Source organism: Orycteropus afer, unplaced genomic scaffold, assembly GCF_000298275.1.
Source record: "Orycteropus afer afer isolate SDZICR_OR568_19922 unplaced genomic scaffold, OryAfe1.0 scaffold00021, whole genome shotgun sequence".
NCBI classification, from domain to species: Eukaryota; Metazoa; Chordata; class Mammalia; order Tubulidentata; family Orycteropodidae; genus Orycteropus; species Orycteropus afer.
Genome location: NW_006921608.1, coordinates 11568393 through 11640481, shown reverse-complemented (window position 1 = coordinate 11640481; position 72089 = coordinate 11568393).

Below are 72089 nucleotides of genomic sequence, written 5' to 3'. Positions count from 1 at the left end.
TCACATCCAACTCAATGGCAGTGAGTTTGGGTTTTTTTTGGTAATTTGAGGGAGAAGGGTAAGAATCAACTGGACTCTGCTTTAGAGTTAGAATCTGGTTCGACTCCCCAGTGTTTGGATTTCTAGTAAAATTCCACTATGATTTTCCAGTCTCCTAGATTTGTGGGTATATTGAAAGAGAAATCATGGGCGAGTTCTGATTAATTTCCATCATGAAACTCAGTTCTTGATTTTCAGAGAGAGACTAGGGAAGGAATGACATGGATAATTAAAACCCAGAGATAGCACAAACACCCAATTTAAACAGCGATTCAAAAATCCTCCTCCACTAATTTTTAATTTTTTTAGAGGTGCCAAGTAACAAGGCTCAGCCCACCCTTTGGGTCTGGATCTAACTGAATGTGAACTTGTCAGAGGCGAGTGGTGGGAGGAAGAGCAGGAAGCAGCAGCAATGAGAAGTTAGGGACTGATGGCCTTTCTACCGTTGAAAATTGGCCATCTTGCCCACTCTCTGTTGGTTTCATTTAGAATCATCACACCAGCACTGTTAGTTTAAATAGTGGGTTACCAGGCAAAATTTTTAGAAAGCTCAACTTACTCTTTGTTCACCCCTAAAAGGCGGCTCTCTGATAGGGACCCCTCTCCCTGTGTAATGAAATCCCTGGATGGTGCAAACAGTTAAGTGCTCAATGAGAAGCTAAAAGGTTGGCAGTTCAAAACCACCCAGAGGCACTTTGGGAAAAAAGGCCTGGTGATCTGCTTATGAAAATTCACAGCCTTGAAATCCCTGTGGTGCACAATTCTACTCTGTTCACATAGGGATGCCATGAGTCAGAATCAACTTGATGGCAACTAACAACAACAACTCCCTGTGTAATGGAGTCTCCGGGTGGTACAAACATTAAGTGCTCAGCTACTAACCAAAAGGTAAGTGGTTTGAATGCACCCAGAGGTGCCTCAGAAGAAAGTCCTGGCAGTCTACTTCCAAAAAGTCACAGTCACTGAAACCCTCTGAGCACAGTTCTGCTCTGTAGCACATGGGGTCGTCATGAGTTGGAATCCACCCAACGGCTACTGTAGGTTGTCTCCCTGTGTAAATGGGGTTTATAGTGTGTGCTGGAAGAATGAATTGACAGATCAGAAGCTAACCATTGAGAGCTGAGGTCTTTCTCATTTCGTAGAAGCTTTAAACTCAGTTTGAGCCATTGGCTCAAATCCAACCTGCAACTGTCACCACTCTAGAGTTTCTTAGACCCAGCCCTTCATATGGCCTCATTTGCCTGCCATTCAAGGCTGAGTATTGTTACCTAACCTGACTCATACCTTACTTCTCATACTCGCCAAACTATACATGACCTCTGGCCAGGTTTACCCTCTGGTGCCAGGACACAGTTGCACTTCTCACCTCCTTTGCTTTCGCTTCTGTCACTCCTTGAACCTCTTCTCCTCACCCCTTCTCCTGCTGAAATGTAGCTGTTTTTTAAGGGTCAGCCCTTCCGTGAAACCTCCCATTTCTCCCAACTCAAAGTGATCTCTCCTTGCTATGATAGCACTTCATTAGTGTGTTTTATGACACTTAGCATATTATGCTTTCCATTGCCATGGCTTATAGCCCTTGGGACTTACAATGTTCTGCAAACTGTGAATCATGACCCACCAGTGAGTTTGAAATCACTTTAGCAGATCATGGCCTGAATTTTAAAAAACGAACTAGAACATTTTAGAAGGCATCATATGCAAACATATTTCTCACTGTGGATTATGGTCAGAAAGCTTGAAAGTCACTGTGTCATGGAGTAATAATGTTTTCAATTTCTATGTAATAGAAAATCTTGAGCCAATCAGCTTCAATAAAGAATTGATTATCTTATCTAACAAGATGTCTGGAGGCAGGGCAGCTCGGTTTGGTTTAACAGTAATTTATCAACAATATCAAAGACCCAGGTTTTTGCCATCTGTGCCATTGTTCCCACTACTTCCCCTCATGGTTACAGAATGGCTGCAGGTGTTCTGTGCATCACAGCAATACCTAGAGGCAGGAAAATGAAGCCCTTTGCTCCTTGGGTCTCTTTTTACCAGCAAAGAAACCTTTAGTCGAAGCCCCCCCAAGTAGATCTCATCTCATTTTCATTGAAATGAACTGAATGGCATGTCTAGCTAGGAATGGCAAGGAAAATAAGAACACCTAAATTAGCTTAGATTGATCAGTCTTTGCTCTTAAGAGAAAAATAAGAACACTTTTACTGAGCATTTTTGGTTTTACTGGTCAGGAAGAAAGGGGAGATTGACAGATTTGGGGTAGGGAAGCAAAAGGGTCTGCCAGACACACACAAGGTGCATCAGAATAGGGAAGGAGCCCTTTCTCTTCATATACCTTACAACCCATAGCATGTAGCATGTCTAGACGGTCGCCTCAATTTTCACTGATAAATATAGTCAATCACCTTGCCTCAAAGTATGAATATTCATGGGATACATAGATCAGATATCCACTTTGAGATACTGAAGGCATTCCGCAGACATAGCTTGTAATTTGTTGATATGTAACAGCAGAGGATAGGATTTTTTCCAAGCCTTAATTTTTATATTGAATTATTGAATGTGAAGGGATAGATTAGTAACATTGTGCATTGTAGTGCCTTTTAAATAATAAAATACATATTTGTCATAGTGCAGATGGCAACTGAAGCTTCCACAGATGGAACTGTGCCTCTCAAGATGATATGGTAAATGTGTGACGGTGGGTGTGGGAAGACATTGGTATCAGAGGTGGAGAGACATTACATCATCCCAGATATGAGGTTTCTCTGGGAACCCTGGCAGGATTACTGCTGAATCATTCAGCTAAGCAAATTATTGGTGTGTTAGTTGGACAAAGGTCCCTGTAATTAGGCCCTTGTTCCACCACTCTCTTTGGCATCTTTCTGCTTATGTTGCCATTTAAGGCCAGACTAGAAAACATGAATTTAAAAAAAAAAAAACCTCACTGCTCTTGAGTCCGATCTGACTCATAGTGACCCCTCCCTTGGGTTTCCGAGGCAGTATCACTACGGAAGTAGATTGCCCCATCTTCCTTTGGAGGAGTGGCTGGTGGGTTTGAACCACCAGCCTTCTGGTTAGCAGTCAAATGCCTTAGGCACTACACTACCAGAGCTGACTTCATTTAAAAAAAAAAAAAGTCATATCTGCAAGAGTTAGTGGCATAGAGTATGGCTCCAACCCTCTCTCCCCTCTTGCATTACCTCTGTGCAAGTAAACACACACACACACACACACACACACCTGTTATCACAGGACTTTGAACTGCAAAAAGCTTTTGTCTCTGAGATAGAATCTTTCTATTTGTTCCTGTTACAAATGCAAGACCTCCCACCCCACCCCCATCCACAGAGTAGGTAAACTAGTCCTGTGAGTGCTTTGCTATTCCTTGAAAGAAGGCCTTTTGCTTGGGAGTGTTACCACAAACCTGTTCTCACCTGCCACACCACAGGATGCTGTAAATGCCCCTGCTTGATCCAGGGGAGTCAGGGACTGAAATGTAGTAGACTTAGGTTCTGCTCTTGTTTCGGCTACTAACTTACCGTCTGCAGTCAGCCTCAGGCACAGTCCCAGCTCTGGCCAGAGCCTCCTTGAAGTTCCATGCTTAATTTGGACAGCATGGTTACTAAAACAGCCAGCATAGTGAGGCATCTAGAAATTATGAAGAAACGACAGTAGTCATCCCTATCACGGTATAGGCTTTCACGTATGATTTGCTCCTCCACCAACCTTATTATGTATTTATACTTGTTTAAAGATTCTAGAAAATATGGACGAGGGAGGTTGAGGTAGGTGCCCAGGAACATGTTAAACAGATTATTTGATAGGTGGCTTGGGAGAATGTGGAAAAGCAAGCTATGGTTACAAGACCAGCACGGATTCACTAAGAAAACGTCTTAATAAACCAGCCTCATTTCTTTTTTATAGGATTGCTCCATACTTGATAATAGGAGCTGGTATGTATTGAGTGCTTTCTGTGTGCCAGGCACTATCTTAAGAGTTTAATTGCATTTAAGTTGCACAATAACCATGAGGTGGGTGTTATTATTTCCACTTGACAGCTGGGGAAACTAAGTCTTAGAGAGAAGTAACTTTTTTTTTTCCTTTTCTTTCCCATTTATCCTCCTGTGCTTTAAAAGCCTGGCTCATTCTCATTCTTCAGGACTCAGCTCACCTACCTCCAGAGAGGCTGCCCCTGCCTAGCCCATCTGAAGTGATGTCCTGCTGTCTGATTTCAGATCCTCTATAGCAATTGCCCTTATTTATTTCCTTCATAATGAAAAACCAAACCCAGTGCCATCAAGCCAATCCCAATGCATTAAAAAAAAAAAAAAAAAAAAATGCCATCAAGTGAATGCCTACTCATAGTGAGTCTATCGGACAGGGTAGAACTGCCCCATAGGATGTCCAAGGCTGTAGATCTTTACAGAAGCAGACGGTCTCATCTTTCTCCTTCAGAGCAATTGGTAGGTTCAAACCATGGACCTTCTGTTAGCAGCTGAGCACTTAACCACTGAACAACCAGGGCTCCTATTTTCTTCACAGGACAATATTAAAATCTGTAATGTGTCACTTACTTGCTGATTTCCTGTTTATTTTCAGTCTCTGTGATTCAGGTATAAGCTTTGTGAGAACTGGGGCCCTTGTCTTTCCTGTTTGCCCTATGCTAGTATCTCACAGAATGTCTGGAATATAACAGGTACTCAATAATATATCTGAATGAATGAATACAGTAAACTAATGAGATTTGCACATGAGTTTGTCTACTGTCAGAGGCCACGTTTTCAGCCCCTCTGCTATGCTGATTGTTTTACTCATTCATCCATTCAACAAGCATTTATTGAATCATTAACAAGCACTGGGCACTGAGTAAGTGCTGGGCATTAAAGTGTGTGCTAGAGAATCATGAGTATGACGGGCTCTGCCCTTGAAAATCTCCCCAGTGAAGGTGGAGGCGAGAATTGAGAGAAGGACAAAAAAGTACATATAAAAGTACTGTAGTTGTTGTTAAGGAGTCCTGGTGGCACAGTGGTTAAGCCTCTGGCTGCTAATCAGAAGGTCAGCAGTTCAAATTCACCAGCTGCTCCACAGGAGAAAGTTATGGCAGAAAGATATGCTTCTGTGATGATTACAGCCTTGGAAACCCTATAGAGCAGTTCTACTCTGTCCTGTAGGGTCACTATGACTTGGAATTGACTTGATGGAAATGGGTCTTGGTTTGGTTGTTGTTATTTGCTGTTGAGTCGATCTGCAACTCATAAGGACTCTATGTGACAGAGTAGAAATGCCCTCATATGATCTTCTAGGCTGTGACTTATGGGAGCAAATCATCAAGTCTTTCTTCCGTAGAGCCACTGGATGGGTTTGAACCACCAACCCCTCAGTTAGCAGCTGAACACTTAACCATTGTACCACCAGACCTTCTTAATAAAGGTACAATGTGATATATTTTGTAATTAAAAAAAAAAAACCTCAACTGCCATTGAGTCATTTCCAACTCATAGCAACCCCTCCTTGGGTTTCTTAGGAGGTATCTCTACGTCTTGGAAGTAGGTTGCCCAACCTTAGAGAGTGAAATACAAAGTGACATAGGAACAAGAAGAAAAGCCCACCTCGCTATTCCTGCCAGACTTGGAACACTTCTGCAGTCTTTGGAGGAGGCAATGTTGAACCTGGCCTTGAAAGTGGACCCTGGACTATGGGGAGAAAGGAGGTATACAGAGGCAGGCAGGGGAGACCACACACAGGTGTCTGGGGAACAGCACGGAGCTCCTTCTCCACCCTCCACTGATGAGCCACATTGTGATCACAGCGTTCAGTTGTTACGAGGACCACTGCCCAGCTGACCTCTCAGTGGAAACGTCACAGAGGGAAATCCTGCCAGAGGTGGGGGCAGGAGACACGAGCAGGGGCACTGAAGTGGTCTCTCAGGTGCCCTCCAACTCTAGGAGTGAAATGATCAGAATGACTGTCTCATGGAAGAAGGACCAAAAGAAAACTAACAGCCATATTCTTGCCTGAAATCTAGGCAATTTCCTAATGAGAAGGCTAACTATAACCCAAGATTATATATTGGCTTATAGTTTCCAAAACATCTTCTCTAACATTGTCTCTTTTGATGCTCCAATCACCTATTAGATACTGTGAAGCCCAGAACAACTATTTATTATTCATTTATTCCATTAACATTCACTAAGTGCCAAGCCAGGAGCCACTGAGCAGTGCAAGGCGAGCAGCACAGCCTCTGGCCCCAGCGCCCTGATGTAAAGAGACAATGGTGCCACAGGGGAGAGCTGTGACCCCACTCGGCATGTAGGAAGGGCAGGCAAGCCCAGGGGGCACCTGAGCAAGGGCTGACAGGCAGCTCGCTGCTCAGGCTCCTGAGTCAGGCAGGCTTATGCTCAAATTCTAGCTTTGCCACTCACTTTGCAGTCCAAGCTTAGGTGAGTAATTAAATGAGATAATTCAAATTAAATTGAATGAGATGACACATGTGTACCAGTTAGTTCCACCACCCATCTGTCAGTTTGTTGTACTGTGGTGGCTCGTGTGTTGTTATCATGCTGAGAGTTACTCCACCAGTATTTCAAATAGCAGCGGGGTCACCCCTGGTGGATGGGTTTCAGCAGAGCTTCCAGACTAAGACAGAGTAGGAGGAAAGGCCTGACAATCTACTTCTGAAAACTAGCCAGTGACGACTCTATGAGTCACAACAGAATATTGTCAGGAATAGGGCTGGAGGTGAGTCCCTTAGGTTTGAAAGCACCCAAGGCACACAGTGGTCACCACAATGGACCCAAGGACACTGACGATCCTGAAGATGGTGCGGTGCCAGGCAGCATTACACATGGGGTTGCCAGAGTCAGAGCCGACTTGATGGTAACTAACAACATAACCACTTAGTTACAGGTTGGCTGATAAAACAAAGACCTTTAAATAAACATGCCTCAACCAAGATGGAAATTGAGTTCCCTCTTATGTCTAGCCAGGTATTGTGCTTCTACTCAGCGTAGTCGTCAAGCCCAGGCTCTCTCCACCTAGTTGCTCTGCCAGTTATAGGGGAGTGACCTCATCCATGTGGTCCCAGGTGGCTGCTTATCTCAACTGCGTTCCAACCAGCAAATAGGTGGACACCTTCCCTCTCTAAGTGCACAACTCAGAATTGCACTTCCATTCACATCCCAGGGGCGGAAACTTGTCACCTGGCCCTATCTAGGAATCCACAGGGAAATTGGGGAATGTGGTCTGGTTACCTAGTGCCGCTCTGACAGGAAACATATCACAAATGGGATGGCCTTAACAGGAGTTTATTCTTACAATTTGGAGGCTTGAAGTCCAAGTTCAAAGTGCCAGGCTCTAGGGGCTGGGTGAAAGCCCCTCAAACTTGGGGTCCAGCTCTGCCTCCTGCTCCTGGTCCACTGGAGCTAGAGGCGTTTCTTCACTCAGACAGCTGCTGGCTGCTGAGGCTGAGAAGACCCAAGGTTGACAAGTCAAAAAGCACAGTTCTGATGTTACCAAACCACATGGCAGGCCATTAACTTAAGTCCATTGTAAGTCCCAATGTCGGCAAAGCATGGCAGGCTGCTGAGCAATGACACAGCTACATGCAGGGTCCAAGCGTGCCATAGGCTAGAGACCATTCCCGAGGCTTCTCCTTAAATATAGGAAGCAGACCACATTCCCAAAGGCAGCTACTCAGCTGCTTGTGGTAGATCTCACCATGGAGTTGATTGCCAGGCTCATCATGGGAAATAACTACCACCAGCTGCCCAGCCACTCAACCGGTCCCAGCCAAGTTGACACAAAAATATAACTACCACAGTGGTCTTTATTCCAGGAGCTCTGGTAGTATAGTGCCTAAGGCATCTGACTGCTAACCAGAAGGCTGTTGTTGTTGTTGTTGTTGTTACGTGCCGTCGAGTCAAACCCGACTCATAGCGACCCCTCCTTGGGTTTCCGAGGCAGTATCACTACGGAAGTAGGATTGCCCAACCTGGCGGTTCAAATCCACCAGCTACTCCTCGGAAGGAAAGTTGGGCAATCTACTTCCATAGAGATACTGTCTCAGCAACCCAAGGAGGGGTCTCTATGAGTCGGATCCGACTCAACGGCACATAACAACAGCAATAATGCCCAGCTAAAAAGTAGGAAGTTTATTACAAAAGAAGTAGAGGTGAATGGGAATTATTTGCACTCTCTGTCTTGACCTGTAAAGCCCTTAGCATAATATTCACCACTAAGGAAGTACTCAGGAGCTCTGGTAGCATAGTGGCTAAAGCACTTGACTGCTAACCAGAAGGCTGGCGGTTCAAACCCACCAGCCACTCCTCGGAAGGAAGGTTGGGCAATCCTACTTCCGTAGTGATACTGCCTCGGAAACCCAAGGAGGGGTCGCTATGAGTCGGGGCCGACTCAACGGCATATAACAACAACAACAACAAGGAAGTACTCAGTAAGTATTAGCTGTTATTTTATAAGGCTGAAAAAGGACCCAGGAAGGGATTGAGGGTACAATACTTCTGGGCCAAAGGAGAAAATGTGCAAAGGTCTGAAGGGGTCAGAACAGGGCAGGGTTACTGGTTCAGGGCTGGTACAAGCCCAGGCTGTGGATAGCAGGTCCCATGCTCTAGGCAAATGGGGGCCCTTGGCCGGACATTGCAGAAGGAATTCCAACACTGAAACCTGGGCTAGGTGGCATCCAATTAAATGCCTTTTTATAACCCTCAGGAATCTTTCAATTACAAGTGACACAGCAAACTGATTTAGGCAAAAAATAATGTTTTGAGTTCATGGAACCAGACAGTGCAGGGGTTGGGCTATCTTCAGATTAGATTAATACAGGAGCTTACATGATTTCACCAGGGCCTAGACCTATCTCAGCTTGGCTCCCTACTCCTCTGGCTGTCTGCTGCATTCTCAGACATATTATCCCCTTGTGGTTGCAGGAGGCAGCTCCATACCTCATGTTCTCAGTGTCTCCTGCCTTGGAGTCAGTGAAAATCTTGGGCCTAGATTTCAGTAAGGGAGCCAATCCCAGTGGCCAAGGGGCTAGGAGAAAAGAGTTAGCTAAGACTTAGTAGGGGCCAGCTTTGTAGTGGAGACAGGGTCCTAACCCCACTCAAACTGCACAGCTGAGAGTGCAGGAGAGGTGAGTCCTGAACCGAAATTCTCCAGACTGTTTCACCAGGAGAAGAAGTCCTGGTGGTGCAGTAGTTAAAGTGCTCGGCAGCTAAGGGAAAGGCTGATGCTTTGAACCCACTAGCCACTCCACGGGAGAAAGATGTGGCACTCTGCTTCCATAAAGATTTACAGCCTTGGAAACACTGTAGGCCAGTTCTACTCTGCCCTTTAGGGTCACTATGAGTTGGAATCAATAACAAGGTTAGAATGGGTGTACACAAGATGGTCAAAAAGAAAAATCCCTCACTCCTTCCTTCCATTAGTTATATGCACTTGTTGTTGTCTTAGGTGCTATTGAGTTGATTTTTGACTCAGGGTGACCCCACGTGACTGAGTAGAACTGCCCTGTAGGGCTTTCTTGACTGTGTTCTTTATGATAGCGCATCACCAAGTCTTTCTTCCAAGGAGCCATTTTGTGGGTTTGAACTGCCAACATTTCGTTTAGCAGCTGAGCACTTAACTGTTGCATCACCAGTACAGTAATGGACTTTGAACTCAAAACCCTCCCCAAAAGAAAACAATTTTGACTATGCCTCCAACAAGCACATTTATTTATGGATAAGCAAGCATACATGTGTGCTATTCTACAAATATATCACTGTAGTAAAGACTATGAGAGATGCCCCAGCGTTCATCCTTTCCTCCTTCCCTACTATAACCTCCCCCAATGGGCACATGACATCCCCAAATAGGCTACATTTCCCAGACTCCCTTGCAGCTAGGTATGGCCATAGGATTACATTCTAGCCACTGACATGTCAGAAGTGGAGTGTGTGATTTACAGGAAGTATCTTTAATGGAAGAGCATACAGTTTACCCTTCTTTCACTTTTCTGCTGCATGATGATTGGACCATGATGATCAGACAGCTTTGGATGATGAGGTGGAAGCCAAATGCTGAGGATGTTGAAGCAACCAGGGGCCTGTGTGTCTGAAGACCATGGTGCCATTTTAGCCATCTTACCAGCAATTACCTCCAGATTCTATTTACCTGAGAGAAAAGTGCACTTCTTGTGTTTAAGCCACTGTTGTGGATATTCTCTTCCTTTTAGTCAAACCTGATCCTAAGGGATACAATGATATACATTATAATGAATGTACCAAAGTAGAAATAAAAAGGAAAAGATCATGAAGTGCCTGTAATGGAAGTTGTAGTATTTTTTGCGCCCCTTGGGCACATACCACCCTCTACTTCCCGTTTTAGAGACTTCAGGTCTCCTAACCACTTGCTCGGGAGCTCTGGTAGCATAGTGGCTAAGACACTTGCCTGCTAACCAGACGGCTGGCGGTTCAAACCCACCAGCCACTCCTCGGAAGGAAGGTTGGGCAATCCTACTTCCGTGATACTGCCTCGGAAACCCAAGGAGGGGTCACTATGAGTCGGGGTCGACTCGATGGCACATAACAACAATTACTTGCTCTGGGGCGCCCCATGGGATTAGTTACATCTCTAAGGCGTGTTTGTCCCCTCCTCCCCCATCCTAAAACCCTTTGCTCTTTGAGACCGGCCCTGAAGCTTGTTCCTCTGACCTACCCAGCACAGTGAAGTCAGAATCCCTCCCAGTCTCTGCCTTTTGCTACCTGCTGACCTCCCGGGTTTCCTTGCATCCTTCAGACCTTGCTTTGGCAATAGGAAACAAGGGACCAGAAAATCTGATGGGATTGAAAAGATGAGCTATGATCTGAACCCAAGGAAACAGGCAAGTCCTAATCGTCAGCGTTCCTTCTTCAGGGACAAACAGGCCTGCTCGTCTCTCCCGCGTTGCCGCTGAGGTGCACCCACTCACACCCCAGCTCCTCCAGAACGGAATGTGCATCCGCGCTAACCCGGCCTGGAGAGGAGCGGTGGGAGGGAAGGAGGAAGGGAGGGAAGGAGGGAGGGGAGCTGGAGAGCTGTGTTGCTGGAAAGTTTTCTCCAGGCCTGGCCTTTCTCTTCCCCGGAAGCAGTGCCCACTGGGCCATGCCGACCCCAATACAGTGGAGAATGTCAGGAAAGATTACTTCTGGGGACAGTAAGGCTGAGGGTCTGCAAACCCTCATCAAGGCTGTGCTTGGGAAACTAGACCTTGGCAGGTCCCTTTAGGACCAGGGTGCGTCCACAGTGCCTCCCTCCTCCCCCGGGGGGTATCAGTGTCGTGATTGTATCACAGCTTCAGAATTCCCTGACTCACGCCATCCTCGGATTTTAAAAAGAGCTTATTCAAGTGCTGTCAGCTGCGTGCTCCGCCCCCTCCCACTCAGTTCAGCTATTAAATTACAGCCCAGCACCCCAGTGTGGCAGAGGGGCCCAGGTGGGAGTGCTAGGGACTGGGGCCAGCAGAGGGGCGCCTGAAACCAGGAGGAGAAGCCTTTTAAGAGAACTTGTGTTGCTCTCATTATATGAGAAATGTTTTCATGCCCCAAGAATGATGACCCTTAGCCCCAAATTGGGGTAGGTCAGAATGAGGAAGACCTCTGCGGTCACCCAAGTCTGCTGCGGAAAAGCGACCAAACTAGGAAGGGAGGCATCTTGAGTCCCCCTCAAATCTGACTGTTGTACACTTTTAGGTAGTGAGGCCATCATGTGATTTGCTAGTAACCATAGCAACGAAGCCTGTTTGGTGAGGTGTAAGGAGAGAAAGCCCACAGAAAGAGATTGTGGTGCAGGATGGCGTGCTTCACCCAAGGGCAGCTTGGCTGAAACCCACTGCGCTCCTCATTATTGACGGTGCAATTGTTGATAGAAACGACAGTGTCTTGCTCTTTTCTGAGCTGAAGTCCAGGGCTGCTGCTTTTTTTTTTTTTTTTTTGGTTCTCCTCCTGCTACTTGTCTCCCCAGTTTTGGAACACAGTCTCTGAAGACTGAAGACGAAAGACAAAAATAGCTCTCTCTGAAGGAGAGGATGCTAACGCACTCTTGTGCTTTCAGAGACGAGCTTCTTATTGACAAACATCCACCTCCAGTAGCTTAAGCCTGTGTCGAGCTGTTCTTCCTGGTCACAAGAGAAAGTGCTTGTGCAATCTGATGGGGTTAACATACTGCTCTCCGCCAGGAGAAGCCAGAGAGGTGGGTTGGGCTGGGGAAGACTGAAGTGCTTGCCAACCCCACTGCAGGCACGCCCCTCCTCTCGGGCACAGCTTCAGGAAGTGGCTCGGATGATCTTTGTTGCAAACGAAGGAACGAAGGAACGTCATTATCATTTGGTGAAACATGCTTTGTTTAGGGATCAGCAGTCAGCAGCCGTTTGACTGCTGCCAGGTAATGTCTGAACACACCACGGCCCCTTGGAGCTGCGTCGTCAGCCTGCCTTTACTGAGACAAGATAGTGAGGAGCTGCCGCCCTCTTAGTGGCATGTCCCGAAGCTGTCTCTGACTCAGCTGTTTAGTTCCTGTGTGACCCTGAAACAGTCACTCAGTCTCTTTTGGCCTCAGTTTCCCCATCTTTTAAATATGCAGAGTGATATTGCACAGATTTATTTCCCGAGGTTTTTGGAATGAACATATTTAATTACCTAAAGGAAAGCACTTCAAAACCTTCGAATCACTACAAGGCATCATTATCCTTCTTAGCTATACAAGCATCTATTCTTAAAAGATTCAGAAAGGTAGAATGAGTAAGTAACCAAAACTAAACCCGCTGCCTTCAAGTCAATTCCAACTCATAGCAACCCTATAGGACAGAGTAGAACTGCCTTCTTGGGTTTCCAAGGCAATATTTATGGAAGTAGACTGCCATACCTTTCTCCTGTACAGCAGCTGGTATGGTCAAACTGCTAACCTCTTGGTTAGTAGCCAAACTGTCACCAGGGCTCCTTGAATGAATAATCAGGTTTGATCAAAAAATGATTGTAGTGCAGTTACAGAAGTTACCATAGCATGGTTTTTAGCTAACATCTGAAGAGTGCCGATTATGTTGCTATTTCACTCATTGGCATTGTAATTTTCACTTTACAGATTAGGCCCAAGTTCATATCGCCAATGACTGAGTCAGGGTTCAAGTCTTGGTCAGTCTGATTCCAAAGTCTAGGCTTATATTCTCTGCCAGGGCCTCATCCTGGGCCAGTTTATTTAAAACATTCTCTGTGCTATTGGAGTTATCAGACGGCTTCTTGGCAGCTGATAGAGCAGCATGGTGGATGTGTATTTCTATGTGTGTGTTTAATAAAGAGATGGCTGTCTTCCTTATCTGGGGTTACCTACGTTTCTGCCCTAGTTTTAGTGATGAGATGGAATATGCAGTCACCAGACACACAAAGCCAGAGGAATGGCATCAAAATGCCATCATGACAGTCTTGTAGAAGCAATGGAGGAGAGCGGGTAGGTTATAAAGCTGGACTGCCTGGATTCCTTCACTTTGCAATGTCTAACCTATCTATGGGAGCTCTGGTAGCATAGTGGCTAAAAGCACTTGACTGCTAACCAGAAGGCTGGCGGTTCAAACCCACTAGCCACTCCTCGGAAGGAAGGTTGGGCAATCCTACTTCTGTAGTGATACTGCCTCAGAAACCCAAGGAGGGGTCGCTATGAGTCGGGGCCGACTCGACGGCACATAACAACAACAACAACAACCTATCTATACTGGTCTTCCAGTTTGCTCTTCCAATACCACTCTACTCTTCTCATACTGCTTATGTCCTGGAAGGGTCATCCTTTTGATTTGCATCAACTGGGCTCCCTTTGTCTTCTGGTTGAGTTTGGCCAGTGGGGAGCCCTCTCAGGAGAATAGTGAGATCAGGGCATTGATACTTCTAGCTCCCTGCCTACGGGATCACTGTGGGTTGGCTATGCCTCTTACCTCTTGAGGCCTAGGAGCCACATGGGCTCCCCAAGGACCATCAAGTAGACTCCAGCTCACAGTGACTTGATATGACAGAGTAGAGCTACCCCGTAGGATTTTCCAGGCTGTATTCTTCTATGGGAGTAGGTGCCAGATCTTTCTCCCACAGTGCTGCTAGGTGTTCGAACTACCAGCCTATCAGTTAGCAACCAAACGCTTAACCTACTAGCCCTGGGGTGTTACACGATCTCTTGAGGACTTCCTTAGACCCAGCTCACAGTTTTATATAAAATCCTTTCATCCAACTCTTCTCAGTTACCCAGCTTGAGTGTGCTGCTTGTCCACTGCTGGGACTCTGCCTAACTGAGTAGGACAGTAGTACTCGCCTCCGAGGATTTTCAGGAGAATTCAATGAGCCAGAACATGAAACGTGTCTGGCATGCGGTGTGAGCACACAGGTGTGACAGGTAGAAGCAGGAGTAACCTCCTTCCCCAGTGCGTTTGCAGATGCCCCCCTTACCCAGCCCCCATTCCTTCCCAGGCTTTGACTGGTTTCAGACAGTGTAGAGAAAAGCAAAGGGAAGCAATGCACAGTAAATAAGTTGAAGTCGGTGGTTTATATCCTGGGGTAAAGAAAACAAAAACATTAAGCTCAATGAAGGTGTAATGAAGTAAATAAGCATATGTGGAAGTTATTCATTCATCTTAAAAATATTTATTAGGCACCTGCTATATGCAAAAAAAGGAGCTCTGGTGGTGGAGTGGATAAGGCACTTGGCTGCTAACCAGAAGGTCAGTGGTTCAAACCCACCAGCCACTCCACAGAAGGAAGATGGGGCAATCTACTTCCATAAAGATTTAACACCTTGGAAACCCAGTGGGGGTTGCCATGGGTCAGAACTGACTTAATGGCAGCAAGTTTGGTTTTTGGAGATGTGCAAAAAAGGAGATCTAGTAGCACAGTGGTTAAAGTATTTGGCTGCTGGCCAAAATGTCAGCGAACCAGCCACTTTGCAAGAGAAAGATGATGCCGTCTGCTTCTGCAAAGATTCACAGCCTTGGAAACCCTATGGGGCTGCTCAACTCTGTCCTAAAAAGTCACTTGAGTCAGAATCACCTCGATGGCAATGGTGTTTTGGGTTGTATACAAAAAGATTTGGCCATGATTAGCATAGACCTGGTCCTCTCCTAGAGCTTATGTTCCAGTAGGAGAGACACGCAGCTAAACAAAGGTTACTGGGAAATCTTTTCTCTTTTAAATAAAATTGTGGCAGAGGGATGATGGTGAGGGAAGTTGAGTTTTAACTGACCACTTACTATGTACCCAGCCCTGTGCAAGGCATTTCATTGATATTCTCTCATCTAATTTCACAACCTGTGAAATAACTGTGAATCTATATACACCGTTATCTCCCTTCTGTGATGAGAAAGGTGAAACCAAGACAGCTTATATGATTTACTCAAGGTGATCATTCAAAAGCATTTATTGAGCACCTGCTTTATGTTTTACCTGTCTCTGCTTGCCAAGAATTTATAGATAATAGGAGAGAAAAACACAGAAAGTGCCGGTTATGGAGCAATGGGGTGTTGAACAATAGTGGTGTGTTCAAAGTATTATGGTCACACCAAGGAGGGGTCCCCAATCCAGCACGAGGAGCCAGGAGAGCCTTAAGGGAAGGGAGCCTGGGGGCAGTGAGGTCTCAGCTGGGTTTTCAAGATAAGTAGGCAATAGCCAGGATGTGAGGAGGCTAGTAGGGGAAGAGCAGGGCCTCTCAGGTAGAGGATGATGCATCAAGGGAAAAAAACAAAAAAATGGCTGCAATAAAAAGAAGAGCAAAGAATGTAGATTCTGAGTTGTAGGCAGAGGCTAGACCCTGGCAGAAATTGTCTGTTGTATTAAGGAATCTGGATGGCAAGTCCCATAGCTTACCCTCTAGGTAAAGTGTTTTAGATAGATCACTTTGCCTTTATGTGGAGGGTAGACTCCTGCTGGATAAGACTGGAAGCAAGAGAGACCTTTTAGGAGGCTTCCTTGGAAGGAACGTTGGGCAATCTACTTCCGTGGGATATTGCCTTGGAAACCCAAGGAGGGGTCACTATGAGTCAGGCCTACTTGATGGCACATAACAACAACAACTAGTTCTCAAGACTAGAGATAATAAGGCCCTGAGCTAGGTCAGGTACGCTCTGGTGGTGTAGTGCCTAAGGCACTTGACTGCTTTCCAGAAGGCTGGCAGTTCAAACCTACCTACCAGTCCTCGGAAGGAAGGTTGGGCAATTTACTTCCGTAGTCATATCACCTCAGAAACCCAAGGAGGGATTGCTATGAGTCAGCTCCGACTCCACAGCAGTGCGTTTGGTTTTGGTTTTGGAGCTAGGTCAGAGGTCCAAGTGATGGGAAGGAGATAACTGAAGAACACTTCAGGAGGCAAAATCTCAGGACTTATTGATTGATTGACTGACTGTCTTTAAAATGCAAGAGAGGGAAGGAGGAGGGAAGGGAGGGAAAAGAGAGAGGCAAGAAGGAGAGAGCGGATTAAAAGACGTCACCCACCCAGTCTAGGTGCCAGTAGAGGGGTAGATGGGTGGCAGGCCCACCAACAGAGAAGGAGAGTGTAAAGGAGAGGCACATTTGGGAGGCCTGGTGGCCGCTGTCTAGACTGCCTGGGACCTCTGCACCTCTCACCCCACTGTATCCTGACGTTGCTGCTTGCCGTCAAGTCATTTCTGACTCATGCCGACCCCACGTGTGCCAAGTAGCACTGCTCCACAGAGTTTTCAAGGCTGTGACGTTTTGAAAGCAGATTGCCAGGCCTATCTTGAGGCATGTCTGTGTAGGTTTGAAACACCAACCTTCTGGCCAGCAGGTGAGCACTTAACCATTTGCACCACCCAGGGACCCTGATAATAGACCCTAAATGTGAGGTTGTGGCCCAAGCTGGGCATGTCAAATTGGCTCCTGGGAACTTGAATCTATATACACAGCGAACTGGTTCTCTCCCGCCAGGGACCAGGTTGTTCAGCGAGTCCCTTGATTCTGGGAACCACCCTACAGTCTTTCCAATCACTTCTCAGCAAAGTTAGCACGTTCTGCTGCTTGCATTACAAGAGCCTTAATAGTGGTGATGAAGAGTTCAGCTCTGGCCCTGGTGAGTTGCAGGCTGATGTGACATTCATATGATGATCAGCAACTCCAGGAAATAAGAATCACAGGGGAAAGGTCTAGACTGGAGTTATCAGTGTAAGAATCATGGCTGAAACTAAGAATGAATGAGACCACTGAGAGAGTATGGGGTGAGAACAGTGGGCAGAGGGCAGAATGCAGAATGCCAGCACATGGGGGCTGAGAGGAGGAGGAAGCAAGAGAAACAGGAATGCACCGGGTGAGAGAAAAGTCCAGGAGAGCAGGATTTCACAGAAACCAAGAGAGTCTGAGGAATGATAACTGGAGGTTTCACATACAGCCAAGAGGCCAAGTAAAGCAAGGGCTGAACTTTGGAGGTGGCAAGTGGATGACTGATCTGTGGGATAGTATCACTAAAGGCCATAAGACAGAAGCAGAGGTTGCCAAGTTCATGGGAGGTGAGGAAGTGGAGACCATGACTATGGGGAGTTTTCAATGTAAGATGAAGAAATTTGAGAGTGACTGGGGAGGGCTCAAAGTCCAGGGAGGGATTGTGTTAGTAATTCCAATCTGGATCTCCTGACTCCAAAATCCAAGCTCCTTCATTCATAAGCTACTATCAAGGGGTCTGAGAGAATCATAATTTGCATAAGAAAGATACCCCCAGAGCACAGAGTATTCTTTCCAGGTTGGTAATTTTGCCTGCTGTCAGAGGCATGCTGGCATGGCATGACTAAACATGGGAGGGGTTGATAAGCACTCTGAAAGCTGATGGATTTCTTGTGCCTACTTCATGCCTGATTTAGTTCCTAAACAGGCCAAATCCCAAAGGAAAACAAAACTAAGTGAAGAACAACTGTATTTGCTCTTGTGAAAAGGGTATGGCCGTGGAGGCATCTGACCTTCTCAAACTTCACAAGAGGGCAAGAGGATCCAGATGGACATCAACAACCCCAGGCTGATTCCTATGAAGCAGAGATCAGACATGCCACTACCCTCCAGCCTTTCCACCAATTCTGACGTCAATTGGCCCTCCCACGGCACTCTCCACTTCTCTCCTGGGTTCAAAAATTCATTGCAATGGCCACACGGAACTCACAGACAATGTTTATGAATATGAGGTTTATTAGGGAAGTAACAGGTTACAATCAGGATCAGGAACACTCGGGATACAGTTCTTCGATCAGGACAGGCTTCCTTCAGCTGTGCCCAAAGTCACGTCTCTCTCTGGCCCCCGACCCTTTGGCCTGGCCTCTGCCCGGCTCGTACAAGTGTTACAAAGCTCTTTTAGCTCTGCCTCTCCCAGAGGCACTCAGTCCACCAGCAAGCCTCAGCCCAAAGGCACTCAGTTTTCTCCATCCAAGGGCTGGAAGCCCTGCCTTGTGTCTTCTCGTTCTGCTGCTGTTGGTGCTGCAGCCTCTCGGCCTCTGCTTCTTATTGTTTCTCAACACCTCCACTGTCTCTTGCCTGTCTCGGCATTGCCTCTCTCTACCTGCTGGGTCAAGAAGTTGAGCACAGGGATCTCGGGTCCAAAGGATGCGCTCCCTTCCTGGGTCTTCTTTTTTGATGGCAGTGAGCTCCTCCCTCTCCTCCTCTGGGCTGACTCATTTTATGCCTAACAGATGGCAAAATGGACCAATCCCCACATTAGGGTTCCATGCACCTTATTTGTACTGTCCTACTTCCACAAGAGTGCCATGTACCATATTTCCATTATTAGCAAGCTATCTAATCCCTGTGGTGGACCGCTGGCACCTCACATTTGCATAGTCCCACTCAGTCATCTGATGGGAGTCACCAAGACAATGGCTAAGAAGGGCTGTATTAAGTAATTCACTGAACCGCAGCTCTTTTGTTTCCAAACTTAAAAAAAAAAAAAAAGTGCTCTCCCTCCTCACAAAAAGAAATTCAAGGGGAAAAAAAAACAACAAAAGTTCAAACCATGGCTCAGAAATGAATATTATAAGGACAATACACGCCCTTGTGTTAGTTGGTAAGAAGGCATGGCTTGGCAGGCCCACTGGGCCGAGTAATGCTTCATAGATGTAATTTTTCCTTAGGTATTTTACTGGTAAAGGATGGATGAAAATAGAATTGAGCCCATGATTTTTAAATTCATAAAAAGTCACTTGAAATTATAGACTTTATATATGAAAAGTTTGGAAAATATAGAGAGACATAAACAGTGTAAGCCCACCTAAAGTGGGAATATTTTGTTAACTCCTTCCCTTCTAGTCTTTTCTCTGGCAGCATGTCCAAGTTTGGCAATTGCTTTTATGGCAGATCCACTGAAGTCAGTTGCAAAACTGAGTCAGGAGCCACAGTGGAGGAGATATTAGCCAGTGTGTGAAGGGAAGAAAAAGGACAAAAAACTTAGGAGCAGAAAAAAAAAAAAATCAGTTTGATGGTCTGATTTTAACATCTAGGGCTGAAAATAGTAGCAATAGAAAGACTGAGTATGCACCAGAGTTCCAGCTGGAACCCAGATCTCTTAGTTGTAATAACAAAACTTTGCATCAGACCTGCCATATTGCAGCGGTGCCTTGCTTTAAGAACCCTAACTCCTACTCTACCTCACTCCTAATCTCCCTATCTCTGTCTGGGGCATCACCATTATTTTCATTGCTGCAGTAGATCCGATTACAGCTTCCTGTTCTTAACTCCTTCCCTCACATGACCTTTCGATGCCTCCTGGCAGTGTCGGTGGATACTCCCTTGCCCCACTGTCTTTGGGTTTAGCCACGTGACTTGCTTCATTCAGTAGAGAAGTAAGTGGACATGATGTGAGCAGAGGTTTTGAATGTGTTTTCATGGTTGGGCTTAGTGTCTTGTATTTCTGCCATCTGCCATGAGATAACCTTGCCTGGAGAGCCTCTGGTCCCAGAATGAGGAGACACTTGGAACAGATCTGAATACAACTGGCAACTAGGAGCCAACCCCATCTGGTCCCAGCCACCCAATGGAATCATAGCCAACCTGCACACTCAATAATGTGCATTGTTTTAATGTACTGAGGTTACGGGACTGTTACACAGCAGCACAATACAGACCTATTATAATTGCTCAGATGTAAAACTTCAGTCATCTTTGACATGTGCATTTCCCTCATCCCCATAGCTTTTCCTTGTCAAGTCCTCTTAAGGTCCTTTGAATCATCGTTTATATCTATTCCCTGGTTTCCATGCCACTGCCATCACCCTTCATCACCTCATACTTAGGTACCTGCAATGGCCTCCTTAATGAACTCTTACTTCTTCTCCATCCTGCACGAAGTGCTATATCCAACTGCCCTGCAAAGACGTGGCACAACATAAAAGCTTTGCTCAAAAGTCTTCAAAGGCTTCTATTTTTCCACAGCCTAAGCAGCCAGGAAATTCAAAGTTACATTTTAAGACACAATTTTAATAGCCATCCTTTAGCCTAAGGCTCTGGCACAATTCTTTCCCCTGTTTTCCATACCTCTTGTCTTTTATCTTTATGGAATAGTCTTAGTAATTACGGGTCATTTTAGTTCTCAAGTCAGTTTTTTAAAGTAACAAATATAAGCTTCTCTGGCATCAAAGTCAAATTTCTCCTTGATTTTCAAGCCCCTCTATAATTTGGCCTTACCTTATCCATTATTCAACACAAAATAATTATAATACTCATCTAACACTTACTGAATTTCTAACTATGTGCTAGTCATCATTTTAAGTGTTTTGCGTGTTCTGTCAGTTAAGATTAGATTCAACCATAAGTAACAGAGACCCCAAATAACAGTGGGTTATATAAGATGGATGTTTATTTCTCTGTCATGTAAAACTATCAGAATAGATAGTCAAGTAGTGGGGGCTGTGCTGGGTTGAAGAGCGTGACCCAAAAAGTCACATCCATTCAGAACCTCAGAATGTGACCTTATTTGGAAACAGAGGCTTTGCAGTTAAATGAAGATGAAGTTATTATATGGGATTATGGTGGGCCCTAAACCAACAACTAGTGTCATGTGAAAAGAGAGAGAAAAAAGCCATGTGAAGAATGAGGCAGAAATTGGAGTGATGTGTCTAAAGTCAAGTAATGCCAAGAATTGCTGGCAACCACCAGATACGAGGAGAAAGACATTGAATGATTTCTCGTCCAGAGTCTTCAAAATGAAACAACCCTACTGACACATGACTTCAGACTTCTGGCCTCGAGAACTCTAAGAAAATAAATTTCTCCTGTTTCAGTCCACCTGGTTTGTGGTAAAGAAGCCCTGGTGGTGCAGTGACTAAGGCATCTGCCTGCTAAACAGAAGGTTGGTGCTTCAAACCCACCCACCACTCCGTGGCAGGAAGATTGGGCGATCTACTTTTGTAAAGATTTACTCTTTTGGAAACCATTGGGGGTAGCTACGAGTTGGAATTGACTTGATGGCAGTAAGTTAGTCAGCCCTAGGAAAATAATAACTCCTTCCAGCTCACAGCTCCACTGTCCTTAGAGAATTGCCCTCATCCTCATCATCTAAAATGGCAGCTAGAATGCCAGACATTTCAGGCAGCAGGCTAGAAGAAGGAACAAAGATGAAAGAGGGGGCACAGCGTACACGTGAGCTGTCTTTTCCAGATAGCTGCCACATAACATCTGCGTATTTTTCGTAGGCCAGACATAGTTATATGGCCACATATAGTTGCAAAGGAGACTGGAAAATGTAGTCTTTATTCTAGGAGGCCTACACCCAGCTATAAATTGGGAGTTTGCTGTTGTTGTTATGTGCTGTCAAGTCAGACCCGACTCATAGCGACCCCTCCTTGGGTTTCCAAGGCAGTACCACTACGGAAGTAGATTGCCCCATCTTCCTTCCAAGGAGTGGCTGGCAGGTTGAACCACCAGCCTTCTAGTTAGCAGTCAAGTGCTTTAGGCACTATGCTACCAAGGGGGAAAGGGCATTATGGGATAACAGCCTGTCTCAGATGTATTAACTCACTTAATTTTCAAGATAATCCAAAGCAATAGATATTATTTTTATGCTCGTTATACAGATGGGGAAACTGAGGCATCTATTGCCATGGCCACACAGAAAGGGTGAGCCCAGGCAATCTGCCTCCAGAAACTGTGTCCTTCATTCCCATGCCACACAACTTCCACTTGGGGTTCAAGAATTGACTATAGTATCTCCTTAATTTGTGGCCATCCTTCCCCATTCTGGGAAACCTCTCTTCTGTCCCTCCACCTACCTTCAGGGCCCACAGACTAGTAGATCTCCTCTTCAAAATCCTGTCCCCTGTGGTGTCATGGTCATGGCTGAAAAAGCCTAAGAGGCGAGAAAGTCTTTTAATGCAGCAACACTCCATTTAAGGAGTTGTTGTTTGTTGTTGTTATGTGCCATGGAGTCGGACCGACTCATAGCGACCCCTCCTGGGGTTTCTGAGGCAGTGTCACTACGGAAGTAGATTGCTCCATCTTCCTTCTGAGGAGTGGGTGGTGGGTTTGAACCGCCAGCCTTCTGGCTAGCAGTCACAGTGATTAAGAACTTGGGCTATGGAAGCCAACAGTGAAGTTTGAATCCTGTGCAACCTTGCAAAAGTCGATTAACCTCTCTGAGTTCAGTTCCCTCATCTAAAACAGGACATATGAGAGAATCTGTTTTATAGGAGTGTTGCGTAGCATAGTGCCTAAGGCATTTGACTAACCAGAAGGCTGGCGGTTCAAACCCACCAGCCACTCCTCGGAAGGAAGTTTGGACAATCTACTTTCATAGAGATACCACCTCAGAAACCCAAGAAGGGGTCGCTATGAGTCAGAAACGACTCAATGGCAGTGAGTTTGGTTTTTGGCATGAGGGGCAAATGAGATGATGCAGAAGAATCTTCAGCTCAGAGCCTGGCACGTAGCAAGTGCTTGATATGAGTACGTGGATGCTGTTACGTGACTACGTGGACGTTATGCATGCGCCCCCTTCCAAGCAAGAGTGCTCTTAAGTACACACAGAGGGGAGAGGGCCCCCACCGAGAGCCCCTCCATTCGTGCCTTCCCTCTCAGGGATCTGAAGGGGCTGAGCTGAGCTTTCATCTGTGGCCCTGACCCTTTTGACATGGCCCTAAATGGCTGTTAGGAGGTATAAGCTTTAACTCCTTGGTTTGGAATACAAACTGGCCACCCGTGGAATTTGCTTAGTGGAGGAAATGCGACTATTTAACAGATGTGAAATAGCATTCTTGGACAGAACACAAAGCAACAATGGCAACAATTCCCACCGAAGGGAATGATTTTTATTGTCACACAAAACATTTTCTATCAGAGCACATATAAAACCAGAGAACAGTTGCATTTTCAGAACAAACAGATTAAATGCCTTTGGTGAACTGAGACCAGGGGTGGGGGGAAAGGCCACATTGTTCTAAAATTCAGTAATGCTTTGACAGAGAGAATTTAAACAGGAATAAGAAGCAGGAAGGAGTGAGAAAACACTTCTGAATGAATAAAATGCCTTCTCGTGACATAGTTTATTGTGACGCTCAGTGTTATGCAGAGAAAGAACTGGATTCTCTTTCCTGAGCTTTGGCAGATGCGACAACGCCCACGCCTGGCCATAGCATCAAAAGGGCCTCCTGGAGCCCACCTTTCTGGATCTCTAGGATGGCCATGCCAAGGGGCTCCTCAGATCTGCCCTTCTCTGCCCCAGCTGCCTTCTGAGAGTAATACATACTCAGTGGGTCCTGAGTCACAGTGTTTATTCTCTCATCACACTCTCTTACATCTGTTCCTTCCAGTCCATTCCTACTGCACCCGCTCCTCGCGCCAGGGCTAGTGCTGTAGCTTCCTCACAGTTAAGCCTACCGTCCTGCTGCAGCTCCCTTGCTAGACCACCACCACCACCTGCAATCACACACTAATTGAGCCGTAAAGGCTCACATTTTAGCCCTCCTCCCTCTGGGTTTAAGTTCCTCTTACCATTTTTCTTGACCATTTTCAAAAATGGAGAGCTCTGACTCCCAAGAAAACTTATTTTTTTAAAGAATTATGCCATTTTCTCTTATTAAATCCAAATTTGTGTTCCTAGTAACTTCCATTCAGCTGAGATAGAATTAATCAGCCAGCCCCCTCTTCCAGTTTTTTTTCCCACACATGGGAGTTTTTTCCTGTCCTTAGGCAGACTGCTATTTTTCCCTTCTTCAAAAGGAATCAGTTTTAGCAGGCTCAGGGCTATGCAGCTAAAGACTACATTTCGCAGAGTTCTTTTCAGTTGGCTCTGGCCATGTGACTAAGCTATGGCCAATGGAATATGAATAGGAGCAATGGAAGCAACTTCCTGGTTATGTCCTTCAAATGAATGAGTGGTAAGTCTTGGTCTCTTGCTCCCTTCCTTCTGGCTGGAAGATGGTCCCAGAACTGGAGACACACGTGGAAGCCTTATGTTGAGGTGAAAAAGGCAGTCAGCTTGAGTTGGACCACCTGCCTACCTTGATTGTTGAGGGAGAAATTACCTGCCACTGTGTTAAAGCCTCTGTATTTTGGACTCAGAGTCCTTGGGTGGTGCAAACAGTTAACTGGCTTGACTGCTAATCAAAAAATTGGAGGTTTAAGTCTACCTAGAAGTACCTCAGAAGAAAGGCCTGGTGATTCCAAAAAATCAGCCACTGAAATCCCTACGGAGCACAGTTCTACTCCAAGATGCATGGGGTCACCATGAGCTGGAATTGACTCCAGGGCATCTGTTGCACTTGTCTGTCGGTGGAGGCTAGCATGTCGGTTGCTCTGATGCGGAACAGGCTTCAGTGGAGCTTCCTGACTAAGATGGACTAGGAAGAAAGACCTGGCAATCTACCTGTGAAAATCAGCCATTTTTTACACAAATAACATGCATCTTCTACATTTGTTTGATAACTGCTTCCTTCCCCTGGGAGGTATTTTTGTAAGCACTGCTATTTCAATTTGTTTTACATGTTGCTGTTAAAAAAAAAAAAAAAAAAAATTAGCATATCATGTTTACAAAATTGCCTCCTGGAAGGAGGAAGCGGTTAGTAAACAAAAGTAGATGATATGGTACCTAACATATCCACCACCGTCCGTGGGAGTGGCGCAGGGCCTGGCAGTGTTTCATTCCATCATGTGTGGGGTTGCCATGAGTAGGGACTGACTCAAAGGCAGCTAATAACAGTGGCAACATTTTAGACTTGCTTTGTTACAGCAGCTTAGACTATACCTTAACACAGTCAACTTTACTTAGGAAAATCCTAAGGAATTGCCTCTCCATCCTTTGAAACTCCAAAGCCCTTTGACCCACCTCTTTCTTACATTGCACCTCATATTCTGTCTTGCATTATAGTTGCACGAGCACACACACACACACACACACACACACACATATATATATATATAAGAAGCTCTGGTGGCCTAGCGGATAAGGCATCTGGCTGCTAACCAGAAGGCCAGTGGTTCAAACCCATGAACCGCTCTGCAGAAGGAAGATGGGGTAATCTATTTATGTAAAGAGTCAGAATCAACTTGGCAACAGTGAGTTTTACATATATAAATATACCAAACCAAACTAAACTCACTGCTGCCGAGTTGCTTCGACTCATAGCAAACCCCTATTTGGGTTTCCAAGGTGGTATCTCCTTGGAAGTAGATTGCCCAATCTATGGAAGCAGATTGAACTGCCAGCCTTCTGGTTAGCAGTCAAATGCCTTAGACACTAAGCCACCAGAGCTCCCCAAATATATATGATTAAGGATTTTATTTGTCTACAACCCCAGTATGAGTCAAGACTAGTCAAGATGAGATGGCAAAAAAAAAAAAATCTTTAGGCAAATCCAGGTGGAATCAATTCATTTAGCATTATTTATTGGGCGCCTGTCCTATGGGGCAGTGCCTAAGACATTTGAATGCTAAACAGAAGGCTGGCAGCTGGAACCCACTAGGTCCTCCATGGAAGGAAGACAGGACAATCTATTTCTGTAAATGTTTACAACTTCGGAAACCCAGTGGGGGTCGCTATGAGTCGGAATTGAGTCAATGGCAGTGAGTTTGTTTTGTTTTGTCCCACAGGGTCTCTGTGAGTTAGAATCGACTTGATGGCAGTGGGCTTCGTTTTGGTTTTTGCTATGTGCTAGGAGCTCTGGTAGCATAGTGCCTAAGGCACTTGACTGCTAACCAGCCACTCCTCGGAAGGAAGATGGGGCAATCTACTTCCGTAGTGATACTGCCTCAGAAACCCAAGGAGGGGTCGCTATGAGTCGGTCCGACTCAACAGCACAAAACAACAACAACAACAGATGTGTGAGAGAAAAGGATGAAGAAAGCGTGGGCCCTGCTTTTAAGGAGCTACACAGACATGGTATGTATTCCACCCTATAGCATGGGGTAGGGTAGAGAGCATTTGGTACTGCAAGAGGAAGGAGGTGAAAAGTTTGGCACCAGTATGGTATAAAGGGAGCAGCTGAGCTTGGCTTGAGTGTGGGTTTATGAAGAAAGAGAGATAAGGCAGGGAAACATTTGGTACTGATCTGTGGCACTAATCTTAGTGCCAGGCTAAGGAGATTGGGCTTTTTCACTGCAAAGGAGGGAGCAACTGAAAGATTTCACAGAAAAAAAAAAAAAAAACTTGGGTGGTCGTGGTGAATAATCAGTGTTATGGATTAAACTGTGCCTCTCCCCTAAAGATATGTTTAAGTCCTAAGCCCTGCTCCTTGAACAGGACTAGTATGGGCAAATAAGGTCTTGACTGCTAACCAGAAGGCTGGTGGTTCAAACCCACTAGCCACTCCTCAGAAGGAAGGTTGGGCGATCTACTTCCATAGTGATACTCCCTCGGAAACCCAAGGAGGGGTCGCTATGAGTCGGATCCAACTCGACGGCAGTGAGTTTTTGTTTTTTTTTTTGATCATATTGCAGTAGGTGGGTCCTAATCCTATATAACCGGTGTCTTATAAAAGACAGACACAGAAATGGTTACACACAGGGGAAAGACATAGGAGGATACATCTATAAGCAAAAGACTGTCAAAGGTTGCCAGCTACCACCAGAAATTGAGAGGAGCATGGAACACTTCCTCTCTCAAAGGCCCCAGAAGGAATCATGGTTCAGACCCTGATTTGGACTCCTAGCTCCAGGAACTGGAAGAAAACAAATGTATGGTCTTTAAAACCTCCTACTTTGTGTTATTTTGTGATGGCAGACCCAGGAGACTAAGACAATTAGACAGCAGTGTTTTAGGAAGGTATCTTTGAGTTGAACAATTTAGAATGGGGAGATCCACAGACGCTTAGAATCAAGGGCATCTTCTTAAAGACAGATTGTATTGTTCACCACCTTCACTTTGTAAGTGGAGAAACGGAGGCCGAAAAGTTAAATGATGAGCCTAAAGCCCCAGAGCAGCACAGGTAACAGGCGAACTAGAGCCCAAGGCCCCTGCTTTGTGGCCATGTGGGTGCTACACCGACAGCAGTTGTAATTTAGGAAAGCTTTTCTGGAGAGCCTTGAGGCAAGGAAACCAGTAAAGAGAGTATGTCTAAAGTCAAAGTAAAGAAAAAAAAGTTGAGCAGTGGAAGTGGGAAGCCGCTCAGCTGTGAGAGAAACTGCCTGGATGCTGGGAGTCGAGAGGAGGGAGGAGAGGCAAAGATGACTGAGTTTTGGGGACTGGAATAGACGGGACAGATGGCAGTGGGGTTAAGGGATGTTGAGAACCTAGAGGTGAGGAACAGGTTGGGCGAGTACTATTTTGGGTGGGTACCATTTTAATAAAAGGGGCAATGAAAACCGGAATGCATCCAAAGGAGAGTGACTAGAACGTGAGTCACAGGAAGGAGTGAGTGAAGGAACTGCTTAGTCTGGAGAAGCCTACACTGACTGTAAAAAGTGGAGCTGAGAAGATTTAGTGGGAGAGGCCATAGCTGGTCTCTCCTGATAACTCTGGGGGTCGGCAGTTCGAACCCACCAGCCATTCTGCGGGACAAAGAGTGGCAGTAGGCTTCCATAAAGATTACAGACTTGAAAATCCATAGGGCATTTCAACTTTGTCCTATAGTATCCTATAAGTCAGAACTGACTCAATGGCATGCAACAACACAATAGTTCCATATATCTGGAGGGCTTTGGGAACACAGGTAAAATTGCTTATAATTCACTTTAGCCTGGTGCCAATGGAAGGCACTGTTGAGAGGCACCAATGTGGGGCTGCGGACAGGGCGTGGGGCAAATCAAAGCAATGAAGCAGAAGGAGCACAGGCTTTGGGGTCATATCGGCCTGGCTTCTAGTCTCAGTCTATCATTCACCAGCTGTGTGAGCGTGGGCAAGTTACTAAACCTCTCTGTTCAGTTTCCAAAATAAAGAGGTTGGATTAGAAGACTTCAGAGATTCCACCTAGATATAAAATTCTTCTGTTATGAAAGATGGCCTATGTGAGTAAATCACTGGGTGGCAGTTTTGGGACCGTCTTATTTGGATGTTACTCCTGAATAGATGCCGATACTGGTGATCAGGCACTGCCAGCCAGCCTGCTCCGGCCACAGCTCATGGTGGTGCACAGTGATGGAGCAGGGCTGACATGTTCACAAAAGCACTCCTCTCTGTGGGCAGGAGTGGGAAACATTCCCATTTAGCTGATATCACTAATTTTTAAAGAAAACCATATGAGCTAAAGAGAACTGAAAACGAATGTGGGAGTATGAGTCAGCCACTGAATTTCAAGTGCATTAATTTTACATTATAAGTGACACAGTTTTAAAGTTTCTTAGGTTGTATAAAACTTGCAATTTTTTTTAAAAAGCTCGTACAGACACATGCTGACGCATGTTGAAAATCCTGAACATTTATCCTCATTCTAAAGTATACTTAAAACAATGAATCTGCTCTTAGTTGTTTTCAATGTAAAATCAATTTCCTAACAGTTTTAAAAACCAATTATCAGTTTCTGTGAAAACTGACTACTTCCTGTAAAAGCCAGTCTTTGTCATTGTTAGGGAATCTTTTTTCTTTTTTTCCCTTTTCAGATTGTTTGGTAATGGATTATATTGCTTAAAAATGTCAGCAATTTCCATTAGAAATGGATTATTCAGAAGCCTTCTGGAGAACCAATATTTGGACACAGTACCTTTCATGTTATAGCTCTAATCATCACATAGCAGATAGGAAAGATTTTTTTCTTTCACTGAGGCAGATTCGGAGTGGCATTACAAATTTCCAGATGAAGAACTAAAAAAAGGCCAGAGATGACATAAGAAATGTCTGTACTGCCATCCTTACCTCAAGACAAAACAAGACCCAGAAGCAGAAAAGAATCCCGAGGACTGCATTAGAGGACTGTGAAAAATACTACTATCAAATCAAAGTCTAAGATGATCTTGGACTATGGCAAGACAAGAACATTTATCACATTGGTGAAAGCAGATATTCATTCCCCTTTAACTGTAGACAGTTCTTTAACATCTTCCATTAGCAAATACAGAGACAGACTGGAGATGTGCAGAGCCTTGAGAACCAGAAGTAGTTCATTCTCTGTCATTGACCATTCTGAGCCTCAGGTCTTTTATCAGCCAAATAGCAATGACATTATTTATTTATTGCATGGTGAGCAGGGGCCGCTGAGTCAATTCTGACTCTCAGTGACCACATGCTACAGAACAGAACTGCCCCACAGGGTTTCCTTGGCTGTAAGTTTTACAAAAGGTTTTTTTCTCCCATACAGTGGCTGGATGAGTTTGAACTGCCAACGTTTAGGTTAGTAGCCAGGTGCTTAGCCATTGTGCCACTGGGGCTCCTTGTAGGTGATATCAAAAAACAAACCAAACTCACTGCTGTGGAGTCCGTCCTGAGTCATAACAACCCCTTCTTGGGTTTCCGAAGTGGTATCTTTCTGGAAGTAGATTGTCCAGTCTTCCTTCTGAGGAGTGGCTGGTAGCACAGTGCCTAGGGCATGTGACTGCTAACCAGAAGGCTGGCGATTCAAACCCACCAGCCACTCCTCGCCAGGCTTGGATGGGATATAGCACTTCAAATACAGGGTTTTACTGCTACCCAGAGGTTGTCAAGAAAGCTCCGGCTAACGCTAAGGACCTCAAAGGATTAGGAGCTGTTGTCTGATAACACATGCTTTCAGTACCAAAACTGCCAGTGGGATTCCACCTGAAGCAGCCTGGGGGCACCGCCTCAGGAACCCAAGCACTGATTGCTATGAGTTGGATACGACTCTATGGCAGTGGGTTTGGTTTGGTTTTTGGTGGCATAGTGCTTAAGGCATTTGACTGCTAACCAGAAGGCTGGTGGTTGGAAGGAAGGTTGGGCAATCTACTAGAGATATGGCCTCGGAAACCCAAGGAGAGGTCACTATGAGTCAGAGCCAACTCGACGACGGCAGTGACTTTTTTTTTTTTTTTTTTAAATGAAGGGAAAGGCGGAGCTGTGGTGGTACAGTGGTTAAAGCACTAGGCTGCTAACCAAAACGTTGCCAGTTCCAGCCGGGCAGTTGCTCTGCAGGAGAAAGAATGGCAGTCTGCTCCCATAAAGATTCACAGCCTTGGAAACCCCATGGGGCAGTTCTACTCTGTCCTACAGAGTCGCTAGGAGTCGGAATTGGCTCCATGGCAGTGGCTGTGTATTACGGGAGAAAATCTGCTTGGCAGATCGCCACCGTGATATGGTGCCTGTATGTTGGCAAGGACCTCCCACTTTAATTAAAGTTCCACACAGGTAGAAAAGGAACGTTAGGCTTGAGATCCCCCATGTGGACCTAAAGGAGAGACTCATCCTTTGTTATTTATTTGAGGGGTGGGGTGGGGGTGGGTAACAGAAAGCAGCATTCTCTTTGTTTAATGAAGAAAAGTGGGGGGTGGGGGTGGGATTTATGTGGGTTTGTTCAAATGCTTGAGAAAATTGTTCTAAGCAGCTGCAGGAATACCAAGGAGGAGTACTAAGGAAAGAATTTGCTAAATCGAAAGGTAAAAGAGAAACACCCAGGGACTGATTGCAAATGTTTTGGTGACAAGCGGGGCATGTAATGACAAGAAAGCAGAATGCGTGCATATTGAAGCAATGCTGGTGGAAAACAGGTTTCTTCTTTTAATTGGCTTTGCTGCTGGGAGGATCTTCTCCCTCCGGTTTCTGACCATTTCTCCCAGCCAACAATCTGGCTGGCAGCGGTCCCTGTGCCGTGGTAATAAAGCTGAGGTGCTGCCTGGATTGGGGCTGGGTCAGTAAGTGCTCTGCCTCAAGGCCCCCTTACCAACCACAGCCGGAGGAGTGGAGAGGGACCTGCCCCTCCAGCTCCGCAGAGGTCCACGAAGGAAAGCCATTCCGAGCTCAGCGTTTTGATGGCGGTTTAGCTCGTTTGAACCAGATGCTATTCTCTGGATGAGGTAATGATTCCTCCCCATCCAGGAAAACGCTGCAGACTATTTGTTCCCCAATGTCTGTTCCCTTTGTCTCTCTTAACAGAATCTCAGTTGGTGCTAGTTGCCCCAAGTAAAGACAACATTTCCCAGCCTTCCTTGTGGCAAAGGTGTGCATGTGTGAGGGGAAGTATCATGTGCAGCTCCTGGGGAGCCAGCATCCCCTAACTTCTCTCCGACTGGTCCAGGGATGAGCCATCATGGACCATGCAGAGGTGAGCTATCTTCGAGGGGTGAGGAAGCAATAGACAGGAGGGGTCTGGTCCCTGACATTGCGGGGCCACCGTATTAGCTTTGGGCTACAGACTTTCAGACTGTAAAAGAGAAATCAATCTCTATATTGTTTAGGCCATTGCAACTTTGGGTTTCTGTTCCAGGCAGCTGAAGCAATAAATGCACCTTTCACTAATTTTACAAACTGTACCCTGGTGATTTATGTTCAGAGAATAGGACATTTTTTAAAAAAGGACTTAGTAGTTCCTTAGTAAATCTTGTTCTCTCTCCAAACATTCCAGAAAAATTCATGGATTTGGAAAATTCAACTATTAGTAGGGATAAGAACAGGATTTTTCACAGGTGATTTTTTGGGAAGTAAACCTCTCCAAAATTTCATCTCCGGCTGTATCTGCATTATGCACTTAGTGCACTGTCCGGCCAATTGGAAATGGGTGAACTTTGCCAGCAAAGCTGGCAGAGACAAAGAATGTGAACACACACGGCATGAAAGTATCAGTACCCTGGACATCTACGAGGGAATAAAAATCAGTTTCGTTCTTGCTAAAAAGGTTCTCTGTTGTCTGGTTAAGAAGTGATCACAAGTGAGTCACCAAAGTTAAAACTGAAAAACAACAGCTGAGGTTGGCCTAACAGACCAACAAGCCAAAACCCAGTCTCTTATATATCATCTTATGGTATGATGAGGAGAGGGAGAGATTTTGGAAAAGAATAATGTGGAAGAATGTGTTGGGCTGTTTCAAGCCCCCCTACCCCTATCCCCCAAAATTCCCAGCCTGGAATATAACATCATTTGGACAAAACTCTTGACATTAAAATTCACTTCCATTACCAGAGACATTCACAACTAAAGCTTTCCAAGAACCTTAGAATTACAAAGAGGACCAGAGATCCTTCTCCCTCCAGGTCAAACAGCAATCCGTTACTAGTAGGATTTAGATGTGGTTGTTTAACTAGCTGTGAATTCACCTAACCTGAGCAATAACTCAGCCTCCATTTCTCCATCATATACATGAGGATACTTTGAGGACTGTCAGATGTAGGGATAACCTCCACCGTTAGCACTCCTCCACTCTACCAAAACAGGAAAGCGCTAGTCTTCAATACTCATGCTCTGTGAAATCTGACAAATTGTCTTTTTTAATTAAGTGTTCTACAATTTTTCCAGGAAAAATATTCAAACTTACTGGCTATACTTTCTATGAGTCACATTTTGTAGAATTGGGGTGACATTTCTTAATTCCTGTCTTTTGGCCTCTCTCATTTCTCATAACTACAAGGACTTACTGCTATCAAGTTAGACCTGCAGATTTTTTTTCAGGGCCTAGATGTCTCTTTGAAGACTAAGGTGTGCCGAACCCAAGCCACAGTGTTTTTAGTCACCTTATATGCATGCAAAAGCTGGACAATGAATAAGGAAGACCCAAGAAGAGTTGATGCTTTTAAGTTGTGTTGGCGAAGAATACTTAAGTACCACAGACTGCCAGAAGAACTAACAAATCTGTTGTGGAAGAAGTGTAGCTGGAATGCTCCTTGGAAGCGAGAATGGCCATTGCATCTCACCTACTTTGGTCATATTGTCTGAAGAAACCATTCCCTGGAGAAGGATATCATGCTTGGTGTGGTAGTTAAGTTTGTATGTCAACTTGGCTGGGCCTGGTTGAGTGGCTGGGCAGCTGGATGTAGTATTTCCCATGATGAGACTGGTAATCAACTCCATGGTGGAATCTCCTGTGAGCATCTTAGGGAATGTGGTCTGCTTCCTGTATATAAGGAAAAGCCTTAGGGAACGGTCTCTAGCTTAGGAACCCTGCAACCTGCCATGCTCTGCCAACCTTGGGACTTTCAATGGACTTGAATTAATGGCCTGCCATGTGGTTTGGTGTCATTGGGACTGTGCCTTTTTACTTGTCAACCTTGGGCTTGTCAGCTTCAGCAGCCACAGCTGAGTGAAGAAAAGCCTCCAGCTTCAGTGGGCTGGGAGCAGGAGGCAGAGCTGAAGCCCAAAGTTGAGGGGCTTTCACCCAGCTCCTAGAACCTGGCACTTTGAACTTGGACTTAAAGTCTCCAAACTGTAAGAGAATAAACTCCTGTTTCTTCAAGTCATCCCATTTGTGGTATAATCCTGTCAGAGTGGCACTAGGTAACCAAGACACTGGTAAAGTGGAGGGTCAGCAAAGAAGGGGAAAGCCTGGATTGATGACATGAGACTGATACGGTGGCTCCAATGATGGGCTCAGGTATAGCAAGGATTGTGAGGCTGGCACAGGACTGGGCAGTGTTTCATTCTGTTGTTCATAGGGTCACTATGAGTCGGAGCTGACTTGACAGCATCTAACAACAGAGATATAAATACCTTTTATACAGCTACCTATATAGAAAGGAGCCCTGGTGGTCTAACTGACCACCACTTAGCCCAGCTGAGTTAAGTTCTCAGCTGCTAACCGAAAGGTTGGCTGTTTAAATCTACCCAATGGCTCCTTGGGAGAAAAACGCTGGTGATCTGCTCCCATAAAGTTTATAGCCTAGAAAATCCTATGGATCAGTAGGTTGGTATGCGTCTAAAATCAATTCAACGGCAGCTAACCACTGCCATCTATAAGAGCCTTCTCTTTTAACCATGTTCATTCCATCCTCTCTAAATTTTAAGAGTGCTATCCTTGATGGACTGAGCTCTGGTGGTGCAGTAGTTAAGGCATTTGGCTGCTAATCAAACCCACGAGCCACTCCAAGGGAGAAGCAATTTGCTTCTGTAAAGATTTACAGCTTTGGTAACTCTATTGGGGCAGTTCTAGCCTGTCCTAAGGTTGCTATGAGTCAGAATTGAGTTGATGGCAGTGGATTTTTCTTTTTTTTAAATCCTTGATGGTTGTCTTGAGTCAGAATTGACTAGACAGCAACTGGTTTTATCCTTGATGGAGAAGAAATGGAAAGTAGGAGTTATTTGTTAGTGTCAAAAGAAATAGATATTGCATACAATTGAGTCTTTACAAAGTGTTATATTTTTCTAAAATTTAATGGCAGTGGTCTTTAATCCTACTGCACATCACAGTCGCCTGGCAAGCTTTACTAAAGAAAAAAAAAAAGCCTGAGCCTCACTCCAGAGATCTTGATTTCATTGGTCTGGAGTGGGATCTGAGCATCTGTTGTCTTTTAAGTTCTTCAGGTGATTCTAATGTGCAAACAAAGTGGAGAATTCTGCAAATCCAACCATTAGAAACAAGTTTTTTTTTCTCTTTCAAGCCTTAAAAAAAAACCTCACTGCCGTAAAGTCCATTCCAACTCACAGCGACCCCTCCTTGGGTTTCTGGGGCAATCTTTCTACGGAAGTAGACAGCACAGTCTTCCTTCCAAGGAGTGGCTGGTGGGTTTGAAACACTAGCCTTCTGGTTAGCAGTCAGATGCCTTAGGCCTTTGACCAGAGCTCCATTTTCAAGCCTAACTTGTGGGGTAACAAGATTTCATTTCAAGCCTTATTCCATATGAAATCTTGTTACCCCACAAGTGAGGTTGCAGCAAAGCTTTGTTAGAGAAAAGGGAATTTTTAGGCTGTAACCAGTATCCTCATGGGAACTCTGAGCAACAAGAGGTGCTGGCAGACTTGACTTGGTGCTTCTGAAACTCTATTCTTTGGATCCCAAATATGTTTACAACACAGATCCCCAGAGATCTCCCTTTCTCCCACCCCCCTTAGATATTCTGAATTGGTTGGGAACAGGGGCAGGTGAGAGTGACCAGAAATCTGCATTCTTAACATGCAGGACACAGGAGTCTGATGCTGCCGTCCCATTCTGTAAGCACAGTCTTAGCCAATGGCACACACGGCCTAGAGACACACAGGGACTGTACCTCGAGCAAGACTGAGATTCCAAGTAGAGCTTTTCAGTCTTAGGTGTAAAAGGGCAAGAACCTCACTGACCAGTCCAGGCTCTTAGATTTCAGGTCACCCCTGGCCAGCAGATCTAAAATGAAAGTCTTACAGTGTTGCTATGTCTCAGAAACAGAACTTGTTACTTGTTTCACTGTCAGTCTTAAATGTTCCTGAGGCCCAAATACTGCCCTTGTCCTTCCTGTAGCTGCTGATACTATTTGGTGAGGTGGGAGAAGTTCTCTTCTTCCTAATGTTACAATTCTCCTATTGACTGCCTCAAAGCCTGGCCTTGTTAAGCTTAGAAATTCAGCATTCTAAAAGCAGCTCTGGATTCCTTACCTCAGAGATAGGTCAGAAGACATCTGGGTGATGCCACCCATGACCAACCCCTAGGGGTTCCCACCTGCTGACAGGAAAGCTGCTTCCCAGCCCTTCAGAGCCCAGTCACCCTGTCTGGAGCCAGGGTGAGTCCCTGCTGAGCCAGTGGCTAGGGGAAGCTTTTGCTCCTGTTTTGTTTGAGAGTGTCCCAGCAAACTGGGATGAAGACTACCAGTTCTAATGTTCCTTTACCATTTCTCCAATCTGGAAACAAATGAATAAAATAAAAATGTAAAAGTGCCTTGACTCCACATCCTCCTCCAGTGATTACCCCATTTATCTCACAATAAAACTCTGGTCTTTACTTCCCCCTTTTCCATTCCTTCTGTAACCACTCATTTTGCTTCCTCACCATTCACCTGAATATTGGGATTCCTCAAGGATTGCTCTAGGCCCTCTTCTCTCTTCTACCTATAATCATTCTCTAAGTGATTCCATTCAATCCTATAGCTTTAAAGAAATACCTTCTACATAGTGACAACTCAAATTTCCATCTCCAGCCCAATCTCTGCTTTGCACTATGTGCAATGGTGCACTTGACACTGCCCCTTGATTAATGGACATCTCAAACTTACATCCAAAACCCAGTATTAATTTCCTAGCACACTCCTTCTCCCCGGTCTTCTCCCATCTTCTCTCCCATCTCAGTACCTGGCATCATTCTCCACCCAGCTGAATAAGCCATCCTTGATTCCTCCTTCCTTTCATCCTACACAAAGAAGCCACTGGCAAGTCCAGCACCATCTATCTATAAAATATCCTTTAAACTATCTACTTCCCTCCTCATTAAACACCACCCAGATCCACATCTCCAACATCTTTTGCCTGGATTTCTGAAATCCAAAATTAGTCTCCTAATTTCTCTCTCTCTGCCATACCTGACACTTTCCAAATAATACTCTAAACAGCAGGAAGAAAACTCTTAACCAAATACCATGCACCTGCTCAATTCTTCTCATTGCATTTAACATAAAATCCAAAGTCCTTACCATAGACTTATACAAAGTCTTACCAGATCTGCCTCCTGCACATCACTAAACTGCATCCCATGCCATCCTCCCCACTGTTCCCCGCATTCCAGCCACACAGCCCCTTTTTCATTCCTAGAACAGGCTAAGCTCTTTCCTGCCTCAGGGCCTCCGTACTTCCTGTTTCGTCTGCCTGCAAGACCCAGGTTGCATAGCCTCTACTGAGAAGACTCTGAAGTCCACCCTATCTTGAGGACACACCTGTACTCTCAGTACTTTCTGACCTGTCTGCCTAGTAGACTATACATTACATTAAGGCACAGACCCTTCTATTCTGCTCAGTGTTGCATCCCCAGTGCCTGGTACGCTGGTGATTAATCCTGCATGTTGACTCCTAAGACCTTCCACGTGGGCCACAATCCTGAGGTAGGTATGCAAATTAGGGTCTGTGGCAGCCATGGAAGGAGCTCAGAGCTATGGGGCTGCTATTCCAATGGAACATCGCTGTGCTTATGTTAAGACCACTATAGCCACTGCCTAGCACAGCTGGCATACTAACGCTGGGCCAGGCTGCCCAGTGTGGGATTCCTCTCCTGGGTGGCTTTTGCTTAAGACTCCTGATTGGCCTGACAGAAGCCAGACCAGAAAAACTACGCAATCTTTCCTTCCTTCTCTTTCTCCTTTCATAGGTGTCAGAACTACATTGTGGTCTGAAGGTTTTCCTAGCCTCTTCCAGCCCTTTCCCTTTTATCCTTTACAGGTGTTTTTCCTAACAGAGCTCTTACACCTCTAATCCCACTTTGGCCTTTGCTTCCCAGGGCCTCTTTGGAACCTTGAAATATTGATACTATAAACCACGGTCCAGAAAAGCAAACTTTCTTATATGATGTTATGTATAAAGCCATCTGTTCACTTCCCATACCTCTGGTAGTCATGACCTTCAAGTGGGGGAGAGGGAAAAAACAAGACAAGACAAAACACCTGTGCACAAGAGCCTTTTGTTGCACCTGTAGGACTCCTTATCACTAGATCACATTCTGGATTTAACATTTGTCCCCGGTGAGTCAGCAGAATGGGTAACCACGGGCAGACCAACTAAATCCCAGCACATCTCAGGCCCGTGCTCCAGAAAGGCAGCCAGGAGCTCACTCAGTTGTCTAAATCTCTCAGCAGTCACCAACTGCCACCATTTGTCTCAGTACTAATGACAGAATCTTTGTAGCTGCTGGTGACTAGACATCCTCATTAATTTTGTGGAACATGAAACCTGTTCTTGTCGAGAATCTTGTTCTGAGTTTCTGACTTGTGTGGTGTGGCATTTCTTCTTCTCTGATTGACAAATACCTCACATGCAGCCACTGCCTGACACTGAAGACTTATGTGTTGCTGCAGTGCTAGGACAGTTTCAGCAGAGCTTCAAGACTAAGACAGTTAAGAAAGGCATGGTGGTCTACTTCCAAAATCAGCCAGGGAAGACCCTCTGGGCCACAACTGTCCAGTCCACACAGATTGTAGGGATGCTGCAGGACTAGGCAGTGTTTCGTCCCATTGTGCCTGGGGTCACCACGAGTCAGGAGCCAACTTGTCAGCAGCTAACAAATCTGGTAACTCCACCAACACCAGGATTTTTGTCTACTTTGTCCACTGCTGTATCCTTAACACCTAAAATAGTGTTGGGTACAGAGCAGGTACTTAGTAATTATTTGTTGAGCAAATTGTTCCATAAGTGCTTTCACATTATCTCACGTAAGCCTCAAAACCACCATGAGGCAGATATTATCATTTTACTGAAATACAGAAGGATCTCTCCAACTATTCAGACATGATACATGCAAGCAGCTTATCTACCCGGTTCGGAAAACTGCTTATTATGTTTAGCTAACATTTTTCCAAGTATTTTGCTCTAAGCACTTAATACTTTTGTCACGTTTAAGGCATGTTGTTGTTGTTTGCTGTCGAGTCATAGTGTTATTTTCCCTACCATACAAATGACCAATGTGAGGTTTGGAAAGGTTGACAGAGGTCACAGAGGTTAAGAGGTGGGATGAAACTGCAATTCAAGTTCTAAATTCTTACACCATACCACTTCATTCCAAATGACAAGGGACCATCAGTCCCAGAAAAAGCATCAGAACTTCAAAGAATGGATTGTTACATCTTTGGAAGGCTATAAAAGGTCAATAAAACCTATCTGGTGAAGTACTATGCTGTGTGGCAGAACTACATTTTGCTTTGCTTGAAAAAAAGGATCTCAGTGTTAAGACAGTAGTGAAGGAAGATAACATTAACTGTGTTATCCTGGTAACACTGATACCAAATGACCTAAGGTACCCACTTCAAGGTCTACTTATAAAAGGATAAAGCAAAACAAAAGGGAGTGTGCCCTCTCAGGCTGCAGTAAAGGCAGCTAGTGTATGAGAGAGAAGGCAGCAGAGAGGCAAGGCAAGCCATTTGGTATCACTCCTGAGGTTTCATGTGCCCCATTTTACATTTGATGATTTAAATCATAAACCCCTCCTCTGTTTAGTAGTTTTTTTTTTTTTAAATCCAGTGTGGACTTTTGGATCCTTCACTGCTATGCCATTCAGCTACTGTTGACACTGACAAGGATGGGGATGAACGTTCAAAACAGTGTTTTACAACTAGCAAGAGTGGCACTGGCACAGGCTGGAGAAGGTCTGGTGGGGTTAGATGGCCAAGCCAGTGGTCAGTCCCAACTAGATAGAAACACTTCATTATACTAACTGGCAGGGCCATGCATATAGGTCGGTACAGCTAAAAAATCATTGCTGAGCACAGGTTAACTGCACACCAACTAATTTCAACTCTTTAATATAAGTGAAAATGTTTGACACTGAACTTTATTTTACTTTAGATAAAATTACCAGGTTAGAATAAAAGAGAAGTAACTAAAAACATCAAAACCTGTTGCCGTCAAGTTGATTTCGACTTACAGAGACCCTATAGGGCAGAGTAGAACACCCTTAGGGTTTCCAAGGCTGTAATCTTCACAGAAGCAGACTGCCACATCTTTTCCCTTCAGAGTGGCTGGTGGGTTCAAACTGCTAAGTTAGCAGTCAAGCACTTAACCATTGTGCCACCAGGGCTCCTTAAGTGAGGCAAACCTCTGTATTTTGACTTACAGGTCCCTTCATTGCCTTGGTGCATTTAAAAGTTATTTTCTTTGAAATTCAACTTCTTCCATCTGTCTGCTCCCTGGAAGCTGATGGTAGCCACAACAATGCACACAACAGGAAGCTTTTTCTCTTAGGCCTAAAGTTAGACTTGCCAAGTGAACAAGAAAACACCAGTCATGTTTTTTTTTTTTTTTTTTATATATAATCATGCAATGAAACATTTATAGAAATGGCATTGAGAAGCTGACTGTGACATTAAGCTGCAGGCCTCCTTCACATAGGAGCATGTATAGGATCTAGGACACTTCCTTAAAGTGGCTGGATATGAGAGCTTTTTGTCATAACACGAGTCAGTTAGACACAGCTTTTATACTGAGTTGGTGATCTTTGTAGTTAGACCTTTTAAGGTGTTTTAAATCACAGAGGTTAGTTTAGTTCAGTTCAGTTCAAACTTGGTCAGTAGCTCAATGTTACTGGAACTTTCCTCTTTAGACAATGCAAGCATCATTGAAAAAAAAAGATGGTGGTATTTTGAATTTGAAAGCCAAGACCCAAAATGAACCCACCAGTCAACAAGTCAATCAAAATAAAAGCAAGGAAAACTAGCTTTAGGATATGGATCGATAAATAAAGGACCCTGGCTTATTTTAAATCTGTCTGTACTGTTTGATTATCATGAAGCATGTATTACTTTTATAACTAAAAACTCATTACATTGAGAAGACTAGTAAATAGACATTTTGAAGAATCAAAGTTCTGGAGCATTTAAGCGCTAAAAAGGGAATTTCTTATTATTTCAAAATATTAAACCACCACAAAAAAAAACCCAGCAAATATGTTGAACACTGACATCTACCCAAACTTGACAGCTTGGTCCAACAATGTATTTGCACACCACCTTTTTTCAAAAACTATTACCTCTGTAAGAGATAGCTAAGTGCCACAGCTTCCCCCCCCCCCACCATATTGTGGTGTAGTGAGTTGTATGGTATGGCTTTTTTAGCCATAGTCTTTATAACTCCCAGAAGATTACTAGGTGGGACCACACAAATACATGTCAACTTGGCTGGGCTGCTAGTAGTAGTAATTGCCTATAATGCGACTGGCAATTAACTCAGTAGTGGAATGTGCTGTGTGCAACTGACTGACAAGCTGCTTTTAGACTCTTGACTGTTAAGTCATCCACCTGGAGTATTTCTGTTGGAGGAGCACAAAGTAATCTTCTGGGAAAGTTTGCTCTTTCTCAGGTGTGTAGAACTCTGATGTTGGGATTGGTTAGTTTTGCCACCCTGCCAGGCTTAAAATGAGCCCTCCTAGAGGCAGAAGGGAATCTCATTGCTGGCTGAGAGAAGGCGGCAGTAGAACCAAGAGACATGAGACACAGTGGAAGGCTTACCTGGCCCACAGAGGCAGAGGCCAGGCTAAGAGGCCAAGGGCCAGAGAGGCATGTCTAAGGACACAACAGATTGTCCTGACTAAAGAACTGTATTCTGAGTGTGTTCCTGAACTTGAACTGTAGCCTGCTGCTCTCATAATGAACCCCATAATCTGTGAGTTCTATGTGGCTACTGCAGCAAATTATCAAACCCAGCAGAGAGGTGGTGGGTACCATGAGAGGGACAGTTGAGGACTAAGGATGATAAGAGGGCTTGAGTGTGGTGGCATATCTGGCCTCACAAGAACAGGCCCTGTGCTGCTGATGGTGATACTGTCTTCCTCTTTTGATGTTAGAGAAGGTAAAAATACGCCACCTCCCTGTCCCTTTAGTACGTATGCAGGCAGAATGCCAGATGTTTACAACTCAGCAAAGCAGGTTGTTGCTAGGTGCCATCAAGTTGGTTCTGATTCACAGCAACTCTATGTACAACAGAACAAACCACCACCTAGTCCTGACCATCCTCACAATTATTGCCATGCTTAAGCCCATCGTCGCTGCCACTCCATCTCATTGAAGATCCTTCACTTTTTCGTCGACTCTCTACCAAGCATGATACCTTCTCCAGGGATCGGTCCCTTCCGACACCATGACCAAAGCATGAGAGATGAAATCTGGCCATTCTCACTTCTAAGGAGATTCTGGCTATACCTCCTCCAAGACAGATTTATTTTTCTAGCAGTCCATGGAAAACTCAATATTCTTCACCAACACAATTCAAATGCCATGCATTTTTCTGCATTCTTCCTTATATTCATTGTCCAGCTCTCATGTGCATACAACCAAAACCAAACCCAAACTCACTGCTGTTGAGTTGGATCCAACTCATAGCAACCCCTCCTTCGGTGCATATGAGGCAATTAAAAATACAATGGCTTGGATTAGGCGCACCTTAGTCTTCAAAATGACATCTTTACTGTTAAACATTTTAAAGAGGTCATTTGTAGATAACACCCAATGCAGTATGTTGCTTATTTGACTGCTGCTTCCATGGGTGTTGACTGTGGATCCAAGTAAAATGAAATCCCTGACAACTTCAGCCTTTTTCCCATTTATCATGATGCTGGTTATTGGTCCAGTTGTGAGGATTTTTTTTTTTTTTTTTTTATGTTGAGGTGAAATCCATACTGAAGACTGTAGTCTTTGATCTTCATCAGTAAGTGCTTCAAGTCTTCACTTTCAGCAAGGTTGTGTCATCTGCGTATCACATGTTGTTAATGAGTCTTCCTCCAATCCTGATATTGTGTTCTTCTTTATATAGTCCAGCTCAACACACAGATTGAATAAGTATGGTGAAAGGATGCAACCCTGATACACCTTCCTGATTTTAAACCATGCAGTAGCCCCTTATTCTGTTTGAATGACTGCCTCTTGGTCTATATATAGGTCAACAGGTTGACACACATCTACTAACTTCTCAGTACATATATTCAAAATTAATTTAAATCCATTCAACTGCATACTGCCTGTGCAAAATCTTGTTATATCCACAAGAATACTTTAAGTCACTCTGCCTTGCAAAATTGAGATGCATTATCAAGTTTTCTCCCAATTTTTTCAAGTATATTTTTATACGCAATTCTAAAAAGAAAAATATTTTGTAAAATATAAGGTGTTCTACATGTATGGCAGTGCTTGTAATAAGCACTCTTAGAACTTTAGTAATCCAATTTAAAAAAGCACTGAAATTTGTCAAATTTAGGGACTGCTATATTTTTACTGCTAAACAGAAGGCTGGTGGTTCAAACCCACCAGCCACTCCTTGGAAGGAAGGTTGGGCAATCTACTTCCATAGTGATACTGCCTTGGAAACCCAAGGAGGGGTCGCTAGGAGTCAGGTCTGACTCAACGGCACATAAGAACATTTAAGATAACAGTTACACTTTCAGTCATAAGCATTCAAATAGGCACAGAAATAAGACAATTCCTGTTCCTAAAGATCTTAAATGACAATATATATAAAAGATTGAAAGACCACTGTAAGCAGCTATGAGGGTTAGGAATAAGGAAGACCGAAGAAGAGTTGATGTTTTTGAGTTGTGGTGCTGGCGAAGAATGCTGAAAGTACCATGGACTGCTAAAAGAACAGATCTGTCCTGGAGGAAGTGCACCCAAAATGCTCCTTGAAAGCGAGAATGGCCAGACTTCGTCTCACCTATTTTGGTCATGTTGTCAGAAGAGACCATTCCCTGGAGAAGGATGTCATGCTTGGTAAGGTGGAGGGTTGATGCAAGAGGGGGAGGCCTTCAACAAGATGGATTGACACGGTGGCTGTGATGATGGGCTCAAGTATAGCAGGGATCGTGGAGCTAGTGGGGGATCGGGCAGTGTTTCGTTCTGCTGTGCATGGGGTTGCTATGAGTCAGAAACAACTCCACAGTACCTAACAACATCATCATGAAGGTTAGCAGTAATCCATTAGATTAGGGAGCATCAGGAGAAGATGAAAAACAGAGGCCCCCAAAGAATAGAAAAGGAGAAAGAGGGTACCTATTAAGAAATAGAAAAAGTGTGTAGAGGCAAAAAAAGTAGTGCACTTATTCAAGGAACAAGTAATTCACCTTAATTGGGCCATGGGATCAGCTATGGCAATAGGATGCTCTGGGACCAGAAGGACACCAGGGCCAGACTATGAAGGACTTCCTAGTCACAGCTCAGGAGGGTATATTCATCTCATGGGCAATGAAGAGCCACCAATGGCTCCCGAGAAGGGGGGCTTGCCTAGGGCTGTGCTTCAGGATGTGTCTATCCAGTAACAGGAAAAACAAACGTGGCCTGGGGAAGACTAGAAACAAGAAAATTACAAAGAAAAATAAGATTAAGGTCCATTTGAGGAATTAGAGGTTCATAGTGCAAAGACAGAGACACCAAATAACCAAAGGCATTTGACTGCTAACCAGAAGGCTGGTGGTTCAAACCTACCAGCCACTCCTCAGAAGGAAGGTCGGGCAATCTACTTCTGTAGTGATAACTGCCTCGGAAACCCGAGGAGGGGTCGTTATGAGTTGGATCTGACTCCATGCAGTGAGTTTAGTTTTAGTCTTCTAAAGAGCTTCCTTTTTCTATCAATCACTTTCCTAGATGGACAGTGGTTCAGATACAAAGTTGAATTCTGCAATTCCTAAAGCCTCCTATATTATAATTAATCAAGGCCAGTCCTGGATTATATGCCCTCTCAGTATTTCACTGAATTGAGTTTGTTTACTGATGTTTAACTGAAAATAAGTAAGGAAGTTTTCTTTACCACTTTTCAGGAACTTTGCTCCTTCTAAAATTTTGCCACTTGCCACTATTTTCTAGTGTTCAGGCTTGTTTCATACAGGCATACCCCAGAGATATTGTGAATTTGGTTCCAGATCGCTGCAATAAAGCAAGTCACATGAAGTTTTTGGTTTCCCAGTACATATAAAAGGTTTACACTATACTATAGTCTACTGAGCAACAGCACTATGAAAATGTTTGAACAATCAACTATATGAGATCAAAAAGGGCAGCATTTGCCCAGGGATAAAGCTCAGGCAGGAAGGGATAGAAGGATGAGGGGAGCTGGTAAATAGGGGAAGAAGTACTATTACATTGTGGGAATTGCAATGTCTTGAAATAAAATGTATATGAATTACTGAATGGAAAACCAATGTGCTCTGTAAACTTCCACTCAAATCACAAAAAGTTAAAAAAAAAAAATTTCAAAGGCAAATTATGTGTGTCCTTTAAAAAGAAATTTAAATCCAACCCAAAAGCCTAGTCCCAAGTCATAATCACATGATCAAAATTAGTGTTTGTGATGGTCATGGTTCTGATTCCACATGATCCCACATTAAGCTAGCATGTTAAATGAGTAAAGCTAAGAATGTCTATATGTCCCTTCCTCTGGTGTTGGTGTGATGACAACCTAATTCAGAAAAAAATGCTTTAAATGTTTAAGTCTTTTGTCCCTTCTGCTACTGAAGGTTCCTGGGTCTATCAGAGTAGAATTAGATCTCCAAAAAGAAAAATTGCTGCTTGTTCTCTCCTGTTTCCGAGCAACAGAGGATTCCAATTCCTGTTCTGTCTGTGGCATGCGCCTCCTTTCTGCCAACTGCTCTCTAGATGCCCTGCGGCCAGACCCTTGAATTTAAAACCTCAACTTGGCACTCTAGTCAACTGACCTGAGAATTCAACTGCCAACATAGACAGAATTCTGGAAACAAAAATCACCCTAAGAGATGATTAAATTTCAGGGTTTGTCTTTTCAACAATAAATACACAAATTTCAAGTTTACAAAAAAAAAAAAAAAAACCAAGATTGACACTTGTGAGATATCAAACTGTGACAGAGACATGAAGTGAGCACATACTGTTGGAAAGATGGTACCAATATATCTGCTTGACATGGGGTTGCCACAAACCTTCAATTAGTTAAAAGCGCAGTACCTGCAAAACACAACAAAGCGAAGTGCAATAAAACAAGGTATGCCTGTATTTAATATCATGTTTCCTTTTCCGCATTTGGGAAAATCCTGAGCTTCATAGGAGGGGAAGAAAAAAAAAGCAGCATTTAAATCCTAAGTAGCATTTCCACAGGAAAAGATCAGGGTTGGTCGGGGAGAAGAAAAAGCCACTCAGTTATAAAAATAAAAAAAGCAAAGCTCAAGCAGAAATAGGCAAAAGTGAGAAGGGTGTGTGTGAGACATTACATGCTTCATTTCAGTAGAAGAAAGAGGGAAAGAAAGGCAGTGGAAAGCAAGCTAACATTTATTTAGCACCAATTACTGGGTAAGGACTTACACTCTTATTTATTCGTTAAGTTACAACAATCCTTTGAGGTGTGCACTGCTTTCTGCATTTTATGAGGTGAGTGAAGATACTGTATAGCTCAGAAAGGTGAAATTACCTGCCCAAGTTCATTCAGCTAGCAAAAAAGCAAAGTGAGATTTGAACTTCTCTGCTTCCATTTTCTTCCTAGGTTATTCAACTTCAGCTTTAAATTCTCATGTTTTCCAATCTTCTAGCCTACTAAATGAAGAAACTCTGTCTCTGTCAGAGATTATTCTGGCCAAAGAGAAGTTCATTTGGTTACTATGGAAATCCATATACATATGAAATATGAAATAATGGAACCTAACAAAATGCAGATCAGAAATAAGATCTACGAACATGAAAGGCTATCTGGTTACTCTAACTTGCTGAAGTGACTTACTTCAATGAAAATTACTTTTTCTATTTCTTTATAGCAGGCAGCTATCAATTTATCAACAGCAAATTTCATTATTTTAAAAAAAATATGCTTCAATGCAAACAGTGGTTTTAATGCTTTATTTTATCTGATGGTAATGACTTTCAGCAAGAAGTGCTGACAGAGCCAACAATTTAGTAGTCTGTGTAAAATAAACTACGGATTTAATAACACTAGTTATCTGATGTGCCCTGGCAACTTTCAGTTCTTCCTAGTTTACTGTGGACAGCAGATGAAATATAGTTAGAAGACACCAACAGATAAATGGGCAATGGACACAGACAATTCATAAGAATTAATTAACAAATACCATCAAAATGTTTAAACACCACTAGAAATCAAGGAAATACAAATTATATGACAAGACACCGTTTTTAAACATCAAAATCATGAAAAAGTGCAAAAGAAGGTAATGAGTCAACATACATACAATGTTGGTCAAGTGTAACTTGCTCCTGTCTTCTATCTAGACTGCACCTCTGGTTCTTTCACTCAGTTTGTTTTAAATTATACCCTCCTGAAATGCCACTTCTTGCTCCCAGCAAGGGTTTTAAAATTTGTGATGCTTAATTCTAAATGTGGAAATAAAGCCTTCTGTACAAATCAGAGGAAATCTGTAATGTTCAATAATAGAGAAATGGTTGTTTTTTTTTTTTTAAAAAAAAAGAAAAAAATTATTTAATTATGATGTAGCTACAAACTTTTTACAATGATCCAGTCTTTAACATGAAAAGGCTACTTGTAATACGTGGAATAGCACATTATAAAAATATAATATGCATGTCTGTATGTGTGTAGTGATACGTGTATGTATATAGTGTGTATGTGTATAATTTCTATACAAAAAACAAAACACAGTGCTGTCGAGTCAGATCCGACTCACAGCGACCTCTCCTTGGGTTTCCGAGGCGTTTTCACTGCGGAAGTAGATTGCTCAACCTTCCTTCCGAGGAGTGGCTGGTGGGTTTGAACCACTAGCCTTCTGGTTAGTAGTCAAATGCCTTGGGCACTATGCTGCCACATATATAATGAAAATATATTACTTTTAATATTAGGTAGAAGGCAACAAACATCACGTAGAAACATACAGCTACAGATGTCTGAAATCATTTAGTGCAGAAGCAAACATTCCTAAACACAGTTCTCCGGATTCTAGCAGTATCACCATATCATAGCAAAGAGCAATTCTTTCCTGTGAATCTGTATTCTTAATGACCCTGAACAAATTATGGTCAGTATATGTTAAAAAAGGGAAAGGTATAAAAGATTATAAAAATATTTTTTATCAAAATAGGACTAACAGAATATTTCAATAATTCAATTCATCTTCCTAAAATACTACATTACTCCTCCTTTGCCTCCAATCCCTGAAAGCATCCCCATAGCTAGTGGAGTAATTTGAACTATTTACTGCATGCATTGCACAATCTGGTCCTATTCTAAAGATCTCTCCCCACTCTCATTCATGGGCTCAAAGGCTCTCATTTATAAGCCTTATGTTCTGGCTGGTCTATTCACTTTCTCTCAAAGAAACTCTATGTACTTGCCTGAGTTTTTGCTTACTCAGCCACCACCACCTTGATTCTTCTACCCAATCCCACTCCTCTCCCCAAGCTAACTCCCCATCCTTTCAGACACAGATCACCCTCCCCAAGCTACAAGCCATCTCCCTCCTAGATAATCATATAGAAGTTATTGTCTATAAACACACTAAGGATTTAAGCATATATCTAAAAATTATGTAAATAAATATATATATTATTTCCTAAAATACATTTTAATTTCTAAATATTAGGACCTTTGTACTAGTTCTTTGTATGATAAAATTTTGCCTTTAAACAATGCTTTGCAGTTTACAAGCAACTTACATATATTATTCTCAATAAATACACTGGTGATTCGAGAGAAGGCTTCAGTAACGGTGTACAGAAAACCTCTTCATTCAGATGTGGGATCAGGATACTTTTCTCCCTTACAACTCTTAAATAATATTAGCCAATGAGGGGAAAAGTTCAACATTTCCTAATTTAAAAAGCAAAACAAAACAGAAATTTAGTACCTAGTGTCCAGGTCTTGGTTTCTAAATACCATTCTCCAATAAAGAGCATCAGAGCTCCTTGGAGGCTGCAGCAAGGAAAACATAAGATGACCCCAGAGCACACTGCAGTACTGAAAGAGCTCCCAATGGCCAAAGCTGAAGTAATTTGGACAAAATAAATAACAGAGTATTGGATTAGGAGTTCACAATGATATAAATGATTGAATAAATGAAGAAGAAAAAAATCTTTCTCACAGAAGAATTCCAAATAATATATGGAGATACTCCCTCCTCCGGGACATGGAGTTTAATCCTCGCTCTCCCTGAGTAAGGGCTGGACTGGCTGACTCTATTCCAAAAAATAGCACACGGAAAGGAGAAAACAAAAACAGAACTTTCCAGTGGAGAAAACCTGGCAGACACTATGTTAACCAAGTGATGAAGGTTAGTATCATTAAGTGAGGTCATGTAATTATCATGTATCCCCTGAGAAGGGCATTTAATATCTGTGGTAATCTTTCTAATACTCATTATCCCAGTCTAATAAGAAAAATAGGAGACAAATCCAAACTGTGGGACACTATACAATACATCTAAGCTGTAGTCCTTAAAACTGTTAAGGTTGTGAAAAACCAGTAAGACAGAACCTGCCACAGACCAGAAAAAACTAAGGAGGAATGACAACGAAATGAAACATGGTATAGTGGACTGGATCCTGGAGGAGAAAAGGACATTAACAGAAAAACTGAAGTTTAGTTAATAGTAATGTACAAAGATGGAGTAGGAAGGCCATCTACTTCCAAAAATCAGTCAATGTAAATAACCTCTATGCATCACATTGGTCTGATCCCAGCAGATCATGGGACGGCACAGGACAGAGCCTGTTCATTCTGCTGTGTATGGGGTCACAGGTCAGGAGTCAACTCCATGGCAGCTAACAAGTAGAACCTAAACTCCAATCAGTTATAAGGCCTTTGGTCAAAAGATGATCAGGAAACAATAATCTAACAACTTGGTACAAACTATGGTAAGTTCCTATGAATGCCTATGAAGAAAAGCATTCTAAAGTTTTAGAATCTAGTCCTCTAAAATTTACTTTATCAGATTTTTAACTACCAATTATTCTTCAAAATAAAAATGGATTTAAGGCCTTTCAAAACCAAAATCCTTGCTAATGTCAGTTTCCCTATCTTTACTACAAAATAATTTTGACCCGCACGTTTCAAAAAATGAGAAAATATTTAAAGGGCAAAAATTAATCACAATAGTTTTCACTTATGCAACCACATGAAAATTTTATCTATCATTACTGCTCTTATGTAATCAAGGATCTCTAATTACAATTCTACACTGAATTTTCCATCTTTAAAAAATTAAAACCAGTTTCTGGAACTAAAAATGCTTAGTGACAGATAACATATAAATAAAGTAATTAATATTAATATAGTCCGTAGACAGCTTTAAAAACAATTTACTTTTAAATGACCAGAAACATCTACCTCCACAGGAGGTAAATCATTATAGAAGGTTTTTATTTGCCTATACTCATTGGAGGAGCTCTGGTGGTGCTGTGGTTAGAGCAAGTGGGTAACCAAAAGGTCAGCGATTTGAACACACAAGCAGCTACGCGGCAATAGAAGAGTCAGTATGCTTCTTGAAGATTAGTTTTGGAAATCTACTGTGGTAGTTCCACTCTGTTCCACCGGGATGTTATGAGTTGGAATCCACTTGATGGCAGTGGGTTTGGTTTTATAAGTATATAACTAAAAAGCGGCCCACCAAAGATTACCATTCTGAAAACTTTCAGTAAAAGAGCCTTCTGCTTTCATAAAAATGGAAGCCCAATTTTCAAATGAAACCAAAAGAGCCCAGAAATTGTTAGAAGTTTGAAAGTAGAATATTCTCTTTCAGTATTCTTTCTACTCCAAATGCTAGCTTCTCACTCTCTGGGGCTCTATATGTTGAAAATCTGTACGATAAAATAGTGATTCTCAAATTTATCACAAAGAACTGCGTGTTAAAGTGCAGATTCTTTTGTTCCACCTCAGATTGAATGAGTAATAATAAAAATTTACATTTTTAAAAAGCTAAAAAAAACCTACATTTTCAACAAGCACCTCAGTTGTTTGATGCAAGTGATGTATAAATTGGTTGACATGTGACTAAAGGGGGACAACATTAAGATTTATAGACATTTTATAATACTCGATATTAATTTTGTATTTAATACTAAATTAAGAGTTAAACCAAGACTTATCTTTGGCAAATGGCATGTTTGGCCACCTCAGCTATAGTCATCATGTTGAGAAATATTGTTACATCGTTACAGGAGAAGTATTATAACAGCACACTTCCTGATAATTAAACTTTTTCATAAAATAAGATCCAAAATGTAATACCTATTTTGAAATTTTAAAACACAAAAAGTACTTATAATAAAGTGGTTATCTGGTCTACAGAATCCTAAGCCATTATTAATTGTATAGACACAACACTGCTATATATATAATTATAAAGTGATATGATTGTAGCATAATTACTTTACACTATGGATCTATCTACTCAAGTCTATCTTTCTATGTGTAGATTTTAAATGTGGAGCCACACTGTGTATAAAGACTGTCACCAGCTAAAACTTCAGCTAATGAGTAGCTGTTCTTAAAAAAAAAAAAGTCACTCACTAAACAGCTTATCCAAAGCACATTTAAAATAGAAGATATTTCATTTTCTAATACAGTAATAAATAATTAATAATAACAGGTCAAACTTTTATTGATAAAAATCTATCTTCTCACTCAAGTACATAGATGTTTGAGTAAATCTACACAGTGGAAGAAGCTCTCAAGATTTTTCTGTAATTTTTAGAACAGATAAAATTTAGATGGCCTAAAATATCTCAGAATACAAAGTTACAGTAAACACAATCCCCTAGTGTTGATCTTCATTGTTAAACACTCTGAAAGTTATGTATCTCTGACCAACAAAACAAAAACAAAACTAAACATCGAGTACACATGAATTAGTGCAGACTAGGTAGTTTAAGTGTGGTATTTCAGTTATGATTTGGACAGAGGTTGATCACTATAAATTACAGAAAATTATTCCCTACATTCACCACGTTTAAAAATAGGTACAGTATATTCCTTACATTAATAAAAATGTGAAAAATGCCTTTTTTGGGGGGGTATAAAATAGTAATGGTGGTACAATCTACTTTATGCTGCATCTCAGATTTGAACTGTGATGTGATTAATTATTATACAGTATCTTTAATATAAAACCAAAAGTGTTTTGTCAAATCTTTGTCAACATCATCATGGACTTATCCATCCAATTCAATTTAATTGACTTCAGCATTTTAGATCTATTATTATTTTTATGTCAATAGCTGATTACTTCTGCACTCTAACTTCTTGAACTTAAAACTTTTTCCTTTCATTTAACAAGTACTATGTAGACCCAAAATTGTAGACAAAGACTGTGGGGAAATCAATGAGATATGAAAGACGTATCCTGCCACCCTTTAAACTGAGCTATACTCAAGAGACAATTCTAAATTCAGAAGAAAAAACAAAAAGGGAAGAGGCAATATAATAAACCTCTTAAAATGTAGAAGAAATTGGACTAGTTTAGTTTTCTTTATTATCTTCTTTAATAAGACATTACAGCACACAAGTGAGCCCCCAATGTGTCAGTTAAACATGGGGATGCAGATTCATATGAAGAGAATGGAAACAAGTTTAACCTTAACCCCACTCCTTTTGGCAGCTAATGGAAATACAGAATACAAATGTATCGGTTTTCTCTCAGTATTTTATCAAGTTTTTGAAGACACCACAACAGCTTCGTAATGAACTTTGTTGTGAACTGTTAAAGAATCTTCAAATCATATAACGAGGATGTTTAAGAATTATCTTTCCCCTTATAGCAGATTTAACTCAAACACAATAAAAAGGGATAATACTAAAAATCCCCATATGAAGTATGAGAATTAATGTTTTACGCAAGATAAATACAGCTACTTCCCTATCACTGCAATACATAGTTAAATATGGTGTCTTCAGCTGCTTATGAAAAATGGTTAAATACAAGAACAAAAAACTTTTATTCTGAATTACAGTCATCAAAACAAATGAAAAAAATGAAACAAAAATTTCTGAATGGTTTTTAAATGATTTGTTACCAAACATAAACATACGTATGCTCAGAGCACTTTAAAAACATTTTAAAATTGTTATTTAACCAGAACTTCTGTAATATCCACCACATGAAATTAGGCAAAATTCTAATGTTCTGGTAACCAACGTATCAGAAAACAACAAATATTAAATCTGAAACTTGGGAAATTAAATACATGAAACAAATGGACTGTGTTTTAAAGTAAGAGCATAAGAACAGGTTGCTAAGAAACTCCTGGAGCTTTTCCTTGGAACTATCTATTTTAACTTATAGTGAAGACAAACAAAGTGGGCAGAAAATATGCACAGCTATTAAACAATGCAGCGATGAATTACAGCAGAAAAAGGGAATGCATTTTGTAATCCACAGGATCAGGATTTCTAAGCAATCACCAGTAAATATTTGAGGGTTCTTCCTATTCTGTTCACTTTAGAATTTAAACTGAGTTAGGAAAAAAAAACCTGTTACAGCAGTTCTACTCATACAGGCGAAAAAAGAAAGCAAATTACAAGAACCCCAAGCACTACTTTATCTCATCTATCTGAACCAACTTACTTCCCCAACTTTCCATCTGAAAGAATGAGGATATTGGCCTATTTTAATACTTTCCTAGTTCATATTGAAGTCATACCGGTCACACTGTACATAAGAGTCTCTGATTTTAGGAACAAGTACAAAGTAAACACCTAAAAAATCAACCACTTAAAAAAGAGAAAAAGGAGGTTCTGGGAATCAACCCAGCTAGAAATCATTCCAAGCTTTCTGCCAATGCAAAATTCCATTCATAAATTTGGCCAAATCATTAATAACTTCCAAATTACAAACTGTAATTTCAAATTAAAGAACTTGAATAATTTTCAAAGAACTCAGTATAATTTATAAATGGATAGACCTTTACCAGTTCTGTTTGTTTCACCCATATTGTGTACTAAACGAAAGGCTTACTGATTATTGCATTATGGCATATACTTCAGAACTTAATCTTTCACAAGGGTTCACTGATAACCCAACACTTTAGGAATTTATCAGTTATCTGCAGGATACACCTGGTGGGCAACTATAGCCAGGCCATACGGCAAGTGGAAATATCCAACCTTAAAACACAGGAAATGATCAAAGGGTTTGGAAATGACACATAAATGCAATATACAAAGGCAGCAGGCAAGTCATTCTTCACCTAGATTATCAGCTGCCAAGAAAATCTTGTACACAAATTTTATGAATGAGTCTGTTCTAGTTTAACTAATGAACCTGCCATTGAACTGAGAAAGGGGGATAAGAATTGTACCTGCAATTCCAGCTGATGAATGCACTACACTTTATAAGGCAAATAATGAGGAAAATTAGAACAGAATTTCTAGAACCATTTATCCTGTGATGTTATAAAATCAAAGTACTACTTTATTAAACGAGTTATTTTACACAATATGAACATCAATATAATTACAATTGTAAAAAAATTTTTATAACAAGGATGGACTGATTTTCAGATTTCCAAATCAGAGTCAACTGTACATTTACACAGAATTGTCTTTGCATGAAGCCCAAAAGGGAACAGCATAAAAATGAGTGTTTCTGTAGCCCCTTTATTTTTGCTGATCAACAGTTTGTTAGAAAAGCAGCTGCAGGTTTGTTACCTAAGGTCTGAGACAGTAGAAGAGTCAAAGGTCATGAATTCACCTAGAAAACATAAGGGAAACTTTCAGTAACCATTGCACAAATGTTACTTATATGCAGTTCAAAATGTCTAAGAAAAAACACAAATATTTATGTTGTAAAGTTAGTCTCTGATAGATATGTCACCATAGCCAATTGGATTTTATAAACTAGCAACAGATCTGATGGATTTACTTCAAAAAGAAGTAATTCTCAAATACATATACACCACCATTTAATACACCAACAAAATAAAAAACTCAACGATGTAGAAAAGTGTAAATTGATCATTTTCAAATAACAGCATATGCCTATGTTTTGCCCTGCATTTTAATGTACTTAGAAGTTTTACTCAGCACTAAAAGTAAAATACCTGCAAGAAGGTGCTCAGGAGCACTGGCCTGCATTATTTCTGGAAGTGAGTCCCTCAAATACCTCTGTATTAACTGTTTTCTTTAAGCTGATAAAGCTCTTCCATTCTTGGACCAGAGTTGGCCAGCATCTGCCCCTTTTTGGCTACAGTAGTAAAACTTGATGTTTCAAAGGCATTGAAAGGAAATGGTCTGGGATAATGGACTTTCAACAATTGTAAAGTTAAACATTAACTTTAAAAGGGGAAGCAATATCAAGTTTCACCTAGAAGACAGAAATTAATTTCACAACCACAGACGATAGTTATGCTCTCTCGTAACCCAGATGTTAACCAACCAAAAGGAAAAAGTCAATTACCTGTAAACAACTTTATGCTTGAACGTCAGCTAATTCTGGAGGAAGTGGAGTCTTAGGATGTTTGCTCTCAAAGTGCTGCTTGAAGGTCTTAGGGTCTGGCATTTGTGTCTAATAAAAAATTATGTTAATTAAAAAAAAAGTTAAACCTTAATCATGAAAGAGAACTAAATGTGTTAACTTAAAATCTGGTTAACACCGAAACTGCTAATGATAGATAACTATCATAAAATACTTCTAAAATTTAGTGGCTGGCATAGTAAGAGGAATCTTGTGACAAAGTAATTCCTAACATATTCCTACATTATACTAACAATGAAAGGGTAGCTCACAGAATGATTTCTTCTGCCTATCCCATTAACAGCAAACAGGCAACATCTACCAACCCCTCACTATGCTATGAGCTCTGGTGGCATAGTGCCAAAGGCATCTGACTGCTAACCCACCAGCCACTCCTCGGAAGGTTAGGCAATCTACTTTGGTAGTGATACCACCTGGAAACCCAAGGAGGGGTCGCTGTGAGTTGGGTCCACCTCAACGGCAGTGAATGTTTGTTTTTGTTTTACTATATTATGTTAAGCATGGTTCCTGACTGCTCATATAATCTTCACAGTAATCTTTAGTTCCCAAAAACAACCTCATTTTACATAAGGAATGTAACCCCAGAATCTAATTTCTCTAAGACCTATATTTTAAGTGAGAACTAGGTACTTCAGCTTTCAAATACTACACTACACTGACTTTCTTAGGCAAGGACCTTAAATTATTTATTCTTCAAAATTCAACTAGAGAAAACATGAGAGTTTTCTTGTCATTGTGTTTTGATTTTTTAAGTATGTGAACATACCCTAGTACTTTTAGGTCAAAGTATTTCTTCACCAATTTAGTGAAATTTATTTTCATGCTGCCTGTTTCCAAACAGACTCAGAGGCTGCTCAAGTTCATTATTTTAAGTGTATTAAGCCTCAATATGAACGTGTTAATTATTAACACAACAGATTTTCTCTTAGATTGAGAACTTTCATGTGACTAGGAACTTCTGACTACCAACAGTATCCTGAGTTGCTAGTATTTTGGGGAATGGTTAATAAACCTCATCATTTTTTCCTTTTGACTTCAATGGATAATACGCTACTTTACTGCAGAAATCATGTCTTGTTAAGATCCTTTCCCACCCATACCACCAATCCTATCCAGATATAAGGCCTAGGAAATAAAAGGAATCAGAATAGTTATTGAACTGACCCCACTATGTATTTTTCCTTTGGCAGTGCTATTGACTAACCTCAAAAGTGTGATCTCAAATAAAGAGGTAAGAAAAAAGGCTCTGGCTTGGAATTTAAGAAAAACTCCTTCGAGAGGCAGTGTGGTACAGTGGTCCAGGAGAGGCCTCTGGAGCTGGACTGCTGTCTGCATCTACATCCCAGTTTTATTAGTCACTAGCTGTTTAACTCTGTGCAAGTCATTTAATCCCCATAACTCAGTTTCCTCATTTGTAAAGTGAGAATAATAAAACTACTTTACCTCCTTGGGTTGTAGTATTATATGGACTAATACATGTAAAATACCCAGAGTAGTGCCTGGCACAGGTAAGGAGTCACTAGTAGCAGTCATTACTAACATTTTTCAAAGCTAGTAAGTACAATAATTCTACTAATAGCCTTCAAAATGAATATATTCTATATAGTCTTGTAGATGTCCTAAGTAGGGGCTTAGTGAAGAAAAAGAAAGAAACCATCTCTATGATGAGATTCACTAGCTTCTTACATCACTTCAACATTCATGAAGATCTAATTCCTTACAAAGTTCCAAGTTTATGATATACTCTTAAGAAGCCATCTTTATTCTTCCATGAGGAAAGGGACTTTGCTTTGTTCACTCCTTTCCTCCAGGACCTAGAAAACTGTGCCTGCTCCCAGGAACCATCAAAAAATATTTATTGAACAGTGAATAAAGAAGCATTCCTAAAATAACCAGTTCTCAAAACTAGTATGTCAAATAAAGCCTTCAATTGGCCATGGCTACAAAGTTCTAACCTACACAAACCAATCTATAATGAAAGAACTGCCACAGCAAAACTGTCTTTCAATTCCCCTTACCCTACAGACAGTGCAGGTATATATCAATGCAGCTTTGGCAGCAGCCTTTTGGTCATGTCCTTGTTTCTTCTTTTGTCCAGCTTGCTTTTTGGCATTTTTCTGCTGAGACTGTATCTTCTGCTGCCCACGAGCCATATCTAAAAACAAAAGTGGAGGCGTTACAATGACTTACTTATTCTAAAACAGAGTAATCTAAGCATGGTAACTCTCTGAGTTGAAGACTTAAATTTTATATGAACATTTGTCAATCCTGCTGCTGGAATAATGGTACAACCACTGTGGAAAACTGATAGTTGTCTACCCGATGACCTAGAAATTTCACTCCTAGGTATATATCCGACAGAAAGGTAAATGTATATGCAACAAAGGACATATATAAGAATGTTCAGAGCTGTTGTTTCCAGTAACAATGCACTGCTGCCAGTCGGATTCAACTCACAGCAACCCCTCCTTGGGTTTCCGAAGTGGTATCACTAAGAAAGTAGATTGCTCAACTTCCCTTCCGAGGATTGGTTGGTGGGTTTGAACCACCAGCCTTCTGTTTCTAATACTCATTAATAATTAAATGAATACATAACTGGTGGTTATAGTTATACAATGGAGCACCACACAGCATTTAAAAAGTAATATTGTAAATAACAACATGTTTGAATATCACAATGTTAAAGGAAAGAAGTCAGATACAAAAACACACATTATATAAAGTTTAAAATAGGCAAAACTCATCTATAATGAAAGGGATCACCTTGGGGGTTTGGGAGTGATGACTGGGAAGAGGGTATAAGGCAGACTTCCGGGGTGCTGATAATGGTCTATATCCTATGGTTACACGAGTTACACTTATAAAAACTCCACTGAACAGCAATCTAAGATTTGTGTACTTTACTGTATGCAATCTTCAGTTTACCAAAAAAGTATAGCCCCTCTCTCCCCAGAATCACTTCATTCTATCATTCCACCAAGAGACTTTCCCCTTTCAGTGTTCAGCTGTGACTGGTGATTATTGCAACATTAGAGAAGTAAGAGTGGGTCACATCTAATGCTCTACAAGAGTTCACTGGGGCAGGTGGGCATTGTTCTCTTGAATACTTAGGTTTCATGAACAAACACACTATTCAAACTTTTCTGGAAAAAAAAAATCTTTGCAGGATTGCCGCACAATTATAAAACTAGACTGAATCAATTTGGTTGAGAATGAACCTAGTAGAAAGGATAAAGGTACCATTTTTTAGTACTGATAGTCTGAAGTAACCCTAAATCAATTACAAATAAAGTCACTGAGAAACATTACTTTCACTTTTTCATTATAGATTTCTATTAAACACAAGTTAAATCTGTTCATAAAGGGTCTATACTCTCAGCTGCTTTTTTAGTAAATTAAAATCAAATCCTAAGTAGGATTCCTATGTGTAGCTTTGATTAACACTATAATTAAATATTAAACTTTAAATGATTGCAGGGCACCAACATATAACGGATCTATATGTTGCTTCACCAGATCAGATAGTGCTGGCTTTTCTGACTGGAACTTAATCCATTAATGGCTATGAGGTCAAAGCACTTCACAGGGAAAACTGAGCTTTCTCCAAAAAGGAAAACTAGGGAGAAGGAAGGTTTAAAAAAACAAACAAACACTGTTTGGACCAGTTCCCACAGGAATTAAAACATTGAACTGGGAGTCAAATCAAATTTAGAAGAGCATCAATGCTTTTCTAGGAAGTCAATTAAATATTGTTAACAAATTACAAAAATATTTAGTATGCTAGCCTAACACAAGAACCCCTTCCCAACACAACAGTGCCAAATATTACCAGCTGTGTTAGTCCTTCAAAGTTAAACTTCCATTTCTATTTTTTAAAAACAAATCCTTTATTAATTTTATACCAAATGCAATTTCTTTTTTAAAGTACATTTAATCCTAAATGCTATGGCAAGACAACAAATCTATTTCCCAGGAAAACAGATTTGGAGACTTCTGTACTGTTTGAATGGCACTCAGGGTGTTCAAACTTTATGTATCTCGATTTTTTATAATGTTTCATCAGGACCTTATGTTAGAATACTTCAGTCCTCTCATGCATCTTAACTGTTCCACATAATGTATATTAATAATACAACGATTTGGTAGGAAACCTAATTGTTTTACATTAAAGATGGCAGGCTACCAATTCCACATTTCTTGAAACCTAGAAGTTATTGGCTATTTTGGTAACATTTTCACACAATGTCATTAGATACACAAAATCATTTTTAACTTTTGCATTTAAGAGTTACCTTGAAATATCACACAACAATTTTAACTCATTTTTTCACTGTCCACTAACAAAAACAACGAAAAAGCCAAAACAGCTTTATTGTAAGGGTGAAAGCAGTTTAATTTTTTAAAACAGAAACCCAGGTAAAAGAAATTGAATCAAACAGGCAACATGTGTGAAGTAGGCCCTAACTTCTGACAACATACTGCATTGATTTCCTTTCTGAAAGCACAAAATGCAAACGAACAAACCACCTGCTTTTGGACAGCTCAATTTAAGACTGAATCTCAAGTCAAATGAATTTTCTAATCTTAAGTGTTTAACTACTCCTTGATCCATGCGACAGACTGAAAGGTAGCAAGTCATTTATAAATACCTACACGCTGGTTTTTTAACATTTACTTAACTTAGTCTTCCGAGGGGGCTGCAAAGAGGGAAGTAGCAAAATGAGTTCTCAAAATGAGGGGCTCTTGCAGGAGGCAATGAGCACTGCCCCAGAGATTCTTTTTTTTTCAAACCAAAACAAATAAGAGAAAAAAAGATTTTTGGCTCCAGAAGTAGAATAGTCTTCATAACCATCTGAAATGACGAGACCTGGCAGTGATCGATCTCTGCGACCCTAGCTTTTAACATCCTTTTGGGGAGCTGAGAGGATGAAAACATCTGGACTAAGGTCTACTTCAACCTACATTTCACCAAGCCCAGCTGGAGCCCGAGCACCTTCCTTCCCAAACCGGCCTCTCACGCCCCTGGGAGCCCCCTCCCCCTTCCTGCCACCAAAGGCCACACAGCCCCCACCTACCCGCCACTCCTCATGGACCCCCAGCCCGAGACGCGCCTCCGGGAGGCCTTAGCTGCGGGAAACCCGGCCCCCTTCGGCCACTGGAAGCTTCGGCCTTGAGAAACCGAACAGCTGCTGTTGCCAGGAGGTAGAGTTACCGCTCCGTTCCCGCGGCCAGCCTGCGACCCCGCCACCTGCAGGCCTGGCAGGCGCCCGAGCTTCCCTTCCTTTCCATGGCCCCGCAACACGCGCCGGGACGGGACGAGCCGAGCCTTGCCGCCTCCTGGCCGCCTGGGTAGGCCGCTGCCACCTATGACCCTTCACGACTCACGGTGACCCCCCCACGGTCCCAGCTGCCCCACGCCGGCGCGCCCCCACCCCAGTTCCCGGGCGTCCTGCAGCGTCAGCGCCGCCCCCGCTCACCCGGGCTGGGACAGTCTTGCGTCGGAGAGACCGCGCAGCGCGAGAGGGCCGGGGGAGGTCGCCGGAGGGAGAGGAATAGGGTATCGCGCCCAGCACGGCTTCGGCCTCCTCCACCCGCCAAAGAGGGGAAAGAGGAGAGCCAGGAACACAACAGTCCGCGCCTAGCACGCCCGCTGCCGCCGCCGCGCGCGCCCGCCGCCGCCTCAGCCTTAGGGAGGCCACTACGCCTCGTGCCCGCGCACGCCGCGCTGCTCTCCCAGTCGCCCCAGCGCCTGCCGGCTCCTCGCAGCCCCGCCCCCCGTCTTCTGTCTGTGCCTCCCTCGCTCCGCCCCACCCTCACGCTTTCACCCTTTCCGGTCGCGCGGACCAATGGCAGCACGTCCACATTACATAAGCGAGAGGGGGCGGGACCTAGTGGTCACTACAGCCCTTCCGAGACGGGAAACGCAGGGGATGTCGCCTTCTGTTCCCGGGCGCCCCTCCCAGCAGCGTGTTCTCGCTGGGCGGCTTCTTTACCCGGCTCTAGGAGCCGCGTGATCGCGATCCTGGCGGGTGACCCGGCAGCTGGCTGTTTCACAAGTCGTTCGCTCACTCACTCGGGCGGTGGCCAGACCTCGGCCCTTGAGGGCCTTCTCACGCGCCTCCTTAACTGCGTGCACAGGCTAAGAGGCGCCGACCGGGGAGGGTGCCATAGAGGAGAGTCAGGGCCGCCGCCACGGCGTGGGTCACCGACAGGGGAGCCCGGCCACCCGGACTCACCCGCTGCCCCCGCCCTAGTGAGGCCAGTGGCCTGGGTGGCCTTTAACAGGGACGCGCAGCCTTTGTTCTCTCACCAGCCGTCCTTTACCTCACTGCCACAAGAAAACCCCCAGCTATGTTACAAATCTGGGGTTTAGAGTGAGTTGAAGAACAAGCGCCATTAAAAATTGCTGGCCAAGCATCCCTGCCTAGTTCAGACTACTAACAAAATTCTGAGTTGCTAGTATTTTGGGGAATAGTTAATAAGGTTGATTAATTCTTTCTCTCCTCTCTGTCTCTCTCCTCTTGACTTACAGGATATCAACTTCCAATATCCAATCAAGATCAATGACTATTGTAACAATCATTTTATCGTAGATTATTAGAAACAGCATTTTAAATGGCTTTTATACTGCATCACTCCTCCCCGCACTGATTTATAATTAGATCTGTTAGGGATGAAAATAGAAACTTTAGCGGTTGACGCCCTCACTGTCCGTATAGCCTTTATTCTCCCAAATTTGTTGGTGCTCAGGAGATGTTAGTTGAATATGAATACATCACAAATTACCAGGACTGGGATATAGAGATCAGAAAATTACTGACTATAGCCAGGAAGAAGTCCTGGGTGCCGCCCGTTATATTTGGGTAAGATAAAGTTAAAAGTCAAACATGGAATCATCTTCCCTCTGCATCCTCATTTCAACTCCTCTCGCTTTCATTTTTCATACATCCCTCCTCCACTTATTGTAATTTGTAATCACATGTTTACTTTTTATTAATAGCTCTCCCATACTAGATTGCAAACTCCATGAGGACAAGGGCCACTTTTAAAAATCGCAGTGTATCTACTTCTAGTTAAGTCTAGTAAGCGTTGAATAAATGGATATTGGCCAAACCAACTGCGTGTATCTAAGGAACACGGTCACTATAAGGGTAGTACTTATATTGTTGTTTTTGTTTTATGTAGTTAAGTCTGACTCAGGAAGACTCTATGTATTGCAGAGTAGGATTGAGCTCTGTAGGGTTTCTTGGCAATCTAGGTAATCTTTGCAGAAGCAGATCACTTGCCCCCCCAACACACACACACACACACACACACGTGCACACACACACAAGCCCCCCCCCCCCCCCCCCCCCCCCCCGGGCCCCCCCCCCCCCCCCAAGCCCCCCCCCCCCCCCCGTCCCTGCCCCCTTGTGTGGGGCTGCTGGGTGGGTTTCAACCAATCTTTAGGTTACTAGTTGACTGTGGACCATTTGTGCCACCCAGGGACCTTAATAATTGTATTAACCTGGCTACTATGTGGGGAATGAGGTAAAGAGAGAACTCCAAGAAGTGTTTGCCTATCCTTAAGTGAGAACGGGACAGTGAAATTCAGCTGGCAGAGATAAATCTTAACATAATTTCTGTTATGAGGTAGGATTACTATGTCACACTGGATTAAATATCCTTTAAAGTCAGTGTTTCTGGAATTTTTAAGTATACTTCCTTGAGAATTTGATAAAAGCTATGGACTTCACCACCAGAAAGTTCGTATACATAAAAAACTTACCTCCATGGTAAGTCAATCTGGGCACTGTTGACATTTTGGGCTGCATTATTCTTTCTTGTGGGGGTCTGTCCTGTGCACTGTAGGGTGTTTAGCAACATCCCTGGCTTCTACCCACTTGATACCAGTAGCCCATCCCCAGGTGTGACCACCAAAAATGTCTCTCAAACTCAAACTCACTGCCAAAGAGTTGGTTCTGACTCATACTGATCCCTGTTGGGTTCCCAAGGCTGTAAATCTTTATGGAAGAGGACTGCCTCATCTTTCTTCCATGAAGAACTGTCTCTAGACATTACCACATGTCCCACGGGCATAAAAACTGCCCCACTGAGAACCACTGCCTAGAGGATGTGGTATCATAGTAACTTTCTATGATTTTTTTAAAACTTTTTTCAGTCACCTTCAGACTGATCCCACTCATGTTAACCCCATGTGTGTCAGAGTAGAACTGTGCTCCATAGGGTTTTCAATGCTGATTTTCGAGGGAGTAGCTCCTCAAGCCTTTCTTCCAAGACACTTCTGGGTGGACTCAGACCTCCAACATTTTAGTTAACAGCTGAGCTTGTTAACCATTTGCACCACTCAGGGACTCCATACAATGGTCAGGGCATTTGAAATATGAAGGGGAAAAAAACAAAAGAGGAATGGATAAAATTCAAGGTCTGTGAAGTGAGAAACAGTGAAAAAAAAAAAAAAGGTGCATGAATTACTGTTACTACCAGCTGGCCTCCTAGTTTAGAAATGTGACAGCAAATGGGATAGGAACTCCACAGAAGGATTTTTATACATGAACGCTGCATTACTTCTAGTGGCCATTTTTTCCACTTCTGCCTTTAGACAATTATCTAGGTTAATATGCAATGAATCTATTTTCTACCCAAAATCATAATCCAATTAAAATTCTTCTCTGATGGCCTGAAAGACTATTTGTATTTATGTAGGGTTTTCTGAGGTGAAAGAGCTGGTGATTAATCAATACATTTTTTTTCTCAAATTAATCTAGATTATTATGAACCACTTTTCCCAATTTACCTGTGGCATGTGTAATATCTAAATGTAGTAAAGGGTTTGACTTGGGTGATTCGTTAGAGGACAAAAGAGATAAGGGCCTGGATCCCCGGGCTCTTCTATCTCGTGACAAAAAACAACAGCAGCAATGATGAACTCAAAACAAAAATGGTTCCTTTGCGGACTCTTCCTCCTCTACTCTATCTGTTGCGATTTCTCAGGGATCCAATTAGAGCGCTTCCTCAAAAGGATCTAGTTCACTGTTGTGGCTTTAAAGTACCAACTCCAGATAACCAAACATTTATGTCTCTAGTTCAGGTCTCTTCTGAGCTCCGAACTGCCATCTCCCACTGCCTCCTTTTCATCTCCTCTTCAATGTCTTACTGACGTTTCACATTTAATACCGAATTGCACTGAATCTAGGAAGCCATTGATTGTAAGTTACATTTCTGAAAATCAGCGGGTTAAAGCCCAGTGGATCACAGTTGTCTGATCCAAAAGCCAGTCAAGAGGGTGGCTCAGGATGGGGCAGCACTTCTCTCCATCGTTCGTGGGGTTGTCCTGAGTTGGGGACTGACTCGTTGGCAGCTAACGACTATACCAACAGTATTTTCCTCATTTTGCACAGTAGGTAACTGAGCTACAAAGAGGATGAGTAACTTACCTAAAATCACACAGTTGCTGACTGGAAAAGCCAGGATTTGACCCCTGATGGTCTAGGTGCAGATACTGTGCAACTTTTCCACACCATGAGGATAGGTTTTATGTCTATTCTATCCCTCACATACACACATACACAACCATGTAGGAAGCATCTACTATAGTACCTAGCATGAGCTAGGCAACCAATAAATATTTGTTTAAAATAGGTATCATGACTGATCCTTGCAAAGTAGGTTAGGAACCCTCCCATGTATTGCAGAACATGCATATCTCCCCTGTTCTGTACTTATCTGTTGATCTAGCTAAACTCCCATTAGACTATGAACTTGCTGAGCTCCTGAGTTACCAAGAGTAGTGCCTGGCACATAGACAATATGCATCTGTGCTGGGTGAAATCAAAGGTAGTGAATTATTTGTGAATTTCCAACTACTGAAGCCTATGGGTAAGGCCAGTGTTTGAAAGCGATGAAAGGTGAAGATGGAAGTTTGAATGCATGTGTTTACCTTTAAAAACCCCACTAAAAATAATAGTAAAGGAGTTTATTTTAAAAAAGCATAAGCTCAAAAAGCAAAATGAAACAACAACAACAAAAACCAGGAGAGAAGACTATGAAGCTGAATTTTGGAAGCTGTGAAGTAGATGGATAAGTGGAGGACTAAGTTCCTGGACTGAGGGGACACCAAGCACTGTTAGTGGTATGTGTTCTGTACTGAGAACTGGGAGAATTTAAACTGAATGTCGAGATGTCTTTCCTCATTTCTTCCTTCTGTCAGCTCCCAGAATGGGGACAGACAATCTTACACTTCCAAGTAGAAGACTGGAAGAGTTTTCTCTGGGATTCTGACCCAACTCAATATAAATATAAATATGATATTAGGAGTTCTCCAACAAAGCTGTACAGCCAGGGCACCCTTTATTGAATCCCACATTTGAAAAGTCCTACCTGCATGTACAAATCTTCTGATCAGATCATTAGTGACCTTCTCTTAAATTTGAGCAGACAGCTAAGGATAATCAGATATTTGAGAAAAGTTTCTTAAATGAAACACAAGAGACCCCATACTAACATATATAGGGTTGGCAGACAGTGATCCTATAAGTTTATGTGAATGATTAGAATTCCCAGGTGTATAGTAGAGCCGACAAGGGGCAAGGTTGTGGTAACGGCTTGGTCACAGCTACCCGGAGGGACCGAGTAGTTGAACCTGCAGGCTTGGGACCATAGTCGCAGGGGACATCAAGCTCAATTGGCATAACATACTATACAAAATATTGTTCCACCTCCTACTTTGGCGAGTAGTGACTGGGATCTTAAAAGCTAGCAAGCTGCCATCTAGATGCAATGATGGGTCTCTCCTCGTCCAGAGCAAAGAAGAATGAAGAAAATCAAAATTCATGGAAACAATTAGTCCTAGTGACTGGTACACCATCTGATCTGCATCCTATATGACTATGAGATCAGAAGAACTAGATGGTGCCCGGTACCACTGTCATCCACCTGGAAGGGGATCTATGTAGGAGATCCTTGATAGAGAGGGAGAACAATGTGGAACAAAACTCAAAATCATTTGGAGAAAACAAAAAAGGTGGGGGGGGACCAGGTTTGCTGGTCTGATAGAGCCTGGTGGAACCACTGAGACTATGGACCCTAGCTGCCCTTCAGATCTGGAATTAAACCCACACCTGTGGTTTCCAGCCAAACAAAAGACAGGCATATGAGTTGAACATTTACCTCAGTTAGATACACTCCTTGGAGAGATCAATCATGGGAGAAGGAAGGGCTGCTTATACACAGGGAGACAGCTCAGGGGGCAGGAGTGCATGGAGGGATGAACACAGGGAAGAGGTAACTATGAGGAGGAAGTGGGAGGAGAGCTGTTGCATTGTGGTAAACTGTGATCAATGTCATGAGACAAAGTATGTGTGAACCGCTATATGGAAAGTGAATTTGCTCTGTAAACCTTCACCCAAATCACAATTAAAAAAAAAAAAAAAAGACCCCATACTAGACAGCAGGGGGAAAGCAAGGAAACAGACTATGGTGGGAAAAGAAAGCTTCAACAGAAGCATCAGAGAAAGAGAATTACTTCAAAGAGATGATACCATGACATATTCTGAATACTATCTTTTAAAAAAGGAATAATGAGAGAACAACAAATTATCTGCCTATCTATGTATAAGTAAAACTTAGTAGAAAGATTGACAGATAAAACAGAAAAACTTTTTAGAAAGTATTATGAAAGGGCAATATAATTAAAGGACCAGTCGACCAAAAAAAAAAAAAAAAAAACCCAAACTCACTGCCGTTGAGTCGGATCCAACTCATAGCAATCCCTCCTTGGGTTTCCAAGGCGGTATCACTACAAAAGTAGATTGCCCAACCTTCCTTCTGACGAGTACTTTGTGAGTTTGAACTGCTAGCCTTCTGGTTAGCAGTCTAATACTTTAGGCACTGTGCCATCAGAGCTTCTAAAGGACCAATTTAGGAGGGCCAATATCTAACCAATAGGAAGTCCAGAAAAAGAGAACAGAGAAACTAGATAGGAGAAAATAATTTTTAAGAAATTAATTATGGAAATTCTATCAAACTGAGTTGATAACTGAAAGGACCCCATGTGTACCTGCATAATGGATGCAAAAACAAAACCCCTACACTATGACACAGCACAAGAACATTTCACAACACTGGGCCCAAAGAGGTGGCCCTGTAAGTTTCCAAAGAGGGAAACATGAACCAATTTCGTCAACAAATTAAGGATCAGAATTATATTGGACTTCTTAACAGTGATATTGAAAACTGGAAGACATAAAGACATGTCTTCAAAGTTCTTAGGAAAAGTTCTTTCCAATCTAGAATTCTATACGTAGCCGAGTTATCAATTAAGTGAGACAGTAGAAGAAAGACAGTTTCAGACATGTGAGGTATCAAACTGTTTACTACCTGTGTACTCTTTCTCATGAAACAAAAAAAGCCGGTGATGTGGGATCCAGGAAATAGGTGATCCAGCCCAAGAAGGAAATATGCAAAAGGAGAATGAAGATCCCAAGCTGACCACCTACAGAAGCCTATAGACCAGACAGTGTAGTTTGAAGCAGGAGAATTTCAAGTATTGAAATAGCTAAATTATGAGTTCATGAGTTTGAACATATTGAGAGGAGATTTCATAACCTGAGTTGAATTCGTAATAAGGACATTGAATAAACAAAGCAATTACTACTGGGAGGATCCAAGTTGTGCAAGAAAGGCCAGTTAATCATTGTGTGTTACCTGGCTCCGTGATGAATAGATGTATGTAGTGATAATGTTGTAAATATGGATCTAATCACAATTATAACTATAAATATAAATTTATTGGGAGGATGGGGGAGTTTCAGAAGTTTGCCTATGTGGTGGGACCAAATTAGGGTGGTGGTTACAGAAAGAGGGCTACATTCTCACCTGCCTTAGTAGGAACTCAATAGATAAAGCCCAAAATTAGGGGGAAATTTGTCAAGAAACAGTAATATAAGAACGGTATTCAGAGTTGTATAGATAAATACCAAAAAAAAAAAAAAAAAATCACTGAAAGCAGCTGCTTCTAAGACAAAAAGGTCTTTGGTAGGTGGGAAGCTGTTGTCTTTCATAACTAATCTTATAGGACAAGTTGAATTTTTAAACAGTGTGCATGTACTGCTGTGATAAAGCAAAAGCTAAATTTAAAATATGATTTTATTTCTCATAATCTCCTAATCGTATTTTGTTTCCAGGCAGTATGAATGTCTTTAAAAACAGATCCTATAATAAACTCAAGTATTATTAGCGCCCTTGGCATCTCCCTGCAATTAGAGGCTCTTCTGTTCATTCCAGGTAAGGACATGCCTCAGGTTCCACCATTCCATTTTTCTAGTTCTTGACATACCATCCTTATCATTCAACCCTCAGGCAGCTGAGTGAGCTAGGATGAAGAAAGTATCCAAATTTAATGTGCCTGTCTTTCCATTATTACTTTTAAATAGGAGAGAAAAACCAAAACAGAGTAGGAAAACCAAGCAAGGAATGATTCATCTTCAGACAGGAATTCACACGGGATGTACTGGGCAAGGATTTCTTTCTTCTCTCTCTCTCTCTCTCTTTTTTTTTTATTGTGATTTGGGTGAAGATTTACAGAGCAAATTCACTTTCTATACAGCAGTTCACATATACTTTGTCTCATGTCATTGACCACAGTTTACCACAATGCAACAGCTCCCCTCCCACTTCCTCCCCATAGTTACCTCTTCCCAGTGTCCATCCCTCCATACTCTCCTGCGCCCTGAGCTGTCTCCCTGTGCATAAGCAGCCCTCCCTTCTCCCATGATTGTTCTCTCCAGGGCGTGTGTCTACTTGAGGTAAATGTTTAACTCACATGCCTGTACATTGTTTGGCTGGAAACCACAGGTGTGGGTTCAATTCCAGATCTGAAGGGCAGCTAGGGGCCATAGTCTCAGTGGTTCCACCAGGCTCTATTGGACCAGCAAACCTGGTCCCAACCATCTTTTTTTTTTTCCCCTCCAAATGATTTTGAGTTTTGTTCCACATTGTTCTCCCTCTCTATCCAGGATCTCCTACATCCCTTCCAAGTGGATGACAGTGGTACCGGGCACCATCTAGTTCTTCTGGTCTCATAGTTGTATAGGTTGCAGATGGAATGGTGTACCGGTCGCGAGGACTGATTGTTTCCATTAATTTTGGTTTTCTTCTTTCTTCTTTGCTCTTGTAGCATAGTGGCTAAGACACTTGCCTGCTAACCAGACGGCTGGCAGTTCAAACCCACCAGCCATTCCTCGGAAGGAAGGTTGGGCAATCCTACTTCTGTAGTGATACTGCCTCGGAAACCCAAGGAGGGGCCGACTCGACGGCACATAACAACAACAACAACGTTCCTCACATCAGTAATCCCTGGGTGGCACAAACAGTTGAGTGCTTGACTACTAGTCAGAAGGTTGGCGGTTTGAACCTACCATGAGGAGCCTCATAAAACAGGCCTGGTCCTCTGCTTCTGAAAGGTCATAGCCTTACAAGCTCTATGAGGTGGTTCTACTCTGCACACATGGAGTGGCTCTGAGTCCGAATTGATGTGATAACAACAATAATCCTCACATCAGACCCTTACAATAGATCTGATCATCCCCAATTTATCAATGAAGAAACTCAGGTCCCATGAGATGGATTTTCTTTTTGAGCCAGGATTGAGAATCCAAATGTGATCCCAAAGACTGCCTTCTGTCCCCCACACTTCACTGCCTTGGGAATTAATTCCAGTGCTGAGAACCACTCTTCCGTCTGGTTGTGAACCTCTGATACTTGGGATCAGACTGCACAGTGGTCAATACCAGGTGTCAGTGTTCTTTCTAGTGTCATGACCACACCTAGGTATTCAGCCACATCATGTGTCAAAATGACTTTTGAAGTAGTTTCTGTGGAAGTTATTGAGGCTGATCATTCTGATGCCAGCTCTCAGTGCTTCAGACAGAATGGTTTCCTGATCATTTATATGCAGGTAGAAAGTGATTATGGAAAAGCAATGTGCACAGGGATCCTAAGTTCTAATTCCCTTTCTGCTACTTTTCTGGGTTGCACAGGACAATGGCTTATCACCTCTGCCTCTGTTTCTTAATCTGAAAACTGAGGAATTTGGAAGACATGACCATTTGTGATCATATTTCACATTCTTACAATTATAACTTTTCTAAGTATGAAATTAGAGACATTTATTTTTTATATACTTCTTATTTCTGAAACACATTTGGCATGGTTATACCATAAGTGTTAGTCTTATTTAGCTGATATATATATAAAATGCATAATTAGTTTATTTTGTTGATGGTGTTGATTAGCTGGCATTTTAATTTTTATTCTTTCATATGATTTCAGAAAGTCATCAGAGAACATGAATTGGTTAACCTTAAAGAGAGTTACCTTTAATGACTTGAGATTTAAAGTACAAATAACTGAAGGACATTTTTAATAATCAAATGCTATGTCATTTGGGACAAATGCAATGTGACGTGGGTGTTCATTCAACATAGTCATCAAGATATTTCAGCATACTCAGCATAGTTAAAATTTTAAAGATGTATGTGTGTGCACGTGTCACCCTTAGTATTTAATTTCACCACTGCAGGGCTTGTGCTTTTAGCTGTCATTCTGTCAGTGAGGATGGATGGATATACACAAATCCTTCTCCTGCCTGATCCATCTTTTGACCTGTGCCTTACATGTTTCAAATGTTTGGCTCACTAGAATCTGTAATCATAAATAGTGCACCAGTATCTGGGCCACCAGGGGATTAGACCCATGGTCTTGCCCCATTACCCCTTTAGGCTAATCAACTATTCTAAGCACCAATGAGGAGCTCTCATGGCGTATTGCCTAAGGCATTTGACTGCTAACCAGAAGGCTAGCAGTTCTAACCCAACAGCCACTCCTCGGAAGGAAGATTGACTTTTGTAGAGATACCGTCTCGGAAACCCAAGGAGGGATTGCTATGAGTCGGATTCAACTTGGCAGCAGTGAGCTTTTTTTTTTTTTCTTTTAACCAACCAATGAGTTCAGAAGATGTGAAATTTTTGCATCAACTGGGCAAGTCATGCTATCTTGCTGTGCTTCTATTTCCAAATTTGTTCACAGGAATAATACTTCTGTGACACTTAATTGAAGCTGACATTTTATAAGGCAGTATGTATTGGTCATAGAGAGGACTGCTTGTAAGTAGAACAGCTTGTAACACAACCCAAGGTAATGGAGGAAAAGAAAGTATTCAATGTTCAAAAACCGTTGTATTGACTAAAGGCTAGTTATAACTAAGTTGAAAATTTGATTTTTTTGAAAAAGAACATTTTTCCACTTGGGGACAGTTGTATATGGTGGAAAGAAAGAAATTGAGAGAAAAAGGAAGATAATGCTGTCATTTTCAGTTGAAGTTTTTGGAGAAGCATACTTATTTTAATCTTTGATTTTTCTTGCTATCCAATAAAATGCACATTTGCTACAATAGTATGAATTCTGAGTTCTTTAATTTTCAGACAAAATTTTGCCTGTTACATTATTATTGCAATTATTCAAATATATCTTTCAGCTGCCATAACTTTTGTTTCTTCATAATATAGTAGCCTGAACAAAGGGCAAAGTAGGAACTTCAGGCCATAGCATGTATTGAAACGTGAATAAAGGTAAGAGCTATTCTCTATTGAACAGGTCCAAAATATTGAAAATACTGCTGAATAACCATTTAAAGAAGGGTGTGATCCCAAGTAAAACCAATATATCTGGT